Source organism: Aegilops tauschii, chromosome 5 (assembly GCF_002575655.3).
Source record: "Aegilops tauschii subsp. strangulata cultivar AL8/78 chromosome 5, Aet v6.0, whole genome shotgun sequence".
In the NCBI taxonomy this organism is placed as follows: Eukaryota; Viridiplantae; Streptophyta; class Magnoliopsida; order Poales; family Poaceae; genus Aegilops; species Aegilops tauschii.
Window position 1 is genome coordinate 450499824 of NC_053039.3, and position 61576 is coordinate 450561399.

Consider the following 61576-nt stretch of genomic DNA (forward strand, 5'->3'; position numbering starts at 1 on the left):
AAGGATCGGCACTTCTCGATCAGATGCTGACAGCACGCTGGCTTGGACCAGGGGCTACGCACTTGCTTAATTATAAAACTCCTATGGCTAAGTGAGGGCGTTTAAGCCGTATAGTCTGATTGCCTTGTTTGTTGCGCTAAACAACTCCTTCAAGGACCATATAATTGGATCAAGATTGTTTAGATCCCATCCCGAACACCTCCGTACTAATTACGTGAGGGCAGAAGCCGACGACTGGCCAACCCTCAGATTGCATATAACACGACCGCACATGAGGAAACAATTTAAAGCATAACAAAATTACATTACGAAACAAGTTTTGTCTTTATAATACAAGACAAAGGACAACACGAATGTATTCATTCGAAATAATGTCCTGGGAACATTGAGCTGCTGCAAGTCGAGACCCTTCTATGACATCCGCAAAATATTTCTCGGGTGTGCGGTGCTCCTTGCCCTCCGGCGGCCCGCTGGCAACTTCAACAGCGTTCATCTTCGCCCACCACATCTTGCAGCGAGCGAAGGCCATACGAGCACCTTCAATACATGCAGAGCGCTTGATGACGTCCAGCCGCGGACAGGCTTCCACTAGCCACCTCACGAGTCCGAAGTAGCTGTCGGGCATAGCTTCGGCTGGCCATAGCTGGATTGTCAATCCCTCCTGGCTAGTTCGGCCACCCTGTGCAGTTCCACCAGCTGCTTCAGCTGATCGGTGAAGGACACGGGATGCTCTGGCGTCGCATACTGCGACCAGAATAGCTTCTTCGTAGAACCCCCTCCTTCGGCTCGGTAGAACTCTGTAGCGTCTGATACGCTGCGTGGTAGATCTGCAAAAGCCCCTGGGGAACTCCGAACCCGGGTTAGTAAAAGGTACTGCCTCTCCTCATACTTGCTTTGCATTTTAAAAGCATTACCCGCCGTGATCTTCCTGGCCTCCTGAATCTCCTGGATGACGGCCTGGGCCTCATTCCGCGCGGTCTCCGTGCCCTGACGAGCCTTGGTGAGTTCGGCCTCCTGAGCCGATGCATCATTCTCCAAGGTCTCACATTTTGCCACTGCATCTTGGAGCTCCGGCTGGATTTCCTTGACATGGGCCTTGAGCTTCTTACGGGCGGCTTGCTGCTAGACCGCCTTCTCCTCGGCTTCGCCCAAGGCCTTCCTCAGGGCCTCGACCTCGGTCGCGGCTCCTGCATACATTTCAACATTACAGTCAATACACGGTGTCTCCGCTTTCCGAACACACAGCAGGACGTTACATACCTTGCTTCTCCTGTAGCCGCACTCTAACCTCGCCGAGCTTGTTCTCGGTCCGCTCCAGCCTCTGCTTTAGTTCAGAGACTTCGGCAGCATGCGAGGTTGCGGCCAACAGCGGCGCCTGCTCATCCACACATATCACGTTAGTCTCCTACGCTAGAAGATTGATCCTCTATCCGGTTCTTCTTACCGAACACCGGACAGTGTCTCAGGGGCTACTGACTGCATGGGGTTTCTTTGTCATTTACCTCGAAACCTGTCAACAGGTTGCTGCAGGCTTCGTTCAGTCCACTCTTGGCGGACTGAACCTTCTCGACCACTGCGCTCATAAGAACACGGTGCTCGTCCATAACGGAGGCGCCTCGTAGCGCCTCCATCAGGTTATCTGGCGCCACTGGATGGACAGGGACCACCGGCAGAAGCGGGGCACCCCCCTCCTTCAAAGGGGGCTGCCCGCCCGACTCCGGAGCCATATGGGTCTCCGGAGTTGTATTCGGTTGAGGGCCAAGCTGGACGCGGCCCTCTTTGCCAGTCTCCATGGGGATTGTCTCCTCCATGTGTCCGGCAGTGGAGGCTTCGCCTCGTGGCGCCTCCCGGACAGCGTCCTGGGTTCCCCCCGGCTCGGATCGGCCCTCCGGGACAGCACTTCGGTGTCGTCCATGGCCCCGGGGGAGTAAGCAGGCGGTGGCGACTGGCTCGCCATCTCCGACGGAGCCAACGAACCTCCAGACGAGGATCGCTGGATTAGGTCGCGGGCCGGACTGCAATAGTATAGTTAACTACATCAAGATAATGGAGAGAAAGGGCTGGATGTGCGCATAAATAAGCCATGTCACTTATGATGCAGCCTGGGGCTTAGTGCGGGGGCGTCGTTCCAGACTGATGTCAACGTCCCACGCGGTGTTGACCGCTGGAACGCCCTTCCCCTTTTTGGGCGTCTCCGCCTCCAGATGCGCTGGAGCCGCCCTCTTCTTCTTCCTCTCCTCAGGGGGAGGATTGTTCTCTCCCTCCTCCTCCTCTTCCTCGTCATTGTCCTCAGGGACAGAGGAATGAGTTTCATCGTCTTCGGACGCCACGTCCGAAGTGCCCTTACAACGGAGGCCGCTTTTGGCCCCCTTTGTCTTCTTCTTGGCCTTCTTCTCCGGCGCCTTATATGGCGACAGTACCAGCATCTCCGCTAGAAGCGGGATGACTGGTTCTTCAGGCAGCGGAGCCGGACACTGGATCCGCTTCGCCCTCTTCGCCCAGTCCTGAAAGAACAATAACAAAAGCTCAGACATCATCCTCGAAACGATTAGGTTGAGGACACGTTCGAAATAACATACCTTGCTGGCGGGGTGTGTACAATCGTGACCATGGTCTGAATCCGTGGCCGGTGGTTTCTCATTGCCCTTGAAGAGCAATTTCCATGCGCCTTTGTGCGTAGTCTCGAAGAGCCTCACCAGGGTCCAGTGCTTCTTTGGATTGAACTCCCACAGTGGGCGGCTTGGCGCTGGCATGGAAGGATCCGGCGAACTAACATCACCTGGATCACGTCGACGAGCTTGACACTCTTGGTTACCATGCTCTGAACACGCGTCTGCAGCGCTATCAGCTCGTCAGGAGAACACCAGTCTGGACTCTTCTCGACCCAGGAGGTGAGTCGCATAGGAGCGCCGGAGCAGAATTCGGCAGCTGCGGCCCAGGTGGTGCCGCGTGGCTCTGTGATGTAGAACCACTGCTTCTGCCACTCCTTTACCGTATCCACAATGGTGCCTTTGGGCCAGGAGAAGTTGGACAATTTACTCACCATTGCCCCTCCGCACTCCGCGTGCTGGCCATCCACCACCTTCGGCTTCACGTTGAAGACTTTGAGCCACAGCCCAAAGTGGGGGTGGATGCGGAGGAAGGCCTCGCACACGACGATAAACGCCGAGATGTTGAGGAAAGAATTCGGGGACAGATCATGGAAATCTACCCCGTAATAATACATTAGCCCGCGGACGAAAGGGTGGAGTGGAAACCCCAACCCGCGGAAGAAATGATGGAGGAATACTACCCTCTCGTTGGGCTCCGGCGTGGGGACGATTTATCCCTCAGCCGGCAAGCGGTGGGGGATTCCCGTCGCCAAATATCCGGCCGCCCGGAGCTCAGTAATGTCCTCCTCCTTGACGGAGGAGACCATCCACTTGCCCTGGCCACCAGATCCGGACATGGTTGCTTGAGTGGAAAGGAGATGAGAACTTGAGCCCTGGAGCTCGAGATTGGGAAGGCGGAGACAGAGAGAAAGCGTGAGAAGAGGAAGAGGGAATCCCTATCTCCTTATAAAGGCAGCCAATATTAAACGCCTCCTCACTCGCCTTGAGATTCGCCTATTCCCAAGGGCTGTGTAAACGGCACGGTTGGGTTACCCATGCCCTCATTGATGAGAATCCCGCGATAAGGGGACACGATCTCTGCTTCGACAAGACATGCCAATAGCAACCATGTCTCGAAACGTGGGATGGCGGATGAAAAACGGTTCGAGATTATGACCGGACAGACGTGATGTCGTATGGTGAAGAGCTGTCAACAGATTAGACTCGTGCAAATATTATATTCTCTCTGCGGTTGTGTGTGGTATATGTAACAGGCCCGGATACAATCATCGCATCTGAAGACTATCTTGGAGTTCGGAAGAAGGGGAACCCGCCTTGCAATGCAGAAGACAATCTGCGCGCCGGACTCCTCGTCATTGAAGCTAGGTTCAGGGGCTACTGAGGGAGTCCTGGACTAAGGGGTCCTCGGGCGTCCGTCCTGTTATCCATGCGTCGGACTGATGGGCTATGAAGACATGAAGACCGAAGACTATACCCGTGTCCGGATTGGACTCTACTTGGCGTGGAAGGCAAGCTAGGTGATCGACTATGAAGATTCCCTCTTATGTAACCGACCTCATGTAAACCCTAGATCTCTCCGGTGTCTATATAAACCGGAGAGCATAGTCCGGATAGGATAGATTCATTACCATATACTCATAGGCTAGACTTCTAGGGTTTAGCCATTACGATCTCGTGGTAGATCAACTCTTGTAATACTCATATTCATCAAGATCAATCAAGCAGGAAGTAGGGTATTACCTCCATAGAGAGGGCCCGAACCTGGGTAAACAACGTGTCCCCCGTCTCCTATTACCATCGATCCTAGACGCACAGTTCGGGACCCCCTACCCGAGATCCGCCGGTTTTGACACCGACAACGTCATCGAGCTGACTGAACGCGGAGGTATGTAGATGCTCTCCCCCTCTCGTAGCTATGCATCTCCATGGATAGATCTTGTGTGTGCCTAGAAATTTTTTTGTTTTCCATGCAATGTTCCCCAACAAGGTCTATGGCAAACTACTCACACAACATCGGAAGGGAAGCAAGGATGATGTAGAAACCCTCTGTGATCGATTCCCCCTCCTGCAGGGTGCCGAAAAAGGCCTCTCGATGAGATCGCGGAAGAACAAAAACTTGCAGCGGCAAAAAAGTATTTCGGGTGGCTCTCTAATGTATTGGAAATATTTGGGAATTTATAGAGGTGTAATTAAGTCAAGAGGTGCCACGAGGGGCTGATGACCCACCAGTATAGGGGGCAATCATAGTCCTTTCCATAAGTAAGAGTGTCGAACCCAACGAGGAGCAGAAGGAAATGAGAAGTGTTTTTCAGCAAGGTAATTTTCTGCAAGCACTGAAATTGTCGGTAACAGATAGTTTGATAGCAAAATATTTTGTAATGAGCAAGTAACGGTAAAGGTAAATAAAGTGCAGCAAGGTAGCCCAATCCTTTTGTGGCAAAGGACAGGCCAAAACGGTTTCTTATAATAGGCAAAGCATTCTTGAGGGTACACGGGAATTTCATCTAGTCACTTTCATCATGTTGGTTTGATTTGTGTTCGCTACTTTGATAATTTGATATGTGGGTGGACCGGTGCTTACATGAAGTTCTTGATACGTCTCCAACGTATCTATATTTTTTGATTGTTCCATGCTGTTTTATTATCAATCTTGGATGTTTTATAATCATTTCATAGTCATTTTATATCATTTTTTGGTACTAACCTATTGACATAGTGCCAAGTGCTAGTTGCTATTTTTTCCATGTTTTTTACATCGCAGGAAATCAATATCAAATGGAGTCCAAATGCCACGAAACTTCACGATGACTTTTTATGGGCCAGAAGAAAGGCAATGGGCCCTGGTAGCACCAGAAGGCCCAGGTGCGCCCTGGTGGGTTGTGCCCACATCGGGTACCCCCCCCCCCCCCAGGACCGCCTCTTTGCTCTATAAATACCACAATATTCTAGAAACCCTAGAACAAGCGTCGAAATATTCATCCAGCCGCCACAGAGTCCAGAACCACCAGATCCTATCTAGACACCATCACGGAGGGGTTCACCACTTCCATTGGTGCCTCTCCGATGATGCGTGAGTAGTCCTTTGTAGACCTTCGGGTCCGTAGTTAGTAGCTAGATGGCTTTCTCTCTCTCGTTGGATTCTCAATACAATGGTCTTTTGGAGATCCATATGATGTAACTCTTTTGCGGTGTATTTGTTGGGATCTGATGAACTTTGAGTTTATGATCAGTCATATATTTTTATATCCATGAAAGTTATTTGAGTTTCTTTGATCTCTTATATGCATGATCTCTTATAGCCTCGTATTTCTTCTCTGATATTTGGGTTTTGTTTGGCCAACTTGATCTATTTATCTTCCAATGGGAAGAGGTGCCCGGTAGTGGGTTCGATCTTACGGTGCTCGATCCCAGTGACAGAAGGGGAAACGACACGTACGTATCGTTGCTACTAAGGATAAAAAGACGAGATCTATATCTACCGCCATATAGATAAACAGATCTTGTCTACATCATGTCATCGTTCTTATTGCATTACTCCGTTTTTCCATGAACTTAATACACTAGATGCATGCTGGATAGCGGTCGATGTGTGGAGTAATAGTAGTAGATGCAGGCAGGAGTCGGTCTACTAATCTTGGACGTGATGCCTACGTAATGATCATTGCCTGGATATCGTCATAATTATTTGAAGTTCTATCAATTGCCCAAGAATAATTTGTTTACCCACCGTTTGCTATTTTTCTCGAGAGAAGCCACAGTGAAACCTACGGCCCCCGGGTCTTATTTCTCATATATTTGCCTTGCGATCTACTTTTCCTTTGCATTTTTATTCAGATATATTAAACCAAAAATACAAAAATACCTTGCTGCACTTTATTTATTTGCTATCTATTATTTCAACCTACTACAATTTATCTCACGTCCGCTTGCCAATTTTTGGCGCCGTTACCTGAAAGGGATTGACAACCCCTTTAACACGTCGGGTTGCGAGGTGTTGTTATTTGTGTGCAGGTGTTGTTTACGTTGTGTTGCTTGGTCCTCCTACTGGTTCGATACCTTGGTTTCATAACTGAGGGAAATACTCTACCGTCGTTGTGCTACATCATCCCTCCCTCTCCGGGGAAATACCGACGTAGTTCTAGCTACCATCAAGGAGAATTTCTGGCGTCGTTGCCGGGGAGCATCTTCATCATAACCAGGTTCCTAATCACAAATCTCATCTCCTTACAATTTACATTATTTTCCATTTGCCTCTCGTTTTCCTCTCCCCCACTTCACAAAAAATTTCCGTTTTATTCGCCTCTCTTTTTCTTTTCTCCGTTCTCTTGCTTTCTAGTCTCGATGGCTAGCGTCCCTACTCCTCCTTTGTCACCAGATTTTGAAGTCTTGTACTTCAAGCAAAGACAAGGAGAAAATTTAAAAGATGCCTGGTATAGCTTATGGAATCATATCTTATTTCCAACTTAAAGGGGGACGCCAAGGTTTTGCTTCGTAATTTTTATATAGGATTGGCTTTGCATCATAGACAACTTCTCGATTTTGCCGCTAAAGGAAATTTCATTGAACTTGATGCCAATGTTGCCTATGAAATCTTAGAGGGAATTTTGCGAATTCCTCGTCAAAAGAAGGGTTTTCATTTTACCCCTGAGGGAGCTGAAATGCTGGACAAACTTGGTGATTTGCATAAACACATGGTTGAAATACAAAAATATAATGAACCGCTCAAACACCTCAATGGTAGTATCAATCGCATGAATACTCTGATTACTCTTTGCAACAAGCGATTGTATATTTTGGATCTTAAGATGGTTTCTTTTCCGGAGAATCTAGGGAAGCGTAAAGAGCCTCCCAGATTTGAGAAAACCCTTACAAAATTTGCCAAAACTTCGGTAGATGACAAAACTTAGATCCTTACTTTATGCCTAGCTAAGGGCGTAAAACTATAGCGCTTGTTGGGAGGCAACCCAATGAATAAAATTTATTTTTTTCTTTTTGCTTTCTGTTCTTGAGTGTTAACACAATTATGCTACTGTTATGGTTGTGTTTTTTATGTTTTAATTAGTGTCTGTGCCAAGTAGAACCAATAGGATCTTCTTGGGTGATAGTTGTTTGATCTTGCTGAAAAAGATAGAAACTTTGTGCTCACGAAATTAATTCTCATTTTTATTCAGAAAGAGATTTTGCCCTGATTCTTTTTGCAGAAGATTAATATACAAATTTTCCTGGTCGTCCTATTTTGGTAGAATTTTTGGAGTTACATAAGTATTTGTTTAAATCAGATTGCTACAGACTGTTCTGTTTTGACAGATTCTGTTTTCTTTGTGTTGTGTGATTATTTTGATGGCTCTATGGTTTTCTTTGATGAGTTTTTTCCATAGAAAAGTTGGAATACAGTAGATATAATACAAAAAAATATATGAATTGGTTTGATACAGCACTTATAGTAGTGATTTATTTACTTACACTAACGGATCTCACGAAGGTTTTGTTGAGTTTTGAGTGATTGAAGTTTTCAAGTTTTGGGTTATCTTACGATGGATGAAGGAAGGATATAAGAGCCTAAGCTTGGGGATGCCCTGGCATCCCAAGCTATTATCCAAGAATGAGCAACCAACTAAGCTTGGGGATGCCCCCGAGTGGCATCCCCGCTTTCTTCCAACAACTATCGGTATTTTACTCGAGACTATATTTTTATTCGTCACATGATATGTGTTTTGCTTGGAGCGTCTTGTATGATATGTGTCTTTGTTTTTTTTATTTTGTGCTTTAAGTCATCAATACTTGCTGGACACACCTTTTTTAGAGAGCCAAATTTATATCATGACTTGTTAGAATTGCTCTCTATGCTTCACTTAAATCTTTTTTGAGCTAGGACTTGCTCTAGTACTTCACTTATATCTTTCTGAGCATGGTGTGCTTTGTTATTTCTGAAGAAATGCTCTCTTTCTTCACTTAGATTTATTTGAGATTTAGTAAAATTTTGAAGAAATTCTCTCTTGCTTCACTTAAATTATGTTGAGAGAAAGAAAATTGGTTATGCTCATGATCTTCACTTATATTTGTTTGAGCTTATGAAAAGCAACACGTGGAAATTAGTTCCAAAGTGATATATATCCAAGAAGGATAAAAGAATAAAAATGTCATGAAGATCATTGGACAAAATAAACTTGATTCCTAGTAATAGTTTTGAGATATGATGATGTGATATGTGAGTTATATTGGTGAGTAATTGTGCTCTAGTAAGAATATTGGTGGTAAGGTTTGTGATTCCATATGCATGCACGAAAGTCAATAATCATGCAATGAAAATTATATCCTACTTGTGGTGCATTATTCAGTGCTAATTATGCTTAATACTTGCTTATGAGATTATTCGTTTCTTGGTTGGTCGCTTCCCAATCTTTTGCTAGCCTTCATTTTGCACTAAGTATGACCTCTACTTGTGCATCCAAAATCCTATAAACCAGTTTTGCCACATGAGTCCACTATATCTACCTATTTGCGGTATTCTTTTGCCGTTCTAAGCAAATTTGCATGTGCCATCTCTAATTTTCAAAATAAACTTCTCTTCTGTGTGTTTGTTTCCCTCGCGGAACGGTAACGGGTGGCTAATATTTTCCATGCTAGATGTGTTATTATCAAGATGAGTGTTTATTCACTTGTCATTGCACGCGAGTAAGGCAAAGGTCTTAGGGATGCCCAGTCCCGAAATGCAAAAAAATTGAATTTACTTTATGTTGTCAGATAATAAATTCCTTGGAAAGTGTTGGTATGGAGGGCACCCGTGGATACGGTTAGCCATGGAAAGTGAAAGAACGGTGGAAAAAGGAATAAACTTTATTTTCTGTTTGGGAACCGCCTATGGAATATCTAGCATGGATAGTGTTCGTAGCTCTGAGTCGTTTTCGTTGGTGGGATGGATACACCTCCCAAAATGTTTTTATCTCTAATTTTTCGCTTTGAGCTCTGGCACCTCTACAAATCCCTATTTCCCTCTGCGAAGGGCCTTTCTTTTACTTTATGCAATTTTTTATTTTGAGATTTGAGTCTCCATCTTCTCTCATAAAAAGGACCAACTAGGAGGCAATATGATCGTGCTCAAGTATTGGGTGTAGTTAATATTCGAGTGTGTTTCATGAATGGATCAATGTTTGAGCATGGTGGGCTAGGGATAACTTATTTTAACGTTGATATTTTAAAAGGCATGGTTGCTTGTTGATATGCTTGAGTATCTAAATTATTATGTCAAAACTAGACTATTGCTTTGAACAACATAAAGTCCAAATGTCCATGCTATAAAGAAAAGAATATGTTATGACTTGATGAACAACACTCCACATCAAAAATTCTATGTTTATCACTTACCTACTCGAGGACGAGTAGGAGTTAAGCTTGGGGATGCTGATACGTCTCCAACGTATCTATAATTTTTGATTGTTCCATGTTGTTTTATTATCAATCTTGGATGTTTTATAATCATTTTATAGTCATTTTATATCATTTTTTGGTACTAACCTATTGACATAGTGCCAGGTGCCAGTTGCTGTTTTTTCCATGTTTTTTACATCGCAGGAAATCAATATCAAACGGAGTCCAAATGCCACGAAACGTCACGATGATTTTTTATGGGCCAGAAGAAAGGCAATGGGCCCTGGTTGCACCTGGGGGTGCCCCGAGGGGGGCACAACCCACCAGGGCGCGCCAGGAGGCCCGGGCGCGCCCTCGTGGGTTGTGCCCACCTCGGGTGCCCCCCGGACCGCCTCTTTGCTCTATAAATACCACAATATTCCAGAAACCCTATAACAAGTGTCGAAATATTCATCCAGCCGTCGCAGAGTCCAGAACCACCAGATCCAATCTAGACACCATCACGGAGGGGTTCACCACTTCCATTGGTGCCTCTCCGCTGATGCGTGAGTAGTCCTTTGTAGACCTTCGGGTCCGTAGTTAGTAGCTAGATGGCTTTATCTCTCTCTCTCGCTGGATTCTCAATAGAATGGTCTCTTGGAGATCCATATGATGTAACTCTTTTGCGGTGTGTTTGTTGGGATCTGATGAACTTTGAGTTTATGATCAGTCATATCTTTTTATATCCATGAAAGTTATTTGAGTTTCTATGATCTCTTATATGCATGATCTCTTATAGCCTCATATTTCTTCTCCGATATTTGGGTTTGGTTTGGCCAACTTGATCTATTTATCTTGCAATGGGAAGAGGTGCCTGGTAGTGGGTTCGATCTTACGGTGCTCGATCCCAGTGACAGAAGGGGAAATGACACGTACGTATTGTTGCTACTAAGGATAAAAAGACGAGATCTATATCTACCGCCATATAGATAAATGGATCTTGTCTACATCATGTCATCGTTCTTATTGCATTACTCCGTTTTTCCATGAACTTAATACACTAGATGCATGCTAGATAGCGGTCGATGTGTGGAGTAATAGTAGTAGATGCAGGCAGGAGTCGGTCTACTAATCTTGGACGTGATGCCTATGTAATGATTATTGCCTGGATATCATCATAATTATTTGAAGTTCTATCAATTTCTCAACAGTAATTTGTTTACCCACCGTTTGCTATTTTTCTCGAGAGAAGCCACTAGTGAAACCTACGGCCCCCGGTTCTTATTTCTCATATATTTGCCTTGTGATCTACTTTTCCTTTGCATTTTTATTCAGATCTATTAAACCAAAAAATACAAAAAATACCTTGTTGCACTTTATTTATTTGCTATGTATTATTTCAACCTACTACAATTTATCTCACGTCCGCTTGCAAATTTCTGGCGCCGTTACCCGAAAGGGATTGACAACCCCTTTAACACATCGGGTTGCGAGGTGTTGTTATTTGTGTGCAGGTGCTATTTATGTTGTGTTTCTTGGTCCTCCTACTGGTTCGATACCTTGGTTTCATAACTGAGGGAAATACTCTACCGTCGTTGTGCAACATCACCCCTCCCTCTCCGGGGAAATACCGACGTAGTTCTAGCTACCATCAATTCTTACTTGAACAAACCTCCTACTTATGATTAACCCCCTCGCAAGTATCCACAATTATGAAAAAAGTATTAAGATAAAATCTAACCATAGCATTAAACTTTTGGATCCAAATCGGTTCCTTACGGAATAGCGCATAAACTAGGGTTTAAGCTTCTGTCACTCTAGTAACCCATCATCTAATAACTACTCCACGATGCATTCCCTTAGGCCCAAATATGGTGAAGTGTCATGTAGTCGACGTTCACATCACATCACTAAGGGAATCACAACATACATACCATCAAAATATCAAACACATATCAAGTTGACATGATTACTTGCAACAAGATTTCTCCCGTGACCTCAAGAACAAAAGTAACTACTCACAAATGATAATCATGCTCAAGATAAAAGGGGTATTAAATAGCATAATGGATCTGAACATATAATCTTTCACCAAATAAACCATATAGTAATCAACTACAAGATGTAATCAACACTGCTAGTCACCCACAAGTACCAATCTATAGTTCCGGTACAAAGATTGAACACAAGAGATGAAGTAGGGTTTGAGAGGAGATGGTGTTGTTGAAGATGCTGATGAAGATTGCCTCCCCAAGATGGGAGAGTTGTTAGAGATGATGATGACGATGATTTCCCCCTCCGGGAGGGAAGTTCCCCCAGTGGAATCGCTCCGCCGGAGGGCAAAAGTGCTCCTGCCCAAGTTCCGCCTTGAGACGGCGGCGCTTCGTCCCGAAAGTCCTCTCCTTATTTTTTCTAGGTCAAAATGACTTATATACCAGAAGAGGGGCACCGAAGATGGGCCGAGGAGGGCACAACCCACCAGGGCGCGCTTGGGCTCCCTGGCACGCCCAGGTGGATTGTGCCCACCTGGTGGGGCCCCTCTGGTGGTTATTTGCTCCAATATTCCTCATATATTCCAAAAAAACTTCGTAAATTTCTAGCTCATTTGGAGATGTGCAGAATAGGTAACTCTGACGTAGCTTTTCCAGGTCCAGAATTCCAGCTGTCGGTGTTCTCCCTGTTTGTGTAAACCTTGCATATTATGAGGGAAAAGGCATTAGAATTAGTCCAAAAGGCATTATTATGAATAAAACCATAGTAAATAACAGTATGTAAACATGATGCAAAATGGACGTATCAACTCCCCCAAGCTTAGACCTCGCTTGTCCTCAAGCAAAAAACCGATATTGAAAAACATGTCCACATGCTTAGCGAGAGGTGTCGATAAAAACAAAATACGGACATAGAAGCATCATGTATATTATTATAACAGCAACAAACTTTATCATAGAACTTTTATCACATAACTTTTATCTTAAACTTCTTATAAACAAGTAACAATTCACCACAACATCGAAGTATAAAGCATAAACTCTATTGAAAACCAACAAACTATGTTCTCAGTCAACTTTGCAACTACAATTCATCATCTTTTAAAGAAGGATATCGTATCGGAGCCTTTTGACAAGTCCACATACTCAACCATTATATAGTCTTCTATGATTGCTAACACTCAACGCATACCCATGAGCAAAAAGTTTCGACCGAACACATAGGAAGATAGGGGCTTATAGTTTCGCCTCCCAACGTATTCACCTCAAGGGTGATGTCAACAATAATAACTCATGCCCACCCATTTTCAACTGGATATATGTGCATATATCTTTCCTCACCACATGATGCTTGCAAAAGAGAAAATAAAAAAGGAATAGGGAAGAATACTTTGATTCTTGCATAAAAGTAAATACATAAAAGTAAAAGATAGGCCCTTCGCAGAGGGAAGCAGAGGTTGCCATGCACCTTTTTTGGTTGTATGCTCAATCTCTTAGTGCAAAGAACGTCACGTTATATTTCCCCTTATGATAGCAACCTTTATTATGCAGTATGTCGTCTTTATTATTTTGCCATCACAAGTTCGTACAACGCTCAATTTTCTCTTACACTAAATGATCTAACACATTTAGAAGCAACTTTTATTGCCTTATTGCACCGATGACAACTTACTTGAAGGATCTTACTCAATCCATAGGTAGGTATGGTGGACTCTCAAAGCAAGATTTGGGTTTAAGGGTTTTTGGATGCATAAGTAGTATTTCTACTTAGTGCAAAAAATTTGGCTAGCAAAGATAGGGGGCAATCACCACATGTTAAAGGATCTATGACAATATAACTTCTATGTGAATATGAACAAGCATAAATCATTACGTTGTCTTCCTTGTCCAACGTCAACAATTTTGGCATCTAATATTTTGATGGGGGCTCACAATCATAAAAGATGTCCAAGATAGTGTGTTTGCATGTGAATCTTCTCTTCCTTTACTAATTCTTTCATGAATTGCATCATTGACCAATGCTATGTTTGTCAATCTCCAATAAATTTTACTACTTATACTCTTCCTTATGTGATGTCATTACTTATCATAACATTAGCATATGATCTTTTTCATTTATTTTTCCTTTCTTTTTATTGGAACATCAAGGTAAAGAGAGAGAAACTCAAACTAAACTTTATTATATATCTCGCACACGATTACAAGGATAGATAGATCACTAAACAAACTCTCAAAGAAAGATCAAACTAAATTTTTATTCTACTAAATCAAAAGATAACTTAGGATCGAACTAAAATAAATAAAGGCAAAAGATAGTGGTGGTGCTACGATACCGGGGCACCTCCCCAAGCTTGGCACAAGCCAAGGGGAGTGCCCATACCCAATACTCAAGTCTCCTTTGGGGATGAAGAAGGTGGTGGTCATGAGGTATTAGCGATCTTATCTTCAGGTTTCCATGGCAAAGGCTCACCATCATAAGAGGAGGTGTGAGTCTCGTGAGTCCTGCAGCTCGTAGCCAAGCTCATAGCTTTAAACCTTGCTTCGTATTCAAAGACTTGGTTTTGGTGATCATAGATTTGGCTTTGCAGAAAGTTGATTTGCTTGTTGAAGGTGAATATGATGTCCTTGATGGATTTGCCATCCACCTTAAGATCACGGGTATAGTCCGCGATCATGAGGTGATTGGCATTGAGTCCATGTTCCACCATCCCCTTGCACTTGAAGACCTCTTGCTCCATAGCTTCACGCCTAGCATCCATGGTTCCCGTCCCTTTGGGACCTTGGACGTCACGGATGTGGAGCACCCCCTCACGCATCTCAATGGCTTGAGGGTGCTGCATCACCTCCCGCAAATATGGGTTGATGACGTTCTCGAAGAACTTGTCCTTGGAGGAGCTCTAAGCGGCCATGGCGATCTAGATCTGTCAGAAAACAGCAAGAAAGAAGAACAGAAGATTTCTCTGTGATATAGTGGTCAATAGGTTCGGGGGTATATAAAGATTTTTTATCTTGGGAAACAAGCAAACGGGAGAAAAACGGAGTCCGGAAGGTACCCGAGGTGGGCACAACTCACCTGGGCGCGCCTGGCAAGCCAAGCGCGCCCTGGTGTCATGTGCCCACCAGGGTTGCCTTCCTGGTTGTTTATTATTTTCCTAATTTTTTAAATATTCCAAAACTGATAAAAATATTTTTGCAGATTTTTCGGAGTCCGTTTGCTTACCGTATCACGTGCCTCCTCTTTTTTTCACGACTCTGGAGTGTTCCGAAAGGTTTCTTTTATGTGTTCCTCCAGTGTCATGGTTTGAATAGTATTGCTTTCAACATTAATAGGCGTACCTGAGATATAGTTTTTAATTCTTTGCCCATTAACAACCTTCGGGTTAGTACCTTCGGCATTATTTATTTTGATAGCTCGAGAACGATAAACTTCTTCGATAACATAAGGTCCTTCCCATTTGGAGAGAAGTTTTCCTGCAAAGAATCTGGAATAAGAGTTGTACAAAAGGACATATTCACCCACTTTGAACTCACGCTTTTGAATTCTTTTATCATGCCATCTTTTAACTTTTTCTTTAAATAATTTGGCATTTTCGTAAGCTTGGATTCTCCACTCATCTAGTGAGCTAATATCAAATAACCTCTTTTCACCAGCAAGTTTGAAATCATAGTTGAGTTCTTTAATTTCCCAATATGCTTTATGTTCTAACTCAAGAGGCAAATGACAAACTTTTCCATAAACCATTCTATAAGGAGACATACCCATAGGATTTTTATAGGCTGTTCGGTAAGCCCAAAGTGCATCATCTAATTTCTTAGACCAATTCTTTCGGAACCTATTGACAGTTTTTTGTAAAATTAATTTATTTCTCTATTACTAAGTTCAGCTTGACCACTAGACTGAGGATGATAGGGTGATGCAATTCTATGGTTAACATCATACTTAGCAAGCATTTTTCGGAAAGCACCATGAATAAAGTGTGAACCACCATCAGTTATTAAATATCTAGGGTCTCCAAACCTTGGGAAAATAACTTCCTTAAGCATTTTAATAGAGGTGTTGTGATCAGCACTACTAGTTGGAATAGCTTCTACCCACTTAGTAACATAATCAACAGCAACCAAAATATGTGTATACCCATTAGACGAAAGAAAAGGTCTCATGTAATCAAAACCCCAAACATCAAATGGTTCAACAGCAAGAGAATACTTCATAGGTATTCCTTGACGCTTACTAATATTACCAATTCTTTGACATTCATGACAAGATAAAACAAACTTACAGGAATCCTTGAAGAGAGTAGGCCAATAAAAACTAGATTGCAATACCTTGTGAGCAGTTCTATCTCCCGCATGATGTCCTCCATAAGCTTCAGAGTGCATTTCCATAGGATTTGTTCCTGTTCATGCTCGGGTACACAACGTCTGATAATAGCATCTACTCCTTCTTTGTAAAGATGTGGGTCATCCCAAAAGTAATGTCTTAAATCATAGAAGAATTTTTTTCTTTTGTTGGTATGTGAAACTAGGTGGTATATATTTATCAACAATGTAATTAGCATAGTCAGCATACCAAGGAGTGTTATGAGAGACATTTATTGCAGCTAGTTTTTCATCTGGAAAACTATCATCAATAGGTAGTGGGCCATCAAGAATATTTTTTAGCCTAGACAAGTTATTAGCTACGGGGTTCTCAGCTCCTTTTCTATCAGTAATATGTAAGTCAAATTCTTGTAGCAAGAGAACCCACCTAATGAGTCTAGGTTTAGCATCTTTCTTTTCCATAAGATATTTTATTGCAGCATGATCGGTGTGAACAGTTACTTTAGAATCAACAATACAAGATCTTAATTTATCACAAGCAAACATAACTGCTAAAAATTATTTTTCAGTGGTAGCATAATTTCGTTGAGCACTGTCTAGAGTTTTACTAGCATAGTGGATAACATTTAACTTTTTATCAACTCTTTGTCCTAGAACAGCACCAACAGCATAATAACTAGCATCACACATAATTTCAAGAGGCAAGTTCCAATCATGTGGTTGTACTATAGGTGCAAAAGTTAAGGCTTTCTTAAGTGTTTCAAAGGCTTCTACACAATCAACATCAAAAACAAATGGAACATCCTTTTGTAAAAGATTTGTAAGAGGGTCTAGGTTAGATGGCTCCCACCTCCCATCCGCCGCCACCCTAACCCTAGTCCTCTCCACCGTCAGCGATCTCCACCTCTAGTCGTGAGATTGGCTTTCTGATCGTGCCATCCCCTCCGGCGTCCTCTGCCATCTACGCTGTTGGTTTTCTTCATGGTTGTTCATGCGTCCATCTCCCTGGGGTTGGATTTTCCCCTAGGATGGGCCTCACGCAGGAGATCAAGCGCACCTTGCATAGATCGGTGCACCCTTCGGATGGATCTGGCCACTTCACAATGGTGGTCCCATTTGCACGTCATTCTTTCTGGTTATCTGAGGAGAATGTTGGCCTTGCATTAGAATCAGCGATCGAAAGTTATTATTCACAACTCAAGGTATCGTTTCTCAGTGATCGGGTGTTTTCTTTCAACGTTTCATGCAAGTAAGTGTGGTTTTTCATTGTTCACCAACGTAGCTTTGTTTGCTCCCAATTCAAATGTGTTTTCCATCTTTGGGGCCATGGGGGCCCGGACTGGGGGAAAGAGTTTCGGTTGTGGCAATCTGAGTGTCAACAAGAATGCATCCTGGTTAGTCCATCCAAGCGTCGGGCACATTTAGGTCTTGAAGCTTTGAGTCATGCTCCTGTTAAATCTTCTTTAAGGTCAAATGGATCTAAGCCTACCTCTAGGAAGAAGCTACGCTTTTCTACTTTTCTCAATTATCCTGCTCGCAAAGGCTATAGTTATGGCCCCTCTGTTGTGGATGTTTTAACAGTACGAGAGGATGGGTATCATGTTGATCCTGCTGAGGCTTCGGCTGCTTCTTCTTCCTCGGCTTTGCCGTTGTTGTCCTCTCTAGTGACTTCCTCGGTGACCTCACCGGTGAACTCTCCGGCGACCCCACCGGCGGCAGTTCCGGTTTCTCTGATTTCCTTGCCCTCGATCCAGTTTGGTTCGTTGCCTACGTCACCGAAAAGTCCACCTTTCTTGGGTGGCAAGCGCAAATTCTCTGGGATTTGTTTTGATTCGTATAAGCCCAAAACCATAATTCTTTTGGACAGCCCACTCACGCCTCAGCCCATGTTGTGTGATTCGGGCCGATCTCATATGGCCTCCATGGGCTCTCTGGGCTCTCAAGACTCCCCAATTGATATCTCAGATGATGGTTTGCCGGTTATTTCTTCACCAATTCCTTCTCCAAGTAAAATTGTGGAGCAAGTTCAAAGCTTTGACGAGATGATTGAAGAGATGGCAGCTAAATATTGGGACTGTCAGAATTGCCTTGGTATGAAACATACTGCTGATACGTGCATGAATAGGATTCATTCCAGACTATGTTTTCGTTCTGGCCATAAAAAGAAAAACTGCCTGGTAATTATGACTCGTTGGAAGTTTGGGTGCCTAAAGTCCCATCACCAGGTTTCGAGCCTCGTGCCATCTCAGAGTCCCTGCCCATCTCTTCGGGTTCGCTGCCTTCTTCCCCTGCTCTTCCAACTACACCAGAAAAACCCCAATCTTCTCCACCGCTGGTGCCTGCTCCCTCACCACCACCACCGATCAAAGACCCCATGGCAGTTTTTGCTATCGATCCTCGACGTTTTCTACCCGCGGGGCAGGATATCATCGACGGTGGCGAGGACCGCCTCCCTCAGACATACTACTCGCCGTCCCAAGCTCCGCCTCGGCTCCACGAGGAATTTATGGTGGCCATCGTCGAGCCATGGCCACCGCCGCACCTGGTTGCCGCTCGCGGGAGCAAGTGTTGCACTTCCTCACCGTCGACCAACAGGTTATTGTCCGATCTGCTCAAACTTGGTTTCAGGGTGTTGGTTTGTTCGAGATGGAGAACCTTGTAGTCAAATCCTCTTTCACTCAGCATCCACCGTTTGTTCTGGGTTTAGATGATGATGGGGAGGAGTTCTTTGTCAGATTTATTCCGCATAATCAAGTAGAGGGATTTAGGGCTCTTCATGGCCATAGAACTGGCTGGCTAATGTTCATAGGTGTTCCTTTGGATTATCGCAACACCAACTACCTATCAGAGGTGACTGGCACTTTTGGGCAGTTTCACTATTGGGAGCACACTGATAGGCATAGGGTTCGATCATTAGTCTATGCTTCGTTCCCTGAAGATATACTTGTTCCTCAGAGTGTGGTTTTTCGTGAGTTTGCAAACTGGGGTGGCACTATCGTTTCATGGACAGCTGCAGTTTCTTGGCGCTGATGAAGACACAATGCCTCTAGATAGCAACCCACACCCCATGCCAGGACATGACCCGCCTCAGCCATTCTGGGCAATGCCGCCATACCCAGCTCTTGGTTGGAATGCTGTACCACCAGGGCAAAATCAACAGGCAAACAATGTTGCCAATGCTTGGGGCAATTTTTAGTAGCCACCTAACAATCAGGGCGACAATGGTTGGGGACCCTGGGAAGACGCAGCTGCCAACAATGTGCAAGCCGATGAACCTGTGGTTCAGCCTGCTCAGGATCAACACTCCATGGTTCTTAATCCTTCTATGGACTCTTCTGATTCGTCTGAAGCCAATAATGAGGATGTGGTTCAACAGAACCTGGCAATTGTTCCATACCACCCCCATTAGTTCAATTAGAGCCTATCCATCTGGGAATTGTCAGAGTTTTCTATGGTCAAGTTCTGCCTACGGCTATGCTTTGGGAAAGAACTTTCAAAGATCTGATACCTGAGCTGTCAGTCAGAGTTATGCCGCCAAGTCTGAAATTTGCAGCCCTGCCCCCAGGTATCTTTCCAACAAGGTTTTGGTCTGCTGAAATAGAGCTGTTGTTTTCTGCCTCTGTTGGTCTTTCTCTTCCCCAATTGATTTCTTCGTTGGATGATGGAGTTTGCTGTGGAACTGATGATGTTGTACCAGAGTTTTTGTCAGTCATTGAGGAGTTGGTTCTAGCTTGTTCTGCTACTGCCAACAGCCATGTTCAGTCTTCTTCTGAAGACTCTGCTTTAAAATTTTAGTTTGGTTCTGCTTGTGAGACCATGGAGTTTTCTTCTGTTAGGCCGTCGAGGCTTGGGAAACGTGGCCGTGGAAAGAAGCCAGTGACTGTGGTTCAACCTAATGATGATTTCTCCACACGCAGGATGACGCGTAGTTGTGCTAAAAAGAGTGGATTTAAGCCCACTTCAGCTATCCCTCTCAAGCCTTCATCTTTGCGCAGGCCTCGTTCCAAGATAGCAAGGCTAGGCGATCATGTTCCGGCCTCGTCCTCTGCTACGCCGCGCTCTGATGCTGTTGTTGATCCACCTCCTCCCACGCCAATTCGCATGATGCAAGATCTTGGGGCCTCGTTGGGTATCTCTCCTGAGAAGCTGACCGTGGAGAAACCTATGGCTTCCTCTGATGATGACGCGCAGACGAATAGTTCCAATAAAAAGTGGTCATCATAGTCTGCTGGAGTTCTTGGTCTCCTGGCAAGCCAAGAAGTTTGTTTTTTTAGTTTATTATTTGTTAGTCCTTTCTGAACTTTGTGGGTCTGGTTTGTGTCTGAACTTACCGTCTTGCTATAGGACTTTGGGCAATCTGAACTTATTGGGTGATGTGGTACTTCTCTGTTATGCATTGAAGTTATTTTGCTTCTACTTCTTTTATGTCCATGGATAGTACAATCTATCGTAATTGGCATGTGTTGTGTTGGAATGTTCATGGCTTAAACTCTGAAAGCCGTCAGAGAGATGTTCGAGCAGAAATCAAGGAAAGTAACTGCACTATAGCCTGCCTACAAGAAACCAAATGTGATATGTTTGATACTCATGCGATTCGTCAGTCCTGTCCTCGACACTTTGATAATTATACTTTCTCCCCATCGGTTGGTGCCTTCGGGGGCATTTCGGATGTGTGGAGTTCTTCTTTTTTCACAGGGCAATTAATTGAGGTTAAATCTTATGGGCTCATCATTCGTTTTACCTCAGTTCACAACTTTGAATCTTGGACCCTAGACACTGTTTATGGCCCCTGTCAGGGTCAGTTAAGAGATGAATTTTTTCATTGGCTATATCATCTTCAGATCCCCATTGATGACAAGTGGTTATTCCTGGGTGATTTTAATTTTATTAGATCATTAGACAACAGAAACCGGCCAAGTGGAGATATAAATGACATTTTCTTGTTCAGTGAAATAATTGGCCACCTTGGCTTTCTTGAGCTACCCCTTAAAGGTCGTGCTTTCACATGGTCCAACATGCAAGAACAACCGCTGCTCAAGCAGCTTGATTGGTTTTTTACTTCTAGCACTTGGATAACCATGTACCCGAATACTGTTGTTCTTCTGCTTGCTCGCAATCCTCGGATCATGTGCCTTGCGTGGTTTCTATTGACACAACCATTCCTAAGTCCAAAATCTTCAGGTTTGAGAAGTACTGGGTGCATATGTCGGCTTTATGGATTGTGTTGCTAAGTCTTGGTCAGCTCTGCTTGGTATGATGGGGGTTTCTGCCACTGCCACTATTTCCAAAAAGTTTAAACGTTTGAGGTATGATTTGAAGAGATGGCGTGTCAACTTGTCTTCCATCAAGAAACTTATTCAGCAATATTCTATGGTGGTTCTTGGGTTTGACTCTCTTGAGGAATTGCGTCCTCTTACTGTACCTGAATTCAACTTTAGGAAGATTGTGAAGCTGCATTATGAGGATCTGCTCCGATTACAGTATATTTATTGGAAACAGAGGTGCACAGTCAGGTACATTAAGGTTGGCGAGGAAAACTCTAAATTCTTCCATGCTATGGCAGCGGAGAGAATGAGGAAGAATTCTATAGCTAGCCTTCGATCTGAGGATGATATTGCGGTCACTGACCACGATCAGATGGCGGGAATGCTTTGGACCTCTTTCAAAAACAGAATGGGCCAGGCCCAGGGAGTACAAATGGGCTTTAACCTTGAAGATTTGCTTGATAGAGTTGATGGTCTGGATGATTTGAGTCAACCTTTTACCCAAGATGAAATTGTTGTTGTTCTTAAGGATCTGCATACTGACTGGGCTCCTGGGCCGGATGGTTTTAATGGCCTCTTTGTGAAAAAGTGTTGGAGCATCATTGAGAAGGATTTCTTGCAGTTGATTGAGGAGTTTGCCCAGGGTAATCTTAGTTTGCAAGGAATTAATGCCTCCTTCATCACTCTGATCCCTAAAATGTTAAAGCCAGAAGGTCCTAATGTTTTTAGGCCAATATCTTTGACAACACTTGTCTTAAATTCCTCACTAAATTATTGGCAAATTGGCTGCAAAAGGTTATTCTTAAGTACATTCATAAAAATCAGTATGGGTTTTTGCGTTCTAGATCTATACATGACTGCTTAGCTTGGGCTTTTGAGTATATTCATCAGTGCAAATAGTCTCGAAGGCCTATCCTCATTTTGAAGCTTGATTTTGCTAAAGCTTTTGATTCTATTGAGCATGATGCCATCTTACAGATTCTGAAAGCCAAGGGTTTTAATGATCATTGGATTGGGTGGGTCAGGGAGATTTTGTCTTCTGGTTCATCCTCTGTCTTGCTCAATGGGTGCCTGGGAAGCAATTCCAATGCAAGAGGGGAGTGAGGCAGGGAGATCCATTTTCTCCTCTACTTTTGTTCTTGCAGCTGACTTGCTACAATCTGTGGTCAATAAAATGCTGCTTGATGGGTCCATCTCTCTTCCAATACCTTCTAGTGATCAGAACTTTCCTATCATCCAATATGTTGATGATACAATAATGTTGCTGCCTGCTGATGAGTTCCAACTGATTGCTATCAAGGACATGTTGCATGTCTTCTATGCTTCAACTGGTTTGAAAGTAAATTTTCATAAATCAATGATGGTCCCTCTCAATGTTAGTGATGATGAGGCAGACAGGGTAGCTTCTGTGTTTGGGTGCTCCATTGGAACTCTTCCATTCACTTACCTTGGAGTGCCAATTGGGACAACTAAGCCCAGGATTCAAGACCTTATGCCTCTGGCTGGTCGATTGGAAAGACATCTGACAAAGGTAATAACGTATGTTGTTGATACGTATCCAACGTATCTATAATTTTTGATTGTTACATGCTATTATATTATCAATCTTGGATGTTTTATAATCATTTTATAGTCAGTTTACATCATTTTTGGTACTAACCTATTGACATAGTGCCAACTTCCAGTTGTTGTTTTCTGCATGTTTTTTACATCGCATGAAATCAATACCAAACGGAGTCCAAATGCAACGAAACTTCACGGAGATTTTTTATCACTACTAGGGAAAACCCTAGTAGTAGCGCGGGTTTTGAGGCTATCAGCAGCGCGGGCAGCCGCCTACTAGTACGGCGCTACAGCTAACTGTTAGTAGTAGCGCGGTCTGTGCCCGCGCTACTACTATTGACTATATCAGCAGCGCTTTTCCAGAACGCGCTACTATTAGTTAGCTGTAGCGCTTTCCTAGCCCCGCGCTACTGCTATATCTTTCATCATTTTCCCCCGCCTCCCGCCTCCTACCCCGTTTCAGTTTCAATAAACTACAATTTCCACATACTAGGTACTACTAGATATCAATTTCATAAAGCATTATAGGTATTAGGTAGTACTCCCTCCGTTCCAAATTACTCGTCGTGGTTTGCTAACTCTTGAGCACTGCGTTGGTTTTCCCTTGAAGAGGAAAGGGTGATGCAGCAAAGTAGCGTAAGTATTTCCCTCAGTGTTTGAGAACCAAGGTATCAATCCAGTAGGAGACTACACGCAAGTCGCCTTGTACCTACACAAACAAATAAGAACCTTGCAACCTACGCGATAAAGGGTTTGTCAATCCCTTCACGGCCACTTGCAAAAGTGAGATCTGATAGAGATAATAAGATAAATATTTTTGGTATTTTTATGATATAGATTGAAAGTAAAGATTGCAAAGTAAAATAGATTGGAAACTTATATGATGGAAAATAGACCCGGGGGGCCATAGGTTTCACTAGTGGCTTCTCTCAAGATAGCATCTACGGTGGGTGAACAAATTACTGTTGAGCAATTGATAGAAAAGCGCATAGTTATGAGAATATCTAGGCATGATCATGTATATAGGCATCACGTCGGTGACAAGTAGACCGAAATGATTCTGCATCTACTACTATTACTCCACACATCGACCGCTATCCAGCATGCATCTAGAGTATTAAGTTCATAAGAACAGAGTAACGCATTAGGCAAGATGACATGATGTAGAGGGATAAACTCAAGCAATATGATATAAACCCCATCTTTTTATCCTCGATGGCAACAATACAATACGTGCCTTGCTGCCCCTACTGTCACTGGGACAGGACACCGCAAGATTGAACCCAAAGCTAAGCACTTCTCCCATGGCAAGAAAGATCAATCTAGTAGGCCAAACCAAACTGATAATTCAAAGAGACTTGCAAAGATATCAAATCATACATAAAAGAATTCAGAGGAGATTCAAATATTGTTCATAGATAATCTTGATCATAAACCCACAATTCATCGGATCTCGGCAAACACACCGCAAAAAGAATTACATCGAATAGATCTCCAAGAGAATCGAGGAGAACTTTGTATTGAGATCCAAAGAGAGATAAGAAGCCATCTAGCTAATAACTATGGACCGGAAGGTCTGTGGTAAACTACTCACACATCATCGGAGAGGCTATGGTGTTGATGTAGAAGCCCTCTGTGATCGATTCCCCCTTCGTCGGAGCGCCGGAAAAGGCCCCAAGATGGGATCTCACGAGTACAGAAGGTTGCGGCGGTGGAAATAGGGTTTCGTGGTGCTCCTGGATGTTTTCGGGGTATATGAGTATATATAGGCGAAAGAAGTCGGTCAGGGGAGCCACGAGGGGCCCACGAGGGTGGGGGCGCGCCTACCCCACTGGGCGCGCCTCCCTGCCTCCTGGCTTTCTCGTTGCTTGCTTGACGTCCACTCCAAGTCTCCTGGATTGCGTTTGTTCCAAAAATCACTCTCCTGAAGGTTTCATTCCGTTTGGATTCCATTTGATATTCCTTTTCTGTGAAACACTGAAATAGGCAAAAAAACAACAATTTGCACTGGGCCTTTGGTTAGTAGGTTAGTCCCAAAAATAATATAAAAGTGTATAATAAAGCCCATTAAACATCCAAAACAGATAATATAATAGCATGGAACAATCAAAAATTATAGATACGTTGGAGACGTATCATGGTTTTAGTTCAAATTTGAACTAAAACCACGACGAGTAATTTGGAACGGAGGGAGTACTAGATAACAATTTCATTATAGTCAACATGCATCCTCAAGCAGTACTAGGTGATATCGACGACGATCATCATATATAGTTCTAGATGATATCGACGACGATCATCATATGTAGTTCTAGATGATATCGACGACGACCATCATATGTAGTTCTAGATGATATAGCCACACACACATATGTAGTTCTAGATGATATCGACGACGATCATCATCCTCAAGCCTGGGCGGTGGGTCTTCCTGATAGTAATTAGGATGGCCTGTCCAACACGAAGATTCATGCCAACGAGGAATCTCTTTCACCCAACCGAGTTTAAGTGTGTGCGACCATCCGTGTCCATGCGGTAAGTACAGGTGGTGACGGAGCCCCTTGCGGTAAGGCGTAGTCCAGCTGAGCCTTCTTCATCAGGCTCGATACCACAACTCACAGATAGGCTCTTTGGCAATTTCTGAATAAGAAAAACTTATCAATTAATAAATAGCCTCGCACATACTCTTGCAAATATATTTATATTAAGTATAGATTTCTACACTATCAAAAGACACAGTACTACACATTTGTACTAAATATGAATTCTACTAATAAGTATATATGGGTTATCTACACTATTAATAGTTCCTTGGATTCTACACTAATAAGCATGTGATCGGACTCTACACTAAAGCATATCATCGACTAGATTCCACACAGCATATCATTGGACTCTACACTAAGCATATCATCGGATAATTTGCATTTGTAACTATAACATACCATATCATGCCGGTCGACCATGGTACTTGTCAGGCGGGTCACGAATGGCACCCCGACAAAGTCATCACGTGGCGGAATTATGTCCCATAGGTTGCACACCTCCTCCTCGCTCAGCCTCATTCTTTGAGCTAAGATGGCTTCATGAAGTGGATCCTCATCATCTTCATCATCTTCGTCATCTTCCACCAGGTTGATATAAATGACAGCCATCTTGGGTCTTTCTACTCTGAAAGAGAAGCTGATCAACTCACCACCAGTAAGACGCATGCGGGCGAGGAAACGGGCCCATCCATCTCCTCTAATCTGCGACATATTGCGTCCTTTCTCGACCTCCATAGTGTACGGCCCCCCAGGAGCCTCAAATGTCACAACGTCTCCTGTCAGCTTGTTGAATTTCAACATCACATTTCATGGGACGATCTGTGTACAAAAAGCAAAATGACAAAATGCATTAATGCCAACACTAAAAACAAAATAGTTGTTACATTTCACATAATTTCTTACCGCCGCATGACGAAAACTCGACTGGAAGTAGATGCCGAACAGCTTGCCAGTTGCAAGGCTGCTGGCGCACCTTGACTTGCACAGTCGACATGGTGGTGATGGTGGTCGCGCCATTTTCCTAAAACAATATGAGCAAAGAAAACAATAACTTAGCATGGGATGATCATCAAGCTCAACATGCAAACCAAGATAGCAAACTAGCATCGACTATTCTAAACTAAAAATATCAACTATCATATCTCTCTCTCTGTCTCTCTCTCTAAATGTTGCATATCAACTAGCCTACTAAATCAACTAAATCAAAATGTTCTAAATCTACTAAATCAACTAGCCTACTAAATCAAGTAAATCATATCAACTAAATAAAAATGTTGCATATGAACTAGCCTACTAAATCAAGATGTAGCAGGGAGAAGGGGTTGTGGATGGAGGAGGGAGGGGTTGCAAATGCCAAATCTTGTTTATATATCACCAATATCTCTAGATGAAGAGATTCTTCCGCGAGAAGTAATTTGACAGACAATTATAATCCTAAGATCTAGTAACATATAAGATGACGAGGTATCACCTACCAAAGCATTTCAGTGGCACCTATTGCCGAAAAAACTTTTCACAAATATCTACCAAGTCAGGGTACCACCTACCAAGACATTTCATCTAATTTGGCCACTATTGCCTAAGATAACTAATTAAAAAAACAAGTGGCAAATTTAATTGGGATTAACTTAGCACTTGCAAACCAAATACTTGTATCAAAACCAATATCTAGCAGATCACGGTACCACCTACCAAAGCATTTCAACTAAATTGGCACCTACCTTTTGCCAAAAAATAACTTATTACAGAAAAACAAAAGCATCTAGTTATCCATATGAAATTCGTAAGCCCTCGCAGCATCTAGCTAGGGCAGCCCTCGGGGGGTGCTGACGAGGAGGGGGGATGGCATGGTGACCTCGTTCGAGGGTGCTGACTAGGGGAAGGCCAGTGACTTTCCTACGAGAGGGGGCGACGACAGCGGCCGGCGAGGGGATCGAGGGCGGTCGGCCAAAGGCGGTCGGCCAAAGGCGCCCGGCCAGAGCTCGCGAGCGGCGACAGAGTGGGCGGCGAGAGGGTGGAGGAGCAGCGGAGGGGGGCGAGAGGGGGGAGGAGCATTACCTGCGGCGGCGGTGGTGGTGGCGCGCGGTGGTGAAGGAGAAACCCTAACCACAGCTGCCGGCCTCGGGCGGAGGGGGACGATTGAGAGATGAGCGCGTGCGGGGGGTCGGCCCGCGTGTTTTCTGTTGCTGTAGCAGTAGCGCAGGAACAGGGAGCGCGCTACTGCTAAGCCAAATATCGGTAGCGCTTTTTCCTGAAAAACGCTACTGATAAGGCTAATCATGTAAAAAAACATCAAAAATATACATTGGTCATCATTGATCTTTTTGTGTAGAATCTAAATAGTCAACATGAATCCTCACCATACTTGTATAGGCACAGGTGAAGATTCATATTGCAGCCACAAATCCTACACATACAGTTCAATGAAGACCAAGTGCTCGTGATAGTTTGAGAAGTAACATATTTAAGGTGGTAAACACCCTGTTCGCTTAGCAGTATGGGACTAAACTTAATTAGTTGCAAGAGGGGATGATACTTAGCAGCAGCGAGTGTTGGAGAAATGCGCTGCTACTAAGTACTTTAGTAGTAGCGCGGCCGTGAGAAGGGCGCTACTACTATACCGAGCCTGGAGGCAACGCCCTGGCAATTATAGTAGTAGCGCTCTTTTCAACTAGCGCACTACTGCTACTGGGCTATTAGTAGCGCGGTCGACTGAAGCTTGCTACTGCTAATTAGTAGTAGCGTCTATTTTTAAACAATGCTGCTGGTAAAATTCTGTGTATAAGGTTTTCCCTAGTAGTGTATGGACCAGAAGACACCTAATGGGCGAAGGCTGCGCCTGGGGGGGGCTCCGAGGAGAGCACAACCCACCAGGGCGCGCCAGGAGACCCAGGAGCGCCCTGGTGGGTTGTGCCCACCTCGGGTGCCCCCCGGACCGCCTCTTTGCTCTATAAATACCCCAATATTCCAGAAACCCTAGGGGAGTCGACGAAAATCAATTCCAGTCGCCACAGAGTCCAGAACCACCAGATCAAATCCAGACACCATCACGGAGGGGTTCACCACTTCCATTGGTGCCTCTCCGATGATGCATGAGTAGTTCTTTATAGACCTTCGGGGCCGTAGTTAGTAGCTAGATGGCTTCCTCTCTCTCTCTGAATTCTCAATACAACGCTATCTTGCAGATCCATATGATGTAACTCTTTTTGCGGTGTGTTTGTTGGGATCGGATGAACTTTGAGTTTATGATCAGATCTATCTTTTTATATCCATGAAAGTTATTTGAGTTTCTTTGAACTTTTATATGCATGATTTATTATAGCCTCGTATTTCTTCTCCGATATTTGGGTTTTGTTTGGCCAACTTGATATATTTATCTTGCAATGGGAAGAGGTGCTTTGTAGTGGGTTCGATCTTACGGTGCTTGATCCCAGTGACAGAAGGGGAACCGACACGTATGTATAGTTGCTACTAAGGATAAAACTACATGTGTTGTCATTTCATGAACGGGATCACATCATTAGGAGAATGATGTGATGGACATGACCCATTCGTTAGCTTAGCATATTGATCGTTCAGTTTTATTGCTATTGCTTTCTTCATGTCAAATACATATTCCTTCGACTATGAGATTATGCAACTCCCGGATAACGGAGGAATACCTTGTGTGCTATCAAACGTCACAACGTAACTGGGTGATTATAAAGATGCTCTACAGGTATCTCCGAAGGTGTTTGTTGGGTTGGCATAGATCGAGATTGGGATTTGTCACTCCGAGTATTGGAGAGGTATCTCTGGGCCCTCTCGGTAATGCACATCATAAGAAGCCTTGCAAGAAAAGTGATTAATGAGTTAGTTACAAGATGATGTATTACGGAACGAGTAAAGAGACTTGCCGGTAATGAGATTGAACTAGGTATGTGGATACCGACGATCGAATCTCGGGCAAGTAACATACCGAGGACAAAGGGAATAACGTATGTTGTCATAACGGTTCGACCGATAAAGATCTTCGTAGAATATTTAGGAGCCAATATGAGCATCCAAGTTCTACTATTGGTTATTGACCGGAGAGGTGTCTCGATCGGTCATGTCTACATAGTTATCGAACCCGTAGGGTCCGCACGCTTAACGTTCGATGACAATTTAGTATTATGTGAGTTATGTGATTTGGTGACCGAATGTTGTTCGGAGTCCCGGATGAGATCACGGACATGACGAGGAGTCTCGAAATGGTCGAGAGGTAAAGATTGATATATAGGACCATGGTATTCAGACACCGGAAGTGTTCCGGAGGGTACCGGGTACATATAGGGTCACTGGAAGGGGTTCTGGGCACCCCAGGCAAAGATATGGGCTTAATGAGCCAAGGGAGGGGCAGACCAGCCCACAAGGGGCTGGTGCACCCCTCCACTAGGGGCCAGCCCTAGGGAAAGGAAAAGAGGGAGGGCAAGTCCCTCCTTCCTTCCCCTCCTCAAGGGAGAAAGGAAAGGGGGTGCCACCTCCCCCTTCCTTCCCCTGGCGCCTATACACAACACACTAAATGTGCATTCCGTCTGCACATGACTCATATTTTTGAAGATGATATACCAGGCCAGATTCAATGTTTCCCGTTAGTTATAAAAATGTGATTGCCTTTATTATGTGTGTTGTGTTGTGGGCTTGAAAATTCAAAAACACATGTTTTAATTGTACCTTGCCACATGATCCGACAAGTATTGTTTTTATGATTTTGTATTGGTTGTCATATCAGTCTAACTTGTAGAGACAAGAGGCCTCAAGACACTGTCGCCAAGAAACAAATGGGCTAACATTGATGGCCAGTGAATTGTTTCATCATAGGCAGGTTTTGGGTCTGGTGATCCTAGATATTGAAGCTGGTTGGGGAAGCTCCTGAGTGTGGCTCTTTCGAGTTATAGTGTTTTGAAGTGGTTTTGTGTTATGTTCCAGTGTGTTTTTTCTAGTCAGGGACAGAGCTCCCATGTAAGCATTGGGGTCAATTGACCCCAATGAAATTAGGTAATCATTCATTAGTTTAGTACTAATAATTGTCCATTAATTGAAGATGACCCCACTGTCATAGACATGACCCGTTCAAACTTTCTTTCTAGCTTCATCTCTGTTTCTAGTGACCCGATAGTAAGGGGTTTATGTGCTGGGAGTAGCATCTACAAGTTGCCTTTGCATCTTAGTTATCGTAGTAGATGTGCTACCTTAACAAATGTGGTAGCACAACTAGTTTTGGCTGTGATCAACTTGTGTGGCTCATTTCGAACGGTATATTATCAACTTCATTTCTATGAAATTGGGAGCCTGGAGCCCCTTGAATCAAAATTTCTTTTCTTAAATGCACCCATACATACATAAAAAAACTCAATAACATCCAGAAAATCCATCTCTGCACCCGAGCTTATCTGCACCCGCGCTGACGAAAAAAATCAAAACAAATACTAGAAAAATTCAAAATATTCCAATTTTTTGTGTGGTAGAAAATTTGATGCGTGAGGTCCACTCCAATTTTCAAACCATTTAGATATCTGAGGAGCTCTCAGCAAAAAAGACAAATTGGGGGTCTGTAAAAATGTTTACTGTTCATGTACTGTTGTGGCCTGATTTGTCTTTTTTGCTGAGAGCTACTTAGATGTTCAAATGACTTGAAATTTGTAGCGGGCCTCACGCATCAAATTGTCTGAACTTTTTGATTTCGTTTTGAAATTTTTACATTTTTTTCTAACCGGGTGCAAATGAGCCTGAGCACCAAAACGCCCTACTCACACGTGCAATTTGTTTTCTCTTACTCCCTTCCCTATTGTCGATACTCACCTCCTAAGTCTATTGCTTCCCCGTCTCGACCACCCATCTTTGCGGGACCACACTACTCCCATTTGTGTCGCCGCTTTCATTCACCACTTCCTTTTTTTTCTTACACCTCATGCCCTCATCACCTCAACATGTCGACATCTCGGCCACCCCTCGTTATCAGTCGAGAGTCCCCAACATCGCCATTGGGCGTCGATTTGATTAAGGTGGTAACTTTTTCGTCAACATATCAACTCGAAGCAGAATTAATGAAAGTCCGTTGCGTATAAATGAATATTACATGTGGTGCATTTTCTTTTTGTGGCACTGTTTAAGAAGAATTCATTGTGGCACTTTTTTCGTTTGTAGTAAAGCACCATTGCATTTCCACTCACAAGGCCAGGCCACGTTTAATAAGCGCTTTATTAAAAAAAAAACAGGCGTGCCAATATTCAAATAGAAATCTCCATTTCCGGCAAGGTGCGCTAGGGACAAAAATGCCGCGAGCCCCAAATCCCCGACGCCGATGCCATAGCCCCTGATCTATGTCGCCGCCGCCGCTCCGGCGACCGCCCCGCCGCGTCACCCGTGTCGTCCGCCGCCCGTCTCCCCTTGCCCCCGACCGGAGATGGGCTACCCGAGGCGCCGCGCCCACCCGCGCCGCGGCGCCCTGCTGCCGGCGATGGCGGCGCTCCTCCTGCTCTTCCTCGCCGTCTCGCTCCTCTCCATCGCCATCTCCGCGCCGCCGCTCGCGGACCGCCACCCCGGCATCTCCCGCCGATCCCTCCGACACCCTCCGGTACGGACGCCAGCTCCGGCTCTTCCCCCCAATCCCTCGCCCCTTCGCGCAGTTCGATTCGATGTCTTGTTTTGCTCTCTGTGCGCGAGTGCGCACCCGAACAGCTCGGCTGCGGAAAACGCAGGGCTAAGAGGGCGGGCGGCGACGTCTCCGGCAATGCGAGGATTTAATCGTGATTCATTTATCGGATGGATTGTTTGATAGATATGGAATATGGATTGATGATTGTAACCTGGTCTAGTCCTACCATAGCTGGTTTGATCCGTGGAGGGTTTAGTCTTGAATGCACCGGCTCCTTCGGTCACTCTTCTTCGAATTCTCATTGTGTTAATATGTTTTAAACTGGATATAACTGATTGATTGATTGATGAAAGCAGCAGGCGGTGTTTAACCTCAGTATATAACTGATTGATTAATTGGTTGTTGTCGTGTTACCCAAATGTAGACAAGTCGATGGACTACGAGAGATCTGTGGGGTTCGGAGCTCGCTAGCAACTTCTATGGTTGCAGTCACTCTAGCAGAAAATTTCTCGGTGAGCCCTTGTGTACATGGTGTGGATGATGAATATCTCTCTGTGTGTGTATCAGTGCTTGTAGAGTGCTACATTTTGGGAATAGTTTTGAGGTGTCATCTTTGTATTACGACAACTTTACTAATTCCCTCCTAAAGCCTTTTTAAAATCCTGCAGATTCCAGTGTTGTCACGCAACCAGATCGATATTTGCTTATTGTTACAAGTGGAGGTCTGAATCAGCAGAGAACAGGGGTGAGGTGCACCTGTCCCGACCTCCCTCCCTTGTATGAATATGCTCTCATGCGCGTGAATGGATATGATTAAAAAGCACTAACCCCATCTTCACTGATTGTCTAAGATATTTCATCAGGGTCTCCTTCAAATATTTGCAGTATCTAAATTTGTTTTTGTGCCCTTCTGAGTGTTATTTGTCCAAGAAAATATCAAAATACCATTCTTCTGATACAATGCCGTAATACATTTGAGAAGTTTCTGTTGGGCTAGAACTACACTTTTTTTTGGACCGGACTAGACCTACACATTAGAAGCATGTGGTATTTATTTAGCAGTTTTTTTTTTGAAACAATGGGCTCTCCTGTCCATTTCCATTAAAGAAATCACCAACGTAGTTCATTCATTCAACAAAAAAAACGAAGAGCAGATCTATTTGCCAGTATGCTATGTGACACCAGCTTCCTTTGTTTCTTGAGCCTTATTTCTTTTCCTTGTGGCTATAGAGTTGATAGTTTCCATCCTCATTCATGAGTTACACAGAATAAGAATTTACCGCAGCACTCATGCTTTGTACATTACTTGCAACTCTAAAGTGTGCGTGTTTTTTTCTGTCTTGTACCTTTGGACTGTGTGTATCAGTCAAGTCATGGCATTTGCTTATTTTCAGATAGTTGATGCTGTAGTTGCTGCGCGCATTTTAAACGCTACACTGGTTGTTCCCAAATTGGACCAAACATCTTTCTGGAAAGATTCAAGGTATGCAATTCGTGAGTGCTCCCAAATTTGAACTCATGGTCTTCTATGACTGTTCGATTGTTTAAGGTGAACCAATTGCACTTGTTCTATAATTAATGCAATATCTGCTGCAGCAATTTTTCCGAAATCTTTGATATCGACTGGTTCATTTCATTTCTTGCGAAGGATGTCAAAATTATCAAAGAACCTCCACAAAAAGGAGGTAAAGCTGTGCGACCTTATAAAATGCGTATACCCCGAAAGTGTACTCCACAATGTTACTTGAAGCGTGTCTTGCCTGCACTTCTGAAGAAACATGTAAGTTGTTGGCCTTTTGGCTTACTAGGAACCCTCATTTTAGAAAGAGGTAGGAGCCCTCATCACTCTGCTTTATATGTTCTATACGAAATTCTCCTGATTTCTTGTCATCCACAACATGTCAACATATTAAACTCCGTTAAAAGACGTCCCACTTATTTGCTAGTGCCTTCCTGGCCTGGCGGGGAGTATTGGCTTGTGCAACTATCGGAATATCCAGCACCAAGATTATGATGGAGCACCGCTTCAGGGTTTGGGGTGAAAACTCTAGTCCTGGCCTTTATTGATCGGCTCAGCAGCGATGAACTTGCTTCGTTACCTTGTTGAAGGCGGTGTCTCCTTGCTGTTGCGCTGGCCTTCATTAGCTGTTCTCAGCTATCAGGATGAAAATCCTTGTCCATGCCATTCCGGCCAGACATGGCGATGAGGACATGAGGGTGTTTATTCCTTCTTGGAGGCGTTGCTGTGGAAGAAGTTGACTTTGGTCATAGGTGTTAATTTCATGCCTTGTAATGGTTCGGCCGTAGTAGCCTATGTTGTGCACTCTGTTTGTTGATTTTTTTGGCATTGTTGCCTTGCGTTGACTATAATAACAAATGGCCGTGTGCATCATAATGATGCAGAGGTTGGGGGTTTCAACCTCCTTTTCAAAAAAAAAGTTAAGCATTTATGGACGTTCGTTAGATTAACTGGCCAGTTATTTTACCTGATACTCTGACAGTTGATTTTTTTTCTAGTAACTTAGACAACCTTTACCGAATTTACCTATGTAGGGGTGTTTTCCATTTATGCTGGCATTCTATTCATTCTGTAACTTCTTGGTACATTGTGTTGCTTTCTATGCCTGTGTGTAGTTTGATTCCTCTTTTAGCTCATTTTGTGGATCAGGTTAATTTTGATAGATTTCAGTAAATGAAGAATCCGCACTAACATAGCTTATTTACTATGTATCTCGTGTTGCAGGCTCTTCGACTGACTAAATATGACTATAGGCTCTCAAATAAGTTGGACACTGACCTACAAAAACTGCGCTGCAGAGTAAATTACCATGCTTTGAGATTTACTGATCCAATACAAGAGTTGGGTAAAAGGCTAATACAGCGAATGCGAGAGAAGAGCAGATATTTTATTGCTCTTCATCTGAGGTACAGCTAGTTGAAGCTGTCCTTGATCTACACATTTCCTTTGGTCATAATTTTATCTATCTAAGTTCACTCCTTTATGGCAGATTTGAAAGTGACATGCTTGCCTTTTCTGGGTGTTACTATGGTGGTGGAGAAAAGGAGAGAAGAGATCTAGGTGCCATTCGCAAGCGATGGAAAACCTTGCATGTATGAACAGTTTCATGTCTCAGTTACTTAGATAGTGAGCTAAAGCTACCTATTGCTAACCTGTTGTGTTCTTAAATTTCAGACAAGTAACCCAGAGAAAGGAAGAAGGCAAGGTAGATGCCCACTAACTCCGGAGGAGGTAGGGCTGCTGTTGAGGGCATTAGGCTATGGAAGCGATGTCCATATCTATGCTGCTTCTGGTGAGATATATGGAGGGGAAGAAACTTTGGCACCCCTCAAAGCGCTCTTCCCAAATTACCATACAAAAGAATCATTGTCAAGAAAAGATGAGTTGACTCCATTCTTGGCACACTCATCCCGCATGGCTGCAATTGATTTCATTGTCTGTGATGGAAGTGATGCTTTTGTGACTAACAATAATGGCAACATGGCCAAAATACTTGCTGGGCGGAGGTGATGCTTCTGTTCTTTCTGTTGTATATCTCTGTTGGCCATTTGTATTTTTTGTTCATCTTAGGGCGTGTTCGGGACCCTCCAGCTTTGTCTGTGATGGAAGCTGGCTGTTGGCAGGCGGCGGCGGAGTTGAGGATTTTGTGGCTGGGGAGGGCTCCCGAACACGCCCTTAGTACATTTCTGAATTCTGACCGTGTGATGCTGCTCCTCGCAGGAGATATTTTGGCCACAGGAGAACAATCCGGCCAAATGCCAAACAGCTCTACCACTTATTTACAAACAGGGGAAATATGTCATGGGACAAATTCTCGTCGCAGGTGCGAAAAGTCCAGAAAGGATTTATAGGAGATCCCATGGAAGTCAAGCCAGGAAGAGGCGAATTCCATGCCTACCCTGCTGCGTGTATATGCGAAAAGACGGACGAAAATAAATCGAACCCCGGTAGTAATCAGGAAATTGTTAACCGCACGGGAATAAGGAAGGCCATCGGCGAACCAGCATATCCTGTCTACACCGATGAAGAGGCGGATGGATCTGACACTGAAGACGATCCCACAGGGACAGGAGAAGAAGTGGTGATTACTGAAGACGATCCTGCCGCTGGAGAAGAGATGGTCACTGAAGACGACCCCACTGTGACAGAAGAGGTAATTGATACCGAAGCTGAGGCCGACGATGGTTCTTCGGTCAGACAGGAGGGTTCCGAGCTGGAGGAGATCCTTTCGGATTAGCCGAGTTGCTATCCAGCTTGGAGGAATTAGTCAAGTTATTTGCATACAATACAAGTGTTGTATGTGGTAGAAACTGATGCGCATTGACCCCTCCAGAGTCCAGAGTAGAGCTGGTCGGCTGCCTCTGGTGTACATATAGATCTTGTGGTGGACTGAAGCTGTACATCCTCTCCCCTCCCCTCCTGGCCCAACAAGGGTGGCCTCAATTTGGCCTCTCCAGTAGTAGTTCTATTTAGAGTTCCTAACATTTGCGCCGTTGTTTGTAGCTCGTCGGAATGTGTTCGTTCTGCTTTCGAATTTCTGTCCTCTTCTCCTGGCCAAGCTTTCGTACATGTGCCATCTTCAATCTCTTGTGTTGTTCCTCTAAAAAGAAAAAATCTCATGTGTTGTTACCGTAAATATTATGAACTGATACTGTGATACAGTGCTGAATTGTTCTTTGCACTATACTTTGTCATGTTTTGCTAAGGTGTGCATGTTCGCTCTGTAAGATTTGAGTAAACATTCATTCGTGCATTTCTACTACTGTAGCGTTTTCCATCGCAGTGTTTTCTACTGCATCGAATGTTTCTACTGCACCGGGCATACAAGCCCTTGCCTTTTTAATGTGTGCTTTTCAAGTAGCATAGAACCACAAACCAGAATTGAATTATTATTATCTGGCCACCAACATGATGATACACACGTCACAGAGAGAAGAAACCCATAATCGAGGTTGTCACCAAGTGCCATCGTCATCACTCCTACACGAGACAGCGACTCCAATTTCACCATCGACTTCATCAACGAAGTCCTCGTCGCAACAAACGCCAGAACCAATGTCAGCTCATGCCAAACAGTCGACCACCCGTGTTGACGCCTAGATAGCTCTGACTTGAAGACCGCCAAACACAGGAGAAATATGCAGAGCTCGCGCCAACCAAGGCATCCTCAAAGCGCGGCGACTATATCCCGCATTAAGCGAGATGCTAGGACGTCTCGCTGAAGGGTCTACAATAAAGGAAAAATAGAGAAGAAAAGGGGGCGCGCAGGTTGATTCCAACCTTGGTCTCCTGGTTGACGCAAGCGTGGCTAGCCACTGGACTACTTAAGTCGAAACGAGCCGGGTTTTCCGTTGTTCCTTGTTTTTTCCAGGATTTTTTCGTTTTGTTTTTATGGTTTTTCACCGGGTTTTCTCCGTTTTCATTTTTTTTGTTGTTTTTCTTTGGTTTCCTTTATTTGTTTCTTTATTTTTCTATTTTTTCCTTCTCTGTTTTTTTCATTCTTTTTGCATTTTTATTCATTTTTTATTTCTTTTTTATTTGGTTTATTTTGTTTCTTTTTTGTTTTCATTTTTTTGTTTTCTTTGTTTCTTTTGGTTTTCATTCTAGATTTTTTGAATATGTTAACAATATTTTTCTAATACACGTTTAACATTTTTTTCAATACAAAATTTAACATTTTCAATACATACACATTTTATTTCTTTAATGCTTGATTAACATTTTTCAACTACAAGATAGCATTTTCTAATACATGGTTAACATTTTTCTATGCACATTTAAAATTTTCTAAATGCAATATTAACATTTTTATAACACATGGTCAATATTGTTTTCTAAACAGATTTAACATTTTTAAAATGCTTGATTCACATTTTTCATATACTTGTTCCAAAAAGTTCATATGCTTGACTAAAATAATTATATACATGATCAAAATTTTCCATCATTCTTTAAATACCTAATCAACATTTTTCTATACACATTTAAGATTTTTCAAATGCTTGATTAACATTTTTCAATACTTCTTAAAAAATTAAATGGTTGATTAACATTTCTATATACTTGATCAGATTTTTTTTCATCAGTTTTTTAATACATTATCAACATTTTTTCTGTACACTTTTGACATTTTCCAAATGCTTGCTTGATTAACAATTTTGAAACGCTTGTTCAACATTTTATTCAAATGCTTGATTAATATTTTTTTAGTACATGATCAAATTGTTTCATACACATTTTACATTTTGTATACATTTTTTGTATATACGATAAACATTTTCTCTATACACATTCAACATTTTTCAAATGCTTGGTCAATATTTTTCAAATATTTTTATGTACAGTAGGTTTTGTAATATATTTATTTAGAATATCTGGAAGTATAAACAAAAGTAGAAAAGGAAAGCAAAAAATGAAAACAAAAACAAAAACCGAGGTTGTTGTTCCCGCGTGCATGGGCCGGCCCAACTCATGCCACACTTCAGCGAGGGTACCACCCGTCTCGCTGAATGCGAGATATAGGGGCGCCCTCCTCAAAGACCACCAATCACCTGTTATCGCCGCCACCTAGGCAGCTCCGACTCCGCGACAGCTTGGCGAGACAAAGACGAAACTTGTTGAACACGCCGAAAAGAGACGACTACCGAAGCCTTGCCGCGACCCTGCTTAGCTAATCATCATCATCGTTGCAAAACTTGACACCACACGCCAAACCTCATTGTCGGACGGGCGCCTGCCGATCACAATGTGGCGAATGTCCAACCCCTAGAGAGCGTGAATGGGATCGAAGATCTTCAAGGCGACGCCCCAAAGGGGGGAGCGATGTAGGAAACGACGTCATCCCCCGACCCAACACCGGGCCTTAGGCTTTCGCCCGAAGAACAAGATCCAGGGTCAGGGTCACAAATCTCCACGGTGGTGCCTCCAAGGAGAACAACGACGCCCACGGACGTTGCAACCATCGGCCGACAAAAAGGCAACCAGGCCTTCGCTTTGAGCAAAACGGCAACCTCCCCGTGCAGCCTACCCACGCCTCTGCTGGCCCACACGCCTCCCGTGCAGTCACCGCGCCATGACCAAGTGGGAGCTACCCCAATCATCGGCGCCGGCCAAAGATAGCCAGCAAGCCAAATCCACCCGAGTCTGGCCAGATCCGGTCGCTTGTCGAGCCCTGCCGCAAAAGCCAGCGGCCGGTGTGACACCATCAGAGCGCACGACCACCAATCAAGGAGTGCGGGCTTCCACCCTGAAGTGGCAAAATTTCATGTTTTGACCCTTTTGTCAAACAAAATCAAGATCTGACCCCGGTTTGAAAGATTTTTGGGATTTGACCCTTTTTCCTACCGCCAGGGTATCTGGCGGTAGGGTTAGACAGGCTACCGGCGGGCCCCTGGCGGTAGGGTACTTATCCACGTCAGCACGCGGTTACGGCCGCCGTTCCCCTCCGTCGCACCCTACCGCCAGGGGGTCGGGCGGTAGCCTGTCTAACCCTACCGCCAGGACCCCTGGCGGTAGGGTCCGGGCAGTTATTCTGCCCGAGACCCCGCGCCCCTTCCCATCTCCCCACCCCTCCCCCTCCCCCCGTCGGCAGTTTCCCCCCAAGTCGCCCAAGTCGCCCCTCTCTCCCTCTCTCTTCTCCTCCACTCTCCCCCTCGGATCTTCACCGATTCTTCACCGTTTTTGTGGATCGAGATGGCCCCAAAGAGAGAAACGTAAGCTGCTCCAATCCCTCCAATTAGTTTTTGCAAACTTGCTTCCGATTCGACGCATTATTTGCTTGAAATCCCTCATATTTTTGAACTTAGATTGGATTTTTTTCACCTAAGATTGATTGTAGTTGTAGTTCTTAGTTCTTTAGTAACTAGTGGTATTGGATATGAACTCTAATGAATAGTTCATATGTTAGTTTGAAGATGAACCCTAGTTCATAATTTTTTTTGTTAAAAAAATTATGATGTAATGTTGATATGAGGATGAACCCTAGTTTGATGATGCATGTTGATATGATGATATGATCTAGTGTGAAGATGAACCCTAGTTTGATGATGCATGTTGATATGATGATATGAAGATGCTGTTTGGAAAAAAATATTTAAAAATATGATGATATGATGTATGTTGGAGGATTTTTTTACATGATGCATGTTGATATGATTTGATCCATCATGTGTAGTAGATGTTGTTGGAGGAATATGCTTAAGATTTTTTGTTCATATCATGCATGTTGATATGATTTTGATATGATTTGATTTCGTTGTTTGTTTATGTATGCTTATGCTTATGCTGTTTTTGTTTATGAAATTCTATTAAGGCGGCCACCTCTTGCGGACAACATCGGCCAACGCTACTCCATGCTGGACTGGGCATTCGACAAGGGTCATCGTGCCCGTTTCATAGAGAACGGAGAGGAAGTAATATGAATGAAATATTGATCAAAGTTTTCGGATTGATGAAAATGATTTCCTAACTTTTGGCGTTCACTTTTTGACAGATGCTCCAGCCAATGCGCATGAGGGGTCACGGTGTTCATGGGCATATGGACTACGACGATCGCTACGCGCCGTTCTTCAAGAAAGCCCGTCTGTTGGGTTTCGTGTTGCAGTTCAAGCGTCAGCCGCCGACGCTTGTCCACGCAACTCTCACAGCTCTGATTGACCGGTGGCGACCGGAGACCCGTTCTTTCCATCTGCCATGCGGGGAGATGACGGTGACCCTCGAGGACTGGGGGATGATTACTGCCATGCCGATCGAGGGTCATGCACTCACCGGTCGAGTGGAGAGGACCAACTGACAGCAGAGGGTTACCACCCTCATCGGTGACTGCCTCGTTGCCAAGAGTAACCGTACATCCGGTGTCCCGTTGAGCTGGCTCTCGGAGCACCGGAAGACATGCCCCCAAGGCGCAGATGAGGCGATTGTGGAGTTGTACGCGAGGGCCTATCTGTGGTATATTCTCTCGGAGATCGTGTTTCCAGACAGCTCCGGGAACTCTGCCAACTGGGCGTATCTGTTCTTCCTAGCGGACTAGGATGCAGGGTACAGTTGGGGGACCGCATCTCTCGCCTACCTATACCGTTCGGTAAGAGAGTGTCTAATTGCCTACCTACCTACGAAAGTGTGTCTATGACATTTCTTATATCTGATCCTCATTTGATGTTTTGCAGCTTGACGACGCAACGCAGAGGACGGGAGACAAGTCCAATATGGGTGGCTTTGTCTGGGCCTTCTCCATTCGGATGTGGGAGCGGCTGCCGGTGGGGCGTCCGGAGAAGATGCCAACACGCCCATGGGAAGACTATAGCAAAGACGGCGACGAGACTCAAAACCCCACCGTAGCTTACGAGTGGGACGTTGTCAAACTCTACACGGGCCTAAACAAGACTTCGTACAAGACCTACACCAACGAGTTGGATGCTTTGACGCATACGCATGTATATGAACTCGCTCAACACCTTTCTCTTTGATTCCACTTTTGACCAAGAGTGGGAACTTACCAATGTATATGTAATAGGTAAACCGGTGACCGTATCGACAAGACCGAGAGTGGGACTTTGATCTGAACGTGATGTGCGATGCGGACCGTGGTGTCTGGCGGTGCATCGTGCCCATGATCTGTGTGTACGCCGTCGAGTGGCACTTGCCACACCGCGTGGCCACGCAGTTTGGGATTTATCAGCATACCCCACCGGGCCAGCCCGCCGATACCGGCGGCCACGCGCTCCACCTGTGAGCGCTTTGTTCTCCGTGCCCATGATTTCATTACGCTTATCATGTTTCTTGTTGCTTATGATGATCTCATTGCGCTTATGATGATTCTTGTTGGTTATGCCTTGCAGGATGAGCCGGCAGAAGAATCAGTCGATCACAGACTGGGGAGAGGAGCATAAGACTCATGTGACAGAGTGGGACCGACAGAGGTATCGTAAAGACGTGGAGAGTAAAGTGACTGACTGGGATGCTTACCTGGGCCGACACATGAGGTGGTACGATGATGGCCAGAAGCACCGTCTTTGTCTCAGGCCTCGGTGGACGGCGGAAGGCATCACGGAGCTGAAGAGGGATGACCCCGAGGAAGAGGCCTACCAGACCGGCATCAGAGACATGCACAGTGGATTTAGGGAGTTTGCACCCCTCATCAACAGAGTGGTAAGTTTGAACCAACGGTTGTATTTAAATTAGTTTATTCGTCATCGTGATTGACTTATGTCATTGCAGTCTGGTGAGCTGAACAGACGCATCTTTGAAGCCTCAGATGCACTAGGTGATCTCCCCGGGAGCGTACAATCTGAGAACAAAGTGAGGGGGGCGATGAAGGTACAATTACAGCCTCCTCGGAATAGATGCATCTTGTTCACTTGCAATCAGACGATCTGATACTTATTATGCCCTTGTTTCATTATGAGTGCAGAAGTTCGTGAAGCATTGTCGCAAGCTGGTAGGGCTGCTTGGGTGTGCTGGAGCTGGGTCAGTTGAAGTTTATCAGCCTGTAGCCACACAGGGTCTCATCGGCTCATCGAGCCATGCTCCCTCGTCGTCTAGGTTGGTTGGGGAGGAGGAGGAGGAGGAGGAGGAGGCCACACATGAAGAAGGGGAGGAGGAGGAGGATGAGAGCAACGGGGAGGAGGAGTACGATGAAGATCATGGACCTCCACCAACTCAAACATCTCAGCTGCCGAAGAGGAATCCGAAGAAGAAGGATTTGCTGAGTCCGGACCCTTTCCAGAGACCGGTTCCTCGACGGCTCAAGAAGAAGACCAAAGAGACTCGTTCAAAGAGTAACGAGGACCGTACCTCCAAGAGGGGAAGGAGCAACTGATTATGCTCTTCGCTACTTGGCTCTTTTAGTTTGGTTGAACTTCGTTGGTTGAACTTGTCTAGTGGTTGTGAAACTGCGTGGAACTATGTGTTTGGTATTTGTGGATCTATGTGTTTGCTACTATGTGGAACTCCGTTTACTGATTAGTTGAAGTTATCTTAATATGGATCTATGTGATGCCCAAGTTTAATTGTTTAAAATCTGTGATATTGCTGTCATATTTGTGAAACTTGCTGTGATATTGTTTTCATATTGAATTTGAAAACAAGCAACCAAATGAACTTGAAAAAACAAAACAGAGGATCCTACCGCCATGGGGGTTGGCGGTAGGGTGAACCTACCGCCAAGGCCCTTGCATATTTCGTTACAGAGTGTCTGTACGGCAAAACCCCTGCCACACCTTTCCGCCAGGACCTCTGGCGGTAGGGTTAGACAGTCTACCGCAAGGGTCCCTGGCGGTAAGGTACTTATCCACGTCAGCACGCGGTGACGGCCGCCGTCCCCCTCCGTCACACCCTACCGCCAGGGACTCCGGCGGTAGCCTGTCTAACCCTACCGCCAGTACCCCTGGCGGTAGCAAAAGGGTCAAATCGCGAAAATATTTCAAACCGGTGTCAGATCTTGATTTTGTTTGACAAAAGGATCAAAACACGAAATTTAGCCCACTGAAGGTCCAAAACCAGATGGAGCAAGAGGCCGAAGCCACGGGCTTGCCGGTCAAGCCGTACGAGCGGGTGATAGATCAAACAAAGAAACTTGCCATCTTCATCTATGTATATCACAAGACTATGGCATTGATAAGGATTGCTACAAGAGGAGAGATATCATAAATGCAAAGGTGCTTATATGAGGTGCTAAGTGCATTAAATAGGTTAGCAATTCAACCCCCAATGCATAGGTGCTTACTTGTTGTTACTAAGCTCACTTTATTTAATGATTTAGCACCTAAACTCTTTCAAGCATTGGTCAGTTTCTTTCATTTAAGTGGTTTCCTAGGTTAACGTGCTTGGGCATTGGTTCTTTCTGGGGTCATCAAAGTGCTCTCTCTCCTCCTTAATTATTGTGTCATGTCATTTTTTCGTTTATTTAGCATGCTTAGCACCTGTCCACCGTGGAGCACTAGGAAGGGCCTAAGGTTGGGGTGAGTAGATTTGCTTCCGCTTTTGTCACTTTGCAAAGTTTGTTTGACAGGAAAGATGCTTCAAGAAGGAGATACAGTGTAAATCAGCATAAGCATAGCTTTACAAAGCCAAATAATACCATACTGGAGAGAAAAATACACGTTTCGTCCTTGAATTCTCTCGCGCCTAAAAGTTTTGTACCCCGACTCGAGAAACACTACAATATGGTTCCTATACATGAAAATATGTAACATGTATGGTCCCCCCGATGGTCGATCTATTTAGTGCCGCCGCGTGCTCTTTTGCGGAAAACCCCCTCACTTTTTGGAAATCCACCCATGGTCCACCATGGCCCCACGTGCCAGCGTCATCGTCTTGGGCCCACATGTCAGTCGCACACGTCTAATAGTCAAATCGCTGCAGCCTTATTCAATAAGCTAGTCGCCTCCACTCCACCACTCCTCTCTCTTTGTATCGTCGCATCCTCATCTTTCTCTCACCCAAAACCCCTCATCTCACGCAAATCCCTAACCCGAGCTCGCCCAAATCCCTAACCCTCGTCGATAGATCACCCATATGTCGCCATCCAATCTCCAAGGCACAATGCAGATCACTCATTTGTTGGCGGCAATCCCCGTTTAGGTGGCCGCCGATGGTGTGTAGAAACTTGCCCGACTGTGCAAGATATGCTCGTGGTTCCCTCACCAGTCGATGATCCACGAGGAGGCAGTTGGCATTGCTGGTTGTGTCATAGAGAGGAGAAGCCCAGAGTGCTCGCGGCGGGCGCTCTTCCGGTGGAGATCGTCTATTGGGCGATGATGGAGAAGAAAAGCAACAATTCGGTGCAGAGACATCACTAGAGGGCCTACAAGTCTCGCATGTATGGTGATGGCGCCGGTCATGGCGCCAGACAGGGCACGACTCATGGCGCGGCTTGTGGCATGGGTCATGGCGCGGTTCAGGGCAGCCACAGCGCTGGCGATGGCCCACAGCACTGGCTGGCCATGGCACGACTGGTCATGGCGATGTGGTTGGTCACGAGGAGGACACGCCGGTGCCAGCCAATCAGTGAAGGAAGAGGCTGCATGCAAGGGAGGTAGCCCTGCCTCGTCGCTATCCCCGCTTCCCCCGCTGCTCTTTGAGGATTGCAGGCTCCATCGTTGCGCGGTAGAGATATCTTCTTATTCCTCATAGACATCTTATCTAGACAATTTGTAGGTAGGGTTTAGTAAACCCAATGTTAATGTAGTTAGCTAGTCTTTCATTGATATCGTATCTAGAAAAAATTTACGTAGGATTTAGCAAACCCCAATGTTAATGTCCTTAGCTAATCTTAGAAAGAAGCATTGCATTTTTGTCATTTTTTATATTACTAGTATTATTAGTATTGAGTGTACTAAATTTTGAATGTTAATCTTAGTAAACCCCAAAGATAGTGCACTTAGCTAATGTTTAGTAATATTATTAGTATTGTGAATCACATACCTTTGTAGCAGTAAGAAAACATTGCATTTTTATAATATTATTGTAGCACTGAAGTTTGATAATATGTATTATGACACAGTGGCAATAGTTCAGCCTCGGTAGCCCTAAGTATGATGAAAAGCTGGGAGATAGCTGCATTGTTTTACAGATGAAAATTGAACAAGGATGTTTTGGTTACCACTGCAAGCTGATGGATTGAAGATGTGAAAGAGCATGCAAATTAATTAACTAGGGCCTACCTTTGACATTGGTAAAACCTGATGTGTGCCACTTTTGATGGCAGCCCCTGATCTATGTAATGTTAAGACCTGATGTATGTTTAATTAGTTCAAATTGTATTTATTTACTTGCTGTGATGAATGATATATAGTTATGATGATCACTAAATTTATTGGTAGTTACACATTCAGGTGCCTTCAGGCCTGTCTAACTCCAAAACACACGCACGACGACACGAGTACTCATTCAAAACATGGCATTCAAACAAATAATTCAAAACATTCCACAATTCATTCAAACATTCAAAATTTTGGTTTTTTACAAAGTTTTGAACGAAACTCGTTAAAAAACTAACTACTCCTCTTCCCTCCCATCCAGGTCAACGACTCCACCGTCGCCGTCGTCAGGGCCGACGCGAGGCATCTTGTAGATTCCAACCAGTTGCCTGCACAACACGTCGCGCGTGAGTCTAATCAGCCACCCGCGCTGCACGATGGCATGTAGAGCTGGGATCGATCATAAAAGGCCATGCATGGGGGCCACAGTGGAGTGTGGGTTGATTTCCAAAAGAAACAAGAGGGTTTTCCGCAAAAGAGTTGTGCCACGTGACGGCACAAGAGCAATGGACCATCGAAGGGAACTGTATATTTGACTGCACATGTTACGTATTTTCATGTATATAGAGACCGTATTGTAATGTTTCTCGAGTTGAAGTACCAAACTATTGTGCGCCAGAGAGTTCAAGGATGAAATGCGTAATTTTCTCCATACTGGATCTACTCAATAAATGCATCATTGAGGGGTTTAGATGTGTGAGCTTTAGAGTTTTGTGTGAGAGAACGGTAAAGACAAGAGTCCACCCAAAAAATGGTCAAGGGCCTCTTTGATCACAGGATTTGTAAACTGCGGGAATAGGAAAACCAGAGGAATAGAGTGACATGTCATTCTGAATCCTACATAATTAGTATGAGCGTTTGATTGTATGCAGGAAAATCGTAGGATTTTTCACATGGGGTGGAGTGGATGAATTTTTAGCTATGAAAACTAGTACAAGTAAATCCTATGAATTCATATTGATTGTAATCCAATCCTATGTATCAAACAACCCTCGAAGGACAAAAAATCCGTAAGATTAGAATCCTTCGAAAATACATTAGAAATCCTTTAAATCTAAGAGGACCTAAAGAAAGAACGATACATCCCTTAAGGGCATCTACAGCCCCAACGAACAAATCTTATCCCTCAAAGTTTGTGTCTAGGCATATCCGTTTTGAACTCTTATTTGCCCGTCAATGCAACCATATTTCTTATTTTCTTTCTTATATGTCCGGTCACTTAGAGCATCTATAGCCGCCGCCCCAAACCCGCCTTATACGCCCGGGCGGGCCGCCCGGTCACTAGCCGGTCACGTTTTTGTGACCTAGATGGCCACGTAGGAATGACGAAGGGGTCCCATGTGGACTCGCCCGAAAACCTGGCGGTCCGATGGACGCCTCCTCTATCGCCATGGTGTGAACGCCGCATGGCGCCACTCCGGCTCGCCGCTCGAGAGCAAATGCGCCTATTTAACCCGGCCGGAGTCCCGCAACCCTAGTCCATCCACCTCCCCCCTCTCCGCGCCGCCAGTCCGAAACCATCCACCTCCTCCCTCTCCCGCTCCGGCGCTCTGCCCATGCTCCGGTGATCCGCCATGGTTCGGAGTAAGATAACCTACTATGCGATGCTCATGTTGGAGCGTCGCGCCAAGATCCAGTAGGAGATCCGGGCGAGACAAGCCGCGCGCGCAGCCCGCATCGCTGTCGGGTTGCCTCCGCACTCGCCGGAGCCAAAGGAGGAGGAGGAGGAGGAGCTGGCTCCGATGGAGGTGGAGAAGGCGGACGAGGCGGAGCAGTAGCTGCCAAGCTTCAACATGGACCATGCGGAGGCGGAGTTCGCCGTCGACCAGTCTGACGAGATGGCGGAGCAGCAGGCCATCCTGGAGTCCATCCAGGATGAGGCCTATGTGGAGGCGAACAGGGCGTTCCTCCGGCGGGAGCAGGCGGAGTCCGACGCGCTCTTCGCCGAACCCAACGCGAAGATAGAGGCAGAGGAGGCCTGAGCGGAGCAGCCGGAGGAGCCAGAACTGCAGCTGCGTCAATCCTGCCGGAGCCGCGCACGGAGATCGTCGACATCTCCGACGATGAGTAGCTAGGTGATCGACGTAGTACGTAGGTTATTTCGTTTGCATGTCTTTGTATGGATTTAAGAATCTAGTATGAGATGCCCGGATGCAACAAGTGAAATTTGAGGCCTGCCCGGTCACTTCCCGCGGACACATCCGCGGGCGTTTGAGGGGCCATATTTGACATATCCGGTTGTAGATGCTCATACATGTGATTGGTGGAGATGAAGAGAAGGAAGAAAAAAGAATAAAGAAAGAGAAAATGTGGTCCTGGGTGGGCCGCGTCCTACGTGGCGTACTGACCGAACGCGTTCGGTTGCGTCCGCGAGCCCTCGTATCCTCCGTACATTTAGTCTCAATATGAAGGTTCACGGACAGCTCAGACGTATAAGGATAATACGAGAGATCTAACTGAGACATTTTTTCTCTCTCTCCTGTCCGGTCATCGGCTGGGTGTGTTTGTGTAAGGATTTGAGAAGGCCGGCTGGGGATGCTCTAATTGAAGCGGCAGCGGATCGAACACAGGTGGTGAGTCTACACCCTAAGTTTAAATATGTTGTTAATCTTTACTTTGGCCGTTAAGAATGCAGCTATTGAAAATATGTTGTTGATATCAAGAAATCAAGCAGAGTGGAAAATGGAGAGGTGTGGAGATGTGGACTATGAAGAGGAATATTTTTGGTAGATGTTGATGAATCCACTAGTTCAGATCTTTAGGGGCGTGTTTGGTTGCCCGCATCGAGCCCAACCAGGCCCGCTCGGTGCAGCATCTTTTTGGGCCTCGGTTGTTTGGTTGCCTGCAAACACTGTTCAGCCTGCATAGCACGGTTCTTAAAGCACCCCTAGGCCTGGCCCGTTGAAAACGGCCGAATCGGCAGTTTCCCGAGAGCCAGGCCCGAGCGATGCATCGAGGCGCACGTGGGTGGCTCTCTGAAGACGTGTGTCTCGAGTTAATCCCCCTCTCTCTCCCTAATCCTCCCTCCCCACTCTCCCTCTACTCCACTCCAGTGCGATCCCGTCCGCCATGGGAGCATGGGAGAGCGGATCCACCCAAAGCAAAGCGGGGGGCGGCAGCAGGCACCTTCGTCGTCGTCGCCAGCGCGGTGCCCGTGCGGCCGTGCCACGGCAAGCAGAAGGCGCCGTTCTCGCCGCCGCTGGTGGACGCGCCGGAGTGGAGGGAGGCGGAGCCGGCGCTGTAGTCCAGCGGCGAGGCCGGGCTGGACCGGACGCACCTCGCCTTCCCCCTGCCGCGGATGACGATGCCGGAGAGCGGCGGCGCGAGCGCTTCCCCCACACCAGGGCGGCGGCAGCTTGTGGATGGCCATGGTGGTTTAGTCCTGCGGCACGCCGCTCGCCATCCCGCTGCTCCTCTACTTCGGGCGCCGCCCAAAGGCCACCACGACCGCGGACGGAGGGCGAGCTCTTGGGCGTGCCCGGCTGCGACTCCCACAGGAAGGGCACTGAGCCGGCCGAGGCGACGCCGTAGTACACCCGGAAGGACGGCACGGCGATGGCCACGTCCTTGGAGAGCATCCTAGAGTAGAGCTTGGTGCCCCCCTGCTGCTGCTGCTTCACGCGCTTGTCCGGCCCCTCCTCCTTGCGCGTGGTGGTCGCCATGGCCGGAAGGAACGACGCTGATCTCTCCCTAGCTAGCCTCAACTCCGCCGTGCTGCTCACTTTCTCCGCAGCGCGTCGGCCGCCCTCAGCTACGCGGTCGTGGATGTGAATACGGCTGTCGGGCCTCTTCCCTCGCCGACCCCTGCCGACACCGCCGCCTTCGCCGAGGACAGGCACGCGTCGCCTCCTCGTGGCCCTCGGCCTCCCGCTGCCCAGCTCGCTGGTGGCCTCGCCATCGAGCAGCCGCGGGCGCCGTACTGGGACTCGCGAACGGCGTCACGCCCGGGGCGCTGCTCCCTGGCGGTTCCTCGGACGAGGACGAGCGCGCCGGCGCGTGTGGAGGTGGCGCCGGCCGGCCATGGAACTCTCGGCGTGAGCCACGGCTCGGATGGGATCAACAGCACCGTCCCGCCGGGGAAGTTCCCACTGGGGTTCGCGCTGATGCTGACAGGAGCTGGCGGTGGACATGATGGGCAGAGGAACCTCGGGCGCGCTCAACGTGTTCGACGAAATGAGATGCCAAACCTGGAGGGTGTTAAGCTTTGTTGTTAACTCCTAATCATATGCATGTATGTAACCAAACGCCGGGTGAAAATTGCATCCCGATGACAAGACACCTAATGCAGGCAACCAATCAACTGATCATCTACGTTTTTGGCCTTGTTTTTCTTTACCCAGACCCTGCTCAGCCTGGCTCGTTTTTGCTCTCCTAGCCAGGCCTGATGGAGAAACTAACCAAACACGCCCCAGATGTGTGGTTGCCCGTGGCAACACCAAGCCAGAGCCCCTGAACTTGCTCTCGGTGATTTCATCGAGCCTCCTCGCCATCTCCGGCGTCAGGTGGTTCTTGCAATCCCCAACGACGTCGCGCCTGAAGAAAACGTTGTTGGGCACCGACGACTCGGCCATGTCGGTCTTCCCAGACCGGTTCACCTCCAGCCCCGCCAGGCTCTCCATGGCGCAGGCCTCCACGATCCCCCTGTCCACCCCCGCCTCCCGCTCCTCCGCCGTGAACGGGCGTCCGACGAACCCCGCGAGGCGCCTCAGCTGGCCGAGCGTGTCCGCGGCGAGCTCCTCGTAGGTCAGGAACAGCACCTGCGCCGGCCTCTCCAAGTGCCAGCGCCAGTACCCCAGCGCGTGCTCCCAGAACGGCCCGAACAGCGACACGCCGTCGCAGAACTGCCGGAACGCCTCGACCAGGTCCCACGGTGCGGGCGCGAGCCCGTTCCAGAAGTGCCAGAGCGACACGAGGCAGTCCTTGGGGTCCCGGCACAGGTACACGGTACACCACCTTGCAGCCGGATGCGGCCACGGACTCCGGCAGCGACACGGACGGGATGTGCGTCATCAGCAGCCGCGGCGCCGGGAGGGAGCTCAGGTCGGGGATCCGGCCGTTGGTGAAGACTCGGGCCTCCAGGAATGGGACGAGCTGTGTTGGCTTAAACCCTGTCTCCCTCGGCTTTCTCTGAATTTAGTTGGTTTTTCTTCAGATAAGTGTCGCTAGACACATTCAGTTTCGACAGTAGCTAGTCGTTTTTTTGTTAGCGTTTTTTCTCGCCAATTGGTTGCGTTTTGTGCGCCTTGGCTCAGTCGTAGTAGGCCCACCACGAAGCTCGGATCATGGGGATGGACGTGGTTAGTAGTGGAGCACGTTGCTCGGGCACGTTGGTGTACTCTTGATGAATAAGAAGAGGAAAACAAAAAGCGGCAGGTGTTGAGCGCAGCACACAAAAACTTCAGTGTCTCTGTGTGTTCTTCCTCTCTGAATTCTCTCTCTCTCACGATCGAGCTAGAGTTTAGGGGAGACAATTGGCATCAGACCGGTTAGATCCTGTGGCCATGTCGCAGAGCGGCACGCCGCGCTAGTCGCGAACTCCTCCGCCCGCGAAGCAGCGACGGCGCTCGCCCAGCCGCGGCAGGAGTAGAGTTCGACGTGGTGGCGGCGAGGTGGTCGTGCAGCAGGTCGTGCGCGAGTCCAGCAGTGGCTCCGTCGCAAATCTGCAGTTCCCGATGCTGACGCGTGGCGGGTACACGCACTGGGCGATGGTCATGGAGGTAAACCTCCAGGCCGCGTCGCTCTGGGACGCGATCGAGGACGATACAGTCCCTCACGTCGACGACAAGAAGACCCTGGCGGCGCTGCTCCGATCGACGCCGGCCGACATGTACTGCATGTTGATCGGGAAGGGATCGGCTAAAGCGGCGTGGGAGGCGATCTGGGTCCAGTACCAGGGACCTAATTGTGTGCGCGACGGACGACTGCGGCGTCTCCGAACTGAGTTCGAGACCGTGGCGTTCACGGACGGCGAGAAGATCCAGGATTTCGCCATCCGCATCTCCAACCTCGCCGCTGCACTGCGTTCACTGGGGGACGTCGTCAACGAAGAAAAAATAGTGAGAAAATTCCTTTCAGTAGTTCCTTCGTGCTTTGCACAGATCGCCTTCTCGATGGAAACCCTCCTCGACCCTGCATCGTTGACCGTCGAGGAGGTCACGGGCCATCTGCGCGCGATCGAGGAGCGCATGGATGGTGACCAGGGCAGCGGCTCCGCAGGCGGGCAGCTGCTCCTCACGGAGGAACAGTGGGAGGCACGCAAGCGCCAGCCCCGTGGCGGTGGTTCTGGCATCAAGAACGACGACCGCGGCAAGAGGAGTGGCCAGCCGCCTCCTACCTCGACTCCGCCTGGCTCGGCTCAAGGCGTGGACAAGGACCAGTGCCGTTACTGCCGCAAGAAAGGTCACTGGGCCAAAAACTGCCGCAAGAAGAAGCGCGACGAGGCTGCCAAGGTAGGTGCAGCACCGTCGGCGCCGCCGCAAACCTCGCCGAGGCAGAGGAGGACGGCGGTCCTGGCCTCATGATGGCGTGTGTCGAGGAAGTGCGCGAGGGCATGGATCACGTGGCCACCCCTGCATCAACACTGGTGACCGCGTCGTGCAACTCTGCGGTGCACAACGGCGGCCAAGTCTTTCTGAACGAAGAGAAGGCCGTCATCACGCCCTCCCTCGACGGCGATCAGGGGCGGCAGTCGTGGTTCCTTGACACTGGAGCCACGAATCACATGACAGGCTCCCTGGAGTCCTTCGCGGAGCTGGACAGGTCAGTGTCTGGCACAGTGCGCTTTGCTGACGGATCAATGGTGAAGATCTGCGGCCGTGGGACGGTGGTGTTCGCCGCCGAGACGGGTGATCACAACACTTTCACTCAGGTGTACTACATACCTGCACTGAAGAACAACGTGGTCAGCCTAGGACAGCTAGATGAGAGCTGGTACGATGTGCACATCCGGCGTGGCGTGCTCACCATCCGCGATGATCGCGGGCAGCTCCTCGTCAAGGTATCACGCTCCACCAATCGCCTGTACAAACTCGTCTTCATGCCTGCGCATCCAGTGTGCCTTGCTGCGGGGGCGCTCTCTAACGCCTGGCGCTGGCACGCAAGGCTCGGCCACCTGCACTTCGACGGCCTGGAGAAGATGGCCAAGAAAGAGCTGGTGCGCGGGCTCCCGCACATTGCTCACGCCGAGGAGCTGTGCGAGGCCTGTCTCGCAGGGAAACAGCGTGGCATTCCATTCCCGCAGAAGGCCAAGTACAGGGCGACGGCACCACTGGAGCTTGTGCACGGTGACCTGTGCGGCCCTGTCTCTCCACCAACACCTGGGGGGCGGCGTTACGTGCTCGTGCTGATCGACGATCGCAGTCGCTTCATGTGGGTGGAGCTGCTCAAGACGAAGGATGAAGCCGCGCGCGCCATCGTCAAGTTCCAGGCCGCAGCCGAGCTGGAGTCCGGGCACAAGCTTCGCGTGCTCCGCACCGATCGTGGCGGAGAGTTCACCTCGGCCACATTCTACAAACACTGCGAGGAGAGCGGTGTGCAGCGGCACCTGACTGCGCCGTACACGCCGCAGCAGAATGGCGTCGTCGAACGGCGTAACCAGACGCTCCTGGGGATGGCGAGGAGCATGCTCAAGGCGAAGCAGGTGCCCAACCTATTTTGGGGGGAGGCCGTGCTCACCGCTGCCTTCATCCTCAACCGCAGCTTCACACGCTCCGTCGCTGGCATGACACCGTGCGAGGCGTGGTACGGCAGAAAGCCTGATGTGAGGTTCCTGCACATCTTTGGTTGCGTTGGCCATGTCAAGGCAGCTGGATCACATCTGCGCAAGCTGGACGACAGGAGCATGCCGATGGTCTTCATCGGCTATGAGATCGGGTCCAAGGCGTACCGCATGTACGATCCAGTGACGAAGCGCCTGCACGTGTCCAGAGACGTGGTATTCGACGAGGAGGCGCGCTGGAACTGGGAGGCGCCGGGGGAGTCGCCGGTGAGCAGCTCCTTTACCGTCGAGTACCTGCGTACGCCGCAAGAACCGGCTTCACCAAGGCCGCTGCAACAGAAAGAGCAGCGTCGTCACCTACCTCTGCAAGTTCGTCTCGTGCCTCGTCTGCTGCAGGCAGCATCGTCCCCGACACGCCCGCGGCCACGTCGCCGCCCACGCGTGGGAGAGGAGCGGATGCGGTCACGCCAGAGACCACGCCGGTGCCCTTCGTGTCACCACCGGCGGTACAGCCGGACTTGTTCGACAACGCGGACAATGTCTCTGCACCACATCGATATCGCCTGGTCAAGGAGCTGCTCGGCTCAACCTCTGATGTACCAGGAGGTGCTGAGAGCCCCCCGCCATCGGAGGACAGTGGTGATGATGAGGAGCTGCATCTAGTGACGGGGGAGGAACCAGCATCATTCGCCGAAGCCGAGCACGAGGACTGTTGGCGCCGGGCGATGCTCGACGAGCTGCAGTCCATCGACGGCAACAACACCTAGACGCTCACCACGCTCCCTGCAGGTCATCAAGCGATCGGCCTCAAATGGGTGTACAAGCTGAAGAAGGATGAGGAAGGGAACGTCGTCAAGCACAAAGCCCGCCTCGTTGCTAAAGGCTACGTGCAGCGCCCTGGCGTGGACTTCGAGGAGGTGTTCGCGCCGGTGACCAGACTGGAGTCCGTGCGGCTCATCCTGGCGCTGGCGGCGCACCGTGGCTGGCAAGTGCACCATATGGACGTCAAATCGGCGTTCTTGAACGGCGACCTCAAGGAAGTGGTCTATGTGTCCCAGCCACCTGGATTCGTCGCGGAGGGGCATGAGCAGGGTGTGTACAGGCTGATCAAAGCTCTGTATGGTCTATGTGAAGCTCCAAGAGCGTGGAACGACAAGCTGGATGCTAGTCTCACATCTCTCGGGTTCACGCGCAGCGTCGCAGAGCACGACATGTACGCGCGTGGAACCGGCGAGAGCCTGCTCATCGTCGGGGTGTACATCGACGATCTGGTGATCACCGACGCAAAGGAACAGGAGGTCCTCGGGTTCAAAGAGGAGATGAAGCAGCTCTTCTCCATGAGCGACCTGGGCCTGCTTCGCTACTACCTTGGCTTAGAAGTGAAGCAGGAGCGTGGACGCACCACGATCACACAGCCAGCGTACGCCTTCAAGCTGCTCGACAAAACTGGGCTGACAGGATGCTATCCAACTCGCACTCCTATGGAGCCACGGTGCCCGTTGAGAAAGGAAAGCAAGGAAGCCGCGGTGGATGCAACGCTCTACCGCAGCGTGATCGGCAGCCTGAGGTACCTTGTACACACTCGCCCGGACATTTCGTTCGCCGTGGGTTTCCTGAGCAGGTTCATGGAGGCGCCAGCAGCAGACCACTATGCAGCAGTGAAGCACCTCCTTCGATACATAGCGGGCACGCTGAGCTACGGCTGCGTGTACCGCTACGGCGACGGCGAGTCCCTGACAGGCTTCAGCGACTCCGATCACGCCGGCGATGTGGACACCAGGAAGAGCACTTCTGGCGTGCTGTTCTTTCTTGGTGAAAGCCCCGTCAGCTGGCAATCTCAGAAGCAAAAGGTCGTCGCAATCTCATCTTGCGAGGCGGAGTACATCGCGGCGGCGACGGCGGCTTGCCAAGGCATTTGGCTTGCGCGTCTCTTCGGCGAGCTGATGAATCAACCAGCGGCGCCGTTCTCTTTGTTCATTGACAACAAGTCTGCGATCTCCCTCTGCAAGAACCTAGTTCTCCATGATCGCAGTAAGCACATCGACCTTCGATATCATTTCATTCGTGATTATGTTGAGAAGAGATGGGTGGCCGTGGAGTTCATCGGTACAAGGGAGCAGAAAGCAGACATACTGACGAAGCCGTTGAGCCGTGTTCGCTTCCAGGAGCTGCTTGGCAAGATTGGGATCGTCGACGTCAAGCTCGTTCGCCAAGGGTTGAGGGGGAGATTGTTGGCTTAAACCCTGTCTCCCTCGGCTTTCTCTGAATTTAGTTGGTTTTTTCTTCAGATAAGTGTCGCTAGACACATTCAGTTTCGACAGTAGCTAGTTGTTTTTCTGTTAGCGTTTTTTCTCGCCAATTGGTTGCGTTTTGTGCGCCTTGGCTCAGTCGTAGTAGGCCCAGCACGAAGCTCGGATCATGGGGATGGACGTGATCAGTAGTGGAGCACGTTGCTCGGGCACGTTGGTGTACTCTTGATGAATAAGAAGAGGAAAACAAAAGGCTGCAGGTGTTGAGCGCAGCACAGAAAAAACTTCAGTGTCTCTGTGTGTTCTTCCTCTCTGAATTCTCTCTCTCACGATCAAGCTAGAGTTAAGGGGAGACAAGCTGGTGGGGGCTGTGGGCCGCGAGACGGTCGCGCCGTCGGCGGTACGGTGGAGGGCCGCGAACAGGAGCGCCTTGAGCCAGGTGGTGCCGGACTTGGGGAAGGTGGCGAGGAGGACGTCGGTGTCGCGCGCCTCGAGGTGCCGTTTGATCACCATGGCGTTCAGCACCCCCGGCGTGAACGCGTACCAGCCGTCCGGGTGGCAGACGTATGGGCGGCCGATGCCGCTGAGCCTCGGAGTCGTCGGGTACGTGGACACGACCTCTCGGAGTTGGTCGTAAATTTCTTTGTGGGACGCTGCCTCGTCGTCGGCTTTGGGTGCAGACGACGACGAGGATGGGAGAGAGGACGCCATGGAATTTCTTAGTTCTCTAGTGAAGGTCTGTTCGTGTTGTAGCGACTAGACTGAATTGGTTCAGCCATCCACCTCAATTCTGTTTTGAGATTCCCAATTCAATACTAACATTTGCCGCTCAGACATTTTGTAATTTTTTGCGCCAAAATTAATTTAAGTTCTTATACATATAAGTTTTCACACTCCTACATAAATCTGAAGAAATTCACACAAAATAAACTGTACCAAAATTAGCTCACGCTTCGAACAAAAAGTTGGCCACATTTCAAACAATGTCCATTATCTTCTGGACATGGTCGTTAAATGCACATGGAGTATTTCTTGTAACCCTTTGGTGTGTGTGTTTTCCTTTACTACTTAGTACCCTGAACACCTTAACGATAGCAACATAATGTGTATCGTACAACAATTCTTTTATACTGTTATTAGGCAAGTACAACTCACTGTTAAGCCTGTGTTCGGTGCAAAAAAAAATGTATTACGCGCTTTGCTAAGCAAAGTTGACCAGATGATTACAAAGATATATACTCCATGTGGGCATGTAAGACATATTTTCCCATAGTATAGAGAACAAATTGGCAGGTCGTCATTTTGTTATGCCCTGGTCTACCCCGTATACTATATCCTCTACTTGCATAAAGGTTGTTAATTTGGACATTAAAATACTCAACAATTTGTGGAGTGAAGATTTGGCCTATCAACTCTAAAATGAAGTGTTTTGTATCCACTTGATACTACATTTTAAGTTAATAAAAGCGTTATTTATTAAAAAAATCTAAATGAAATAGTGAAATACTTTTACCATTCAACTCTTACTATCTCCGTCCTGGTTTATTGGGTCCCTTCGTATTTAGTGTCAAATTTAGACCATAGATTTAACTAACAAAATGTCAATGCATGTCATAAAAAATTATATCATTAGAAACTATGTTCAAATACAAATTCAATGATATAATTTTTGGTGCCATGCATTAACATTTCGTTAGTTAAGTTTATGATCACAATTTGACACAAGATACGAAGGGACTAATAAACCAGGAAGGAGGGAGTAAATGCCATGTGCTTTGGTCTCTCTCAGAGCAAGGTCAATAATATAGCCAGCAGCTGGTTGTATAAGACTATCATGCCATCCAGAGCTAGCAATATTAATCACTTCATATAATATGATTGGCTCTAAGGGTATTGGTTTTTTTTCACTTTCTCTATTTCTTGTTCCTCTCATTTACGCTTCTTAGAGTAAGGCTTGCTTTGGTCATAGGATAGAAAATTCATAGAAATAGGAAAATCATACGAAATGATGACATGTATCTCGGTTCCTATAGAAAAAGAGATGTCACTTGGTTCACAGGAAAGGAATTTTTCCATTAGGTCTGAGGCCTCCTTTGGTTTGGAGGTATCTCGCAAGAACTCTAAAGGATAGGATTGCTATACGAAATTTTCCTTTGAAGCCCTTCTGGTTTATAGGAATTGATTCACATTCATATGTAGGATTGGTTCCTATCCTACACATTTTAAAGAAAAATAAACATTAGTGTGGACTCAATGGAAAAAAATCCTACCATGTGAACCAAATGACATATCTTTTCCTATTCCTATTCATAGGACTTGGGATTCATGTCATCTTGTTCCCTACAAGTTTCCTATTCCTATGATACTCCTATCCTATGAACCAAGGGAAGCCTAAGCTAAAAAAAAATCCTTTGCAATGTGAAGGATAGAAACCTATCATACATACGAATAGGAATCCATTCCTACAAACCAAAGGGCACTGTAAGATTTCTTTTTCCTACAAACTCCAAGAAAGTATGTAGGTTTGTGAGTGAGTTAGGTATTAATAAATTAGTACATTTTTAATGTTAGCTACTATATATACATGTTGGCTATTGTGTTGGCTATTAAAAATATGACAATAAGATATAGTCAACAGCTGGCTCTACTATTATCCTTGCTCTTACCTAGGAGCATTTGTAGACCGGCTCTTGCGTCCTTCTTTTTCTTGTCTCTCTACTGTAAATAGGCAAAAGTGACACATAAACAAGCTTATTGCCCACTATTATATTTGCTTAATTGATTTCAAAAGTTCTAACTCTGCTCTAACTAATGTGGCGTCTACATGTAAGCCAAATCACCACTGTGTAATTGCCACTTCACCAATTTTAAAACAAAGGGAAAATTGTGGCTGTTGGGAAACGCAGTAATTTCAAAAAAAAAATCCTACGAACACGCGAGATCTATCTAGGTGATGCATAGCAACGAGCGGGAGAGTGTGTCCACGTACCCTCGTAGACCGGAAGCGGAAGCGTTAAGTAACGTGGTTGATGTAGTCGAACGTCTTCGCGATCCAACCGATCAAGTACCGAACGGACGGCACCTCCGCGATCTGCACACGTTCAGCTCAGTGACGTCCCTCGAACTCTTGATCCAGCTGAGACCAAGGGAGAGTTCCGTCAGCACGACGGTGTGGTGACGGTGATGATGAAGTTACCGGCGCAGGGCTTCGCCTAAGCACTACGACGATATGACCAAGGTGTAAATCTGTGGAGGGGGCACCGCACACGGCTAAGAAATCAACTTGTGTGTTCTAGGGTGCCCCCCCCACGTATATAAAGGAGGGAGGAGGGGAGGGCCGACCGGCCCCTAGGGCGCGCCCCAAGAGGGGAATCCTACTAGGACTCCAAGTCCTAGTAGGAATCCACCAAGAGGGAGAGAGGGGGAAGGAAGGAGAGGGAGAGAGGGGGAAGGAAATGGGGGCGCCGCCCCCCCTTCCCTTGTCCAACTCGGACTGCAAGGGGGGCGCGCAGCCTGCCCTAGCTCCCCTCCGCTCTGTCCAATGAGGCCCATGGTGGCCCATTAATTACCCCGGGGGTTCTAGTAACCCCTTCGGCACTCCGGTTTGACCCGAAACCATCCGGAACATTTCCGGTGTCCGAATAACATGGTCCAATATATCAATCTTCTTGTCTCGACCATTTTGAGACTCCTCGTCATGTCCGTGATCTCATCTGGGACTCCGAACAACCTTCGGTACATCAAAACACATAAACTCATAATATCGATCGTCATCGAACGTTAAGCATGCGGACCCTACGGGTTCGAGAACTATGTAGACATGACCGAGACTCATCTCCGGTCAATAACCAATAGCGGAACCTGGATGCTCATATTGGCTCCTACATATTCTACGAAGATCTTTATCGGTCAAACTGCATAACAACATAAGTTGTTCCCTTTGTCATCGGTATGTTACTTGCCCGAGATTCGATCGTCGGTATCACCATACCTAGTTCAATCTTGTTACCGGCAAGTCTCTTTACTCGTTTCGTAATGCATCATCCCGCAACTAACTCATGAGTTACATTGCTTGCAAGGCTTATAGTGATGTGCATTACCGAGAGGGCCCAGAGATACCTCTCCGAAAATCGGAGTGACAAATCCTAATCTCGATCTATGCCAACTCAACAAACACCATCGGAGACACCTGTAGAGCATCTTTATAATCACCCAGTTACGTTGTGACGTTTGATAGCACACTAAGTGTTCCTCCGGTATTTGGGAGTTGCATAATCTCATAGTCATAGGAACATATATAAGTCATGAAGAAAGCAATAGCGATAAACTAAACGATCATAGTGCTATGCTAACGGATGGGTCTTGTCCATCACATCATTCTCTAATGGTGTGATCCCGTTCATCAAATGACAACTCATGTCTATGGCTAGGAAACTTAACCATAACGAGCTAGTCAAGTAGAGGCATACTAGGGACACTCTGTTTGTCTATGTATTCACACATGTACTAAGTTTCCGGTTAATACAATTCTAGCATGAATAATAAACATTTATCATGATATAAGGAAATATAAATATCAAATTTATTATTGCCTCTGGGGCATATTTTCTTTAGTCTCCCACTTGCACTAGAGTCAATAATCTAGATTACATAGTAATGATTCTAACACCCATGGAGTCTTGGTGTTGATCATGTTTTGCTCGTGAGAGAGGCTTAGTCAACGGGTCTGCAACATTCAGATCCGTATGTATTTTGCAAATCTCTATGTCTCCCTCCTTGACTTGATCGCAGATGGAATTGAAGTGTTTCTTGATGTGTTTGGTTCTCTTGTGAAATCTGGATTCCTTTGCCAAGGCAATTGCTCCAGTATTGTCACAGAAGATTTTCCTTGGACCCGATGCACTAGGTATGACACCTAGATCGGATATGAACTCCTTCATCCAGACTCCTTCATCTGCTGCTTCCGAAGCAGCTATGTACTCTGCGTCACACGTAGATCCCGCCACGACGCTTTGCTTAGAACTACACCAACTGACAGCTCCACCGTTCAATATAAATACGTATCCGGTTTGTGACTTAGATTCATCCGGATCAGTGTTAAAGCTTGCATCGACGTAACCATTTATAACGAGTTCTTTGTCACCTCCATAAACGAGAAACATATCCTTAGTCCTTTTCAGGTATTTCAGGATGTTCTTGACCGCTGTCCAGTGATCCACTCCTGGATTACTTTGGTACCTCCCTACTAAACTAATAGGAAGGCACACATCAGGTCTGGTACACAGCATTGCATACATGATAGAACCTATGGCTGAAGCATAGGGAATGACTTTCATTTTCTCTCTATCTTCTGCAGTGGTCGGGCATTGAGTCTGACTCAACTTCACACCTTGTAACACAGGCAAGAACCCTTTCTTTGCTTGATCCATTTTGAACTTCTTCAAAACTTTATCAAGGTATGTGCTTTGTGAAATTCCAATTAAGAGTCTTGATCCATCTCTATAGATCTTGATGCCCAATATATAAGCAGCTTCACTAAGGTCTTTCATTGAAAAACTCTTATTCAAGTATC

General features: G+C 46.5%; 1 protein-coding gene and 1 pseudogene across 1 annotated transcript; one reads left to right on the forward strand and one right to left on the reverse strand.

Moving 5' to 3' along the window:
- The first annotated feature begins 31880 nt into the window (after positions 1-31880).
- On the forward strand, positions 31881-36967 carry LOC109771732 (O-fucosyltransferase 6). The gene is made up of 9 exons (XM_020330426.4): positions 31881-32241; positions 32687-32774; positions 32931-33007; positions 33657-33745; positions 33859-34042; positions 35006-35187; positions 35271-35373; positions 35456-35787; positions 36002-36967. The coding sequence occupies exons 1-9, from the start codon at positions 32071-32073 to the stop codon at positions 36516-36518; spliced, it is 1743 nt and encodes a 580-aa protein (XP_020186015.1). The 5' UTR covers positions 31881-32070; the 3' UTR covers positions 36519-36967.
- Positions 36968-49010: 12043 nt separating this feature from the next.
- On the reverse strand, positions 49011-56715 carry LOC109771746 (cytosolic sulfotransferase 5-like; annotated as a pseudogene).
- Positions 56716-61576: the final 4861 nt, after the last annotated feature.

Coding starts and splice junctions, on each gene's coding strand:
- LOC109771732 (XM_020330426.4), top strand. CDS start 32,071: ATGGGCTACCCGAGGCGCCGCGCCCACCCGCGCCGCGGCGCCCTGCTG. Junction 33,746..33,858: donor TCTTTCTGGAAAGATTCAAG/GTATGCAATTCG, acceptor TATCTGCTGCAG/CAATTTTTCCGAAATCTTTG. Junction 35,788..36,001: donor AAAATACTTGCTGGGCGGAG/GTGATGCTTCTG, acceptor TGCTCCTCGCAG/GAGATATTTTGGCCACAGGA.